The sequence below is a fragment of the Danaus plexippus genome, chromosome 15, assembly GCF_018135715.1.
Source record: "Danaus plexippus chromosome 15, MEX_DaPlex, whole genome shotgun sequence".
In the NCBI taxonomy this organism is placed as follows: Eukaryota; Metazoa; Arthropoda; class Insecta; order Lepidoptera; family Nymphalidae; genus Danaus; species Danaus plexippus.
This window is the reverse complement of record NC_083547.1, coordinates 7,618,083-7,690,171: the sequence shown is the minus strand read 5'-3', so window position 1 is coordinate 7,690,171 and position 72,089 is coordinate 7,618,083. Positions and strand designations below refer to the sequence as shown.

General features: G+C 30.2%; 1 pseudogene; it reads left to right on the top strand.

Annotated features, from left to right (window-relative positions):
* The first annotated feature begins 20,134 nt into the window (after positions 1 to 20,134).
* LOC133319236 (uncharacterized) lies at positions 20,135 to 24,571 on the top strand (annotated as a pseudogene).
* The last annotated feature ends 47,518 nt before the right edge of the window (positions 24,572 to 72,089 follow it).

Below are 72,089 nucleotides of genomic sequence, written 5' to 3'. Positions count from 1 at the left end.
TTATGTTCGTAATCATATGGTGGATTGTGTACACGCAATATGCTCGCTGTTGATATGAAATATTCATGAGAACTTGCACCCAATCGCTGGACGGAGATTACGCTTGAACTGTGATGTGATTTCTGATCAAATCTTTGTTTCGATGTTCAGACGTTACGCATTATGGGTTTCATATTATTTGTGGATTTTGTACTCTGAATAAATGTTGACGTAAGCTTAATTGAAGTTTTTAAAACCTAAATTTTATTTTAGGTGTATTGAATTATACAAACACGTATAAAAAAAAACACATAAACGATTTTTACAAATGTGACTGCAAATAATCTGAATATTACAATGCCATAGTATCTTTGCCCAATTTTTAAGTAAAGTTTTGGATAGTGATGCAGTATCTATACTTTTAACTGGATGCTATAAAGTTTACAAGTGATATAAATATATTTTATACATATTTCAACTTAGTTTAAATACTAGAGGATTATGAAAATTTATCAGCTAAAATATTTTATTTATTTTTAATGCTTTTAAAAGAAGATAGGTGTATTTATTATTGTGACAAATTAACTAGAATTACAAGTACGGAAAACCAGTTTGCATGTTGCGGGTGTTTGTATGTAAGGGTTGAATATGAAAAACCAAATTAATCGATCGCGTCAGATTTTCTAAGGGAGTGTTAAGTGCACCAAAAAAAGGTTTCATTCACTAATCGGACGATTTCGATATGACGCAAAATCGCGGCCATTTTTATAATGAGCTAAAAAAAGTTCACCCTTTTAAAATATTCAATCGCGTCAGAATAGGATATATATGGTTCATCTTTATTTTCTAAACGTGCTGTCTCCTAATCTGACGACTATCTAGAGAGATTCACAAAATCTGAAATTTTTTTTTTGAATAAAAATATATATGTATATGTATAGATCCTTTAAAGAAGATTCCATCGACAGTTCGAGGTTATCCTATGTTGCTCGAGGTTTTCGGACACCCGGTTTGCTCCGACGATATTCCAAAATATTTACACATTCTTTAATGTTTCTACAGTAAATTTAATTGTTTTTTGAAAGTACTTTCACCACGAAATACAGATAAAAATTAATATCACTCATATTAATATTTATCAACTTTAATCCACACAACTAATATTAAAATATAAAAAAAAGCCAAAACGTTGGAACCACCTTGTTAATAATGTGCCACTAACGAGTCTCTAGTGAATCCTACTAGGCGCTATTGGGCGCCTATTCCATCAATACTAATTTTCAAAGATGATTTTGGTGCATAACAGGCCGCCGACTGTTATTTTATATTAAAAATATTTCCCGACAGGTATGGCAGTAAACATTAGGAAAGGAGCATCCGGCTTTTGTAAGTAGTGAACTATGGCTGTCTCATCAGGAACAGGCGAGAAGTAAGAATGACGATCTTGACTTGGACAACGACGAGCGAAAGGGGAAAATACGATATAGATTTAAAAAATAATATTATTGCGTTAGGAATTGAAAAAGTATTATTGTTTTAATTGTTCTAGATATAAATCGAAACGCTATGTGACGAATGTTAAGAGAGTTAATGATAGACTAATGGTATTTAGGATCAAAAGTGATCTGACCCAGTATAACAAAATAATAAAAGGAGTTCTGTTCTTGTACTTTATTAGAGCATATGGATCTAAAAGAAGATGTTATAACAGAACAGAAGAGTAATTTTAGGAGGACTTCTATATATATAGCAAGGAGTATACTATATATAGTATGAGGATAACAAAGAAAATGGTTGCTAATGTGAGAGTAATATTAATGTCCCTCAGGGCAAGCTTTCCTGACATCGAACTTTGGAAAATATCCAAGAATATAAATGCTGCATCGAATAGTAAATGCGATGAGGAAGAGTTCAAGGGATTTTATAAGTAGTTGTATGACTTGTCTAAAGCATAATAAAAAAAGGTTTTAACAAAATGTGAATATCAGCATCAGAGAACGCTCTAAGGAAAATTTCGAAAAATAAATGAATGAATTATTGCAGTGGTATACTAGACAGAGAGCGAGCAAACATTGTCATGGTGAGCGAGAACAGTGTAGAGCAAATAAGAAAGGCAGTAATAAAACAGGTAATAAGTTATATCAAACCGTTCACTGTTATTACTGAAATTGCTTGCAGCTCCAAGTGTATCGATTGACCACGATTAAACCATTGCTCGTGCAAGATTGGGAGACATCAGAATGTTATCTCGAAGCAATAGTCTTCATTAATAATATCAATAAGTGTCACTGAAATATTAAAAAAAAATTAAAGTATAGCTTATAATTTATTTTGGATAGCAATAGATATGAATTAAAAAAATTATCAGTTCCTTTGTGAATATTATTACTGATATTAGTTCATAGTGTATGATAGTATCTAGAAAATTAAAACACCTTGCAATAAAAACTAGACATAAACAATAAGCTGTTATTAAAACGAGTCACTATTGTCGATAAAAAAGGGTCAGACGGTCAGCCTCAATATAATGGCTCAATAACAACTTCCATCAATATCGATTTAATCTCAAAAACAATGTCTATTGTTTCTATAAACGTAATTTATACGTCATCAATAGTATGAAAATAAAAATTCGTATCAAAAATCTAACCATTGATAGACAAAGGAAATTAACAAAATTCGTTACCATTTATGTAGTCATTGCCATGAAAACTAACAATCATTTTATCTCAGAAGAAAAAATAATGAACCTTAAATTATTAATTTTTTTATAAATTTTGGTTTGCTCGGACAGGTTGAATAGTTCTCAATATTTTCAATATTCTATATGTGTAAATCTATGGGTAAAGGCCAAGGAACAAGAAAAAGACTTGTGGTAAGCGATTGCCACAAACTTTTCACCTGTAAAAAATCCTTATGGGATGTATTATAGACATGAATATAATAAAGGAAACTGAATAAATAATGAGAAAGAAAATTTGGAAAGAAGGGGCCAATATTACGCCCAAACGTATTTTTCACAGCAATTTTGTTTGACAGAGTTGTTATACGCTGGAAGACCAGCTGAAATAGGAGTATAACAAACTGCTTTGTTTGGAAACTATTATAAGTGGACTTAAGATGATATAACTTTAGTCATTCTATTTAACCTACTTGCTAATTTAACAGAATTGCTTTCTAACAAACCACCATAATTAGCAAGTAAATAGTGACGATTCCACTTATCCTTTGGTTAAACACTGTAGGCTATGATGCAGGAAGGCTATGGGGCTGATAATAAACGGACTATACACTAATCTTACCGTTAATAGACAAATGATTCAGTTGAGGTCATGTCTAACTTCATAATTAAAAGGTGACAGTTAAATATACCATTATTTAAACAATTATGTGTTATATAATCGTATGTGATGTAAATAATTCAAGTCACAACGATTAAATTCATAAGTTTTTCACAGATAAAAATTACGAGAAAATACGGTTCTTTTGGTAAGCTTATATTATACTTCTACTATACTTTCCCTCGAAAACTGAGTGAGATAATTGTAATTCTTAATATAAACAACAATAAGCGGTAAAAAATTATAAGCCAAGTAATTAAAGTGTAATAAAAAAAAAAAATTGTGACTTATGTCTGTCTTTAGTTATGAAACTAATTACAAATAAAAAGTATAAACATAATCTGTGCCGTTGTACAGATTCGAATTCCTATCTGGTTATATTTATTTCCATTTCAAATATGTATGAATGCAATGTAGACACTGGAATGCGATCATTAAGAGGATTTTATGTGCAAACTTCTTAGTGTATTTTTATTTGCAACATCATTACGTATACTTTTTTCTTTTGATGTAAGGTCGTCTCCACCATGAAGGTTATAGTCAATTCATATTTTTTTCGTGAAACGAACTTATTTACTTTGTATAGACTAAGTTTATAAACAATAAAATTATGGCATGTTTAAATAAAGCTTCTCGAAGTACATATATTCATAACAATCTATCTCATCCGTATTCTATAAGAGGAAGATTGAAGCGAATTTATGATCATAGTGCATGTGCCGTAGACTCGCTGCGCTGTTTATATATTGAACAGAAATAAAGTTCCGACACCTTAACATTTTCTTTTTATTATTTATGCGTCGCAAAATTTTATTGACTGACTAATAATGATGACATTTGCCTTCGAAGATAATTTTGGTTTTTTGTGTCTTTTAAATTACAATTTCGTGTGTTCACATAGGAGAAATCTTTGAATAAAACAACATATAATGGGATTCATTGTTAAATTAGAGTCCTAACGTCAGCAGTTGAATTAATTAAAATTACAAAAGAAGACCGATAATATTGGATACCATTGTAAACTTACAAGTATTTACTTTATTTGAGATGTCTACATCTAAATCTTTTATTTTCCCTAAAAAAATTCCCGCTCACGTTAACAGTGAGTTAAAAGTAAATTAAAAAAAAAAAAACAAATTTTACCATTCTTTTTTGGACAAACACGAAGTTGTTGTATTATTACAGTCGATGGTACAACTGACAAATATTATGATTTATTAAATTTGTATCTGAAATATTCCCGCGTTTCAGACGAATGTAATATTTTTATTCAACCAAATGTTAATGGCCTTTTAAAAAAGTTGAATTTTAAGTGTAATGGTTCAGTAAACTTCAGTATTTACTTATAAAAAATACAGGTTATGGACTAACAGTGTTATTATTAGTATAATTCTTGAAAGTATGCTGGGTATGTCTTTGTTACTTAGCTGTTTATAACAAATTTGTGAACAATGGTAATTAAAAGCTAGTTTTTTATGGAATCACAAAAATATCATAATAATGACTTATTTTTATATATATGTTGTAGTGCTAAAAATTTGGTAGAAATTAAGTAACTCAGTGATTTCATTTGATCCTGAAAAAGACATGAAATTAAGTGTGTATCTTGTTTCAATATCAGAAGGAAACTTTATAAATTACTCCTGATTAACATCTCTACACATATTTAGAAAATTCTAACAAGCTTTGTGTTGGATAGATTTTATATAGATTATTAAGATTTTTCTGGATACAAATAAAATAGAAGGTCTATGGAATTGCCTCCATTGACACATATGTATATTACTATTGAACTGTAATTACTTTATGTATATATTCAACAAATATTCATAATTTTATGATAAAAAGGAGGTCAATTTCATTACATTTATTATGTATTCATGTGTCCAAAGTATCTGTTGTAAAATTATTTTCAGTTAATTTTTTATCAATAATTTATAGTGAAATAACAGGGCAATAAAGTTTCACAAACAGGCGCAGCCTACCGAGCGTACGGTTAAAGCTATAAATAAACATTGTGGATCAATAAACAAAAAGTAACGTGCTTATTATCAAACAATAATACCAATTTTACATCGGAACTACAACACGCCACGTAACGTAAAAACAAACACAGTTATAATTTTTGATATCGGTATACACTAAACATTAAACATGTCAGTAAATTTTAACACTTATTCTTCAACAACTTGTGTTTGAACAAAATCTGCATGAATTTAAAACGACATTAAAAGTTAACACTAAGACTGTTGTACAAGTGAGTCATGTTTCAAATTACAGTGATAAGAAAACATCTATAGTATACAAATTACAAACGATAGAACGGAGACAACATGTTTATTTGTCTTGACTCTTAACATATGAGATGTCACAATTCATGTCGCAATATTATATGAGTTAAGCTATTTATTATACCGCGAGTAATTAAGTCGAATACGCGTATCCGTGTGTGATTTATTTACCCTGTCCTTTTATTGTAACATGGTAGTAATATATCACTTTGTTTAATATTTCAGCGACTTTTAAATACTGTTTTGTTAACTGTCATAAAAATATATAATTAATTTTATATATTCAAACTGTATTTTTACTTAATAAGTAAAATAATTCAATTTAAATTTTTTATGGTGTTTAGAATTAAAAAAAACAATACAACACCGAATTTATTCATTTTATAAAGCGGCTAATTAACGGTGAGATTGTAATAAAATTGTTAGAAATACTCACATATTATATGTATATTATATATATTTATACGCTAAGCTTAAACTCTATATTAATTTTATATAAATATGTATATAATATTAGTAGCAAATGTCAAATTGTACAATAAACTAAGTAGAATGTGTATTTAAGTTTATTAAGTGTTAATGGCAGTTGTATTGATTTTTTGTTTACAATTTTATAAACCTATAAACATTAAATTGTGATAATTTTTATATTGACTGTGCATGTAACATTGAGTCGAATTAAAAACAGTGGAAGTTGAACATAAATCATTAACTTAATGAGAAGTGTTAGTGTCGGTCACGACATTTTCAAGAACCAGATTTATTACGAATCAATAATATTAAAAATAACGTGTTAATCCGTTTCAGACTTGTTCATTCTTAATTGAATGAAACTATAATTTCAGGAATATTACGATATTTACCAAAACCTATCTTTATTAAAATATGTACTCGTAAAAATCGTATATATAATTATAATGGATGTATAGGGACATTTTTAAATCTTTATTATATTTACGAATAGCCTTTTTTACTCATTGATTGATTTTAAAGTTACCTGAGTAAATGGTACACGCCCTCGATAAGTTACAGAGCTCACCATAGTCTGTCTTTATTTACCTTTTGTAAAAGTCTTTAGGATAATGAAATTGGTTAGACTGTAGATTTTTAATTCGAATTCTCAGATCACCAGCGACAGTGAATAGGTATCTGATGACAGACATACGACGTTTGTTTGTACAATTTGAATAAAAATAAGGGTCATAATTTATCATTAATGAAAGGTTACCTTTTAAAAGTAGCAAAAATGTGAAAAAGAACGCTTAGGAGGATATTATTTTGTAAAGGTATATTCTAATATTTTTGTTCATAAAATTCCTGTTCTGTAAATAAAGAAACCTCACATTATTGACCATCAAGGTATAAAATTTTATATGTCGCGCCGACAGCCTTCTCGTATCGAAAATATTCCTTTTCGTGTTTTCGTTCATTATAATTGTTTTCAAATTACCCACTTCACCGATGTTAATAATTTTATTAATACATCAGGTGATTACTTTTTTCCAAGTACCCACAATTGTAATACAGAATTTACCATATAAAAGTCAAAGCATAATCGTACTGAATTCATTCTACATTGGTCGCTCTTAGGAGTCACAGTGGTAGAATCTCCGCTATACAATTCTTGACATTCATTGTAAGAATTTGTTAGCAATAAACAAGTATCATTTTGAGTAAAGACTATCTTTGCTTCAAAATGGAAGCCTGTCCATCGTCATCGGTACTTAACGCCCAGACTCGAAAGCCTTTTAAAGGACTAGGGTCTTGGCCAAGGTTCCACGAGGATCCCCTCGCTCTCACATCAGAAGCAGGGACGTCTTACGCCACACTTTCAACCGCCGGATCGTCTACATGAAATCGCATGGTTCAACATACAACTCCGCACGTTTTTGAAGACTCGAGAACCGTTGCACCACAATTTTTGAGATGAAGACGTTGGGGCATCTTGTTTCCTATTGAGGAACCAGAATCTTTGAACGAGTAGGAAGTTCGAATGAAAGTAACTTCCTTTCTTCAAGAAGTTCGAAAACATATGGCGAAGAGTTACCAACGACAAATTAAGTCAAAAAAAAAATGCCGTTTTTGGAAGCTGCTATTGAAAATACAGGTGACAAAAATTAAGAACGTAAGTACTCATTCCTTACCTAAACTGATTTTTCTAGCTGCCACTGCAAGATTAAAAAGTCGAGTTAACGATGGTTATCGCAAGGAACCTCCCATTTCACTTCAAACTATTATTAAATCTTATCATTTTATCATTGGATCGGGCTTATTTTGCTATAGATGCAAACAACGTCACCCTTGGGATGCTACTGCAACAGTAATGTCAATCACTAAAGATATTTCCTAGCAATAAGTGAACATAGCAGTCCTACATTCACCACTATGGTAAAATAAGTTCAAAATTTATCTCTTATTGCCCTTTTTGATAGTGGTACTGGTTGTGCCGTTATTAGAGCATCTTTAAAAAAAAATAAAAAATAAAAAAAATCCTTGGTCGTCATTTACTAACGAACTAGATGGAGTCGGTTCGGTTCTGGTCATATTCCTTTCGGATAATACTATAATCAGTTTATTTGTCTTGTCAGTTCATGAGCTTTCCGTTGAGATGTTCTTGGGAACAAATTTTTAGAGAAAAATGGCCTCACCGTTATTGTTACATATGGGGCTGGTATTGGTTTCGTGCTTAAATATGAACCATTTAAAAACTTCAACGTAGTCATTCATAAATGTTGATTCAGACTTATAGACGTAATAAATAATACTTAATAATTAATACCTTGGACGAAAATAAATCATCTGCTTGCTCTTTTGGACATATGTTCGTCGGTGGCTTCGGTAGTTTTTCGAATAATATTGAGTGCTCTTTCTTCAAAAAAGTATGTTGAATATCTTTGTAACTTAATTTCAAAGGGAAAAGTGCGTCCCGGCTGACGAAAAGTAAAAAATTCTATAAAATCTCCCTATTTCCAGAACCATTAACCAAGAAATACAATTCAACGGTCTTGCAGGGAGTTTTAGAAAGTTTATTCCCAATACATCATAACGCCTTAACCAAGAAAAGTAAAATTGGAATTCGATTCACGAACAAGAGATGACTCGTAATATGATAATATAATTCCTAACAGCTGAGCTTGTTCTCCCTATATTTCAAGAAAACGCTTCTATAGAAACATATGTCGAGGCAAGGTCTCTTGGTTATAGGGCAGTACTCATTCAAGTCCTAAAACAAAAGACAGCATGCTGTCGATTATAGGAGAATACGAACTACTGATGCTGAAAACGGATACCATTTGTAGGAGCTTTAAACTCGCGTAGTGGTCTTCGTCATTAAATATATTCACTCTTTCTTTTATAGTTGATAATTCAAATCATTAACAAGACTTTGACTCCTTGAAAGCATCTAAGTACAAACGAGTTCTTCTTTCACGTATTCACCGTTGGTGAGATTTCCTTCATAATTTTGATTTTGGTGTTGAATATAAGAAATGTGATAGACTACAGAATGCTGACTTCGGTCCGAATCTTGTCCATTTTAAAGAATCACTGGTGAATATTATTACCCTCGGGTCATAATATGGATGAAAATGTTTAAGTTTGTCAGTATCAAGACAACTCAGATTGCTTCCCATACCAAATCACTCTTCGGCATTTGAAGTCATCCGCGTGTACGTTGCTAGTAAACTTGGTATACCAAAAGAAATATAATCGTTGACAGGGGTGGTGAGTTGTTAGGAGAGGTTAAAACTTTCTGTGATCGTTTTGGAATTAGTATTTACTCCGTATAGCCAGGTATTAGCCGAGCAAATGGATCAGTAAAGTGCTTCAATCCATCTTGAAAAATTGTTTCGTGTTGATCAAGAAATTGGTAACTTCTGAATGGCATATTGCATTGGACTTTAGCTAACGTTAAAATTTTACAAGTCATAAAACATTAGCATTTCTCCATTAACTTTACTGACATGACGTCATCATTGCTCCATTATCATCACTGCTCCATTAGAATATCTAAATTTTATAAACATAGATGGGAATATAACATTAGACCTAGGTCTTGGCGAACCCTAAGAGATTTAATAATAACCGTTATTTTTCTAAGCATGTTACAGGAAGAGGAAAACCACGAAAAATTGCTAAAAGCAACTAACCCACACGAACGGATGGCAGTGTCGCAGATTGATGAGTTTGATGACAACAAGCTTACGAATACCAACTGAAACAACATCTACCAAATTCTCCAAAACTTTACAGGTTCTCTGACACGTACAGGATATGCGCATCTGAATCTACAAACTTCTACAAACCGATGGCATGACACGTGTAGTGTATGCACATCACATCTACAAAATTCTACAAACCGATGTCATGACACATAGTGCATGCACATCACATCTACAAAATTCTACAAACCGATGGCATGACACGTGTAGTGTATGCACATCACACCTACAAGATTCTACAAAACGATGTCATGACACGTAGTGCATGCACATCACATCTACAAAATTCTACAAACCGATGGCATGACACGTGTAGTGTATGCACATCACATCTACAAAATTCTACAAACCGATGTCATGACACGTAGTGCATGAACATCACGTCTACAAAATTCTACAAACCGATGGCATGACACGTGTAGTGTATGCACATCACAACATCTACAAACTTCTACAAACCGATGGCATGACTCGTGTAGTTTATGCGCATCACATCTACAAAATTCTACAAACCGATGTCATGACACGTGTAGTGTATGCACATCACATCTACAAAATTCTACAAACCGATGGTAAGATACGTGGAGTGTATGCACATATAGACGTCTCCAAAATTCTAGTCGCATCCTTACATCTGAATATTTCTAGAAATTACTTTAGAATTTCGATTTGATTTCGAAGTCACAATATATTATGAGAACTAGACGTTGGCGCTGAGCACGCACCAACCGTCAGTATGGCCGTGTCGCGCCGACAGCCTTCTCGTATCGAAAATATTCCTTTTCGTGTTTTCGTTCATTATAATTGTTTTCAAATTACCCACTTCACCGATGTTAATAATTTTATTAATACATCAGGTGATTACTTTTTTCCAAGTACCCACAATTGTAATACAGAATTTACCATATAAAAGTCAAAGCATAATCGTACTGAATTCATTCTACATTGGTCGCTCTTAGGAGTCACAGTGGTAGAATCTCCGCTATACAATTCTTGACATTCATTGTAAGAATTTGTTAGCAATAAACAAGTATCATTTTGAGTAAAGACTATCTTTGCTTCAAAATGGAAGCCTGTCCATCGTCATCGGTACTTAACGCCCAGACTCGAAAGCCTTTTAAAGGACTAGGGTCTTGGCCAAGGTTCCACGAGGATCCCCTCGCTCTCACATATACATTTGAAACAAAGCCTGGATTCTTTGTTAATGAGATATCGGTTGAATAAATACTCTGACAGTTCTATATTTTATTGGTAAATGACGACACATTTGTATTCGAAATATATTAACAATTTTAATTTTTATTATTTTCAGATTTAGATTTATTTTCCTCCTATTCATTTATATCAATTTATTTATAGTAAAAAACAGGTAAGTTTCATATAAGATTAGAAAATAAAGGCACAAATCTATCGGACTCAAAATAGATAAACTAGTTTATTGTAACAAAATTTCTTTCATAACATCTTTTTTACTAATCAACGCCAAGCTTGTTTTTAGAAAGCTGTGAATTTTTACGTTTTATGACGTCATCAGCGCCTTGAAATGTTAAATTATTCTTGTACGCCAAAAAAATGACAGTTCGCGTAAATTTTTTATGGCACCGAAAGCGGTAGAATAAGTGCGCAATAAAAAATCCACGATATTTCCAGACAATTGGAGTTTTAACATTATTTGTTAGGGAACGGTAAAATAAGTACAGTAAAAGAAGTGAAGGTGTATTTAGAATTTTTATTAAAGTGGGATATAAAAAAATCAAGTTTCATTGGGGTATTATAAAATTTGATCAGTAATATAAATTCTCCATATAAAATTACACAATAAAATATAATTGTTGAGACACATATGTTTTTGCATATTATTACTATACTTATATTAACATAAGTTCTTAATTTAAGTATCTACAAATATTTTACGTTGTTACGATAACACTGACAAGACAAATAAATCACACGAGGTGCTGGTTAGTTTGTGTCGTGACATGAATAATGTCACTAAATATGTCAAGGGATTTGATTCCGGCCCCCATTAACAAGTAACTAGGATAATATGTGTCCCCATTTTCAAAGACATATCATTTTGAGTTTTAAATGGAATTGTTTTATTATATAATTAATTAACAAAATCTCGTCATTTGCTCTTTCTATTGCATAGCATTCACACACTTATACGGTACGGTACTAAATACGGTATATCTTTAAGTAAATAATCATAAATTTCTAATAGGAAGCTAGAAATGACGATTTAACATCAATGCTTTTGAAGTATTTTCAAATTTATGAATTAAATGTACAAATATAATATACATAGTCTCTGCCTAAGTTTTGTTTATAATACAATTCCAAACGCTACATTGTTAGTTTATTTTGTACAAAATATTTGTAGCAGATATAAGTATAAACACATGTGCTATTAAAGGAACATTAATTCTGGTTTCATAGACCTAGTACCTTAAGTGTCTCGTTGCTTTCATTTTTCTATATAGTTTTTTTCTTCTCTCACTTCTAAAACCCAATAGTCCATTGTTCTAGCTATTACACTCACGTTCCAGGGGTATGGTAGCGATAGATGGATCAACTGCTCAATTTTCACCCTATAATATAAAAAAAACACGAACAAAAAAAACTCTAACAACACGAAAAGTTTTTTCCATTGTCACTATTCTAGCTGGTACTAAGCTAAATTGAATTCCGTTGCTTTTTTATTTGAAGCACTCTCATTTTGAACTCCGTAACACCATGAAATTGAAATATCGTAACGAGAAAATTTATGGTAAGAATATTTTTTTATTTAGATTATTAACATAAAATTAAAATGAGACGTTACTTAATTACCTTTTCCTTTAAACTTATATTATAAAATGTGTTTTTGTAGAGCTGCTCTATTTATTATATCTTCCATACACTTGCACACATAGTTAATATTAGAAACAGAAACCAATAACAGACAATCACAAAAAAATATGTTCCAATTTCAGTAATGTTTGCCCGCGCCTTACTTTCTGGCTTCTTAACCGTTAAGAAAAAGCTACAAGTAATTTTTTGGACTGTTCTCGCAGACTAAGCACTCACGATCATTCCTAATCCTCAATTTTACAAATTCGGGGCTATAACTTCCTCAACCAGACTTAGTCTTATGGCACGATAAATAAAAATGGAAGTTTCTTTTAAGTGTAATAAATATTTTGGAATATTCCATTTATTTATTTTCTATATTACCATTTCTTAAAATATATTTCAATAACTGTGACTCAATATACATTTAATATGAAATCACAGAAATAAACTTGGTGACATCCAAATAATTTTCTATTTCGAATTCCAGTAATATCTTTGCTTACGTTCCGGGAATTCTTATTTCATTATGTTTTCGGAATAGCGTAAGGACTATAATAGAAACATGGATCTCTTTACTTAATTTTTGACTGAAGAAAATTTTGTTTTCTAAAATGTCATCCAATCCATTGCCTTAAAAAGGTTTCCGGAAGGATATACCGAAAATATGATCAAGTCTTTGATTTCTGTGGTTAAAAATTTGTATTCAAACAACAAAATGTACAAATTTGGTTTATTTTAGGACAATTTTATATTAACTTTTATAGAACTAATTTCAATCTGCTCTTTTAACACATAATTAACTTAACACTTGTTTCACAGTGGTCTTCATTCCCTTTTAGTTTATTGTACGTATGGTTATTTTACGTACATGCCCTTTAATAATAAAAACGGTTCTACAAAATATATAGTTTAAGAGAGAATTTTATAAAGAGTAGTAAAAATATGTGTTAGGGATAATCTTAAAAGTGAGAGAACAGTCAAAATAAAATATTGTAATAAATATCTAAGCAGTCTGGTCTGATTCAAGATTCCTTTCGTTTCAGCCATATTTTAAATGTTCCCAACAACGTAACATCAGTGTTTTAGATGTTGCATTGATGTAATATTTCATACGGGTACAACATGCTGTACAAAATTCGAATATTCCGAAACAACGTAACATTGAACTATTGTTTATGAATTGCTATTTGATATCCGTGGTCTTGTTTCTCTCTGCTCCAATTTAAAACTGTACAGTACTGGGTATTGTCATTATATATTTTGGGAATGCTAATTGGTTGCTTTACTGAATCTGCATATATGTCGAAGATTTTTTGTAATTTACATAAATAATTTTAGCAAATATAGAAAAGTAACATTTATTCGTACCAAATATAAAAGTACATCATATTTAATACAAATATAATGTAAGGATATTATATTCAATAAATATTTCTTCTAACAACAGTAACTACAAAAATTATTGAAATTCTTCAGTAATTTTAGTTAATATATGTAAGGCTGAGTTCTTCTCAGATTAATTTGATACAGTACAGGAATAAACAGACGTATTTAAGAAACAACTTTAAGTAAAATGACAAGGCAATATAAATCAACTCAGGACAATGACATAACATTCGTTGAATTGAAATTTTACTTATATAATTTATTACTTATTTCAAACAATATTGTCTCTTGTACCGTATTAAATAAAATTATTATTAATGGTATTTTAAAACGAGCGACAAGTATTTGAAATTTTCTTATTGCCTTGTAATAGATGTTAGTCCTATAAATACTATTTCCGAGAAACGATTCAATTACCCGATATCCTGTGTACTCAATCAACTAGTGCCAAAAAGTTTTGGTAAACTATATTCGTTCAAAATATATTGAAATTCAAACTGTGAAAATTTACATCTTTATACATATGTAAAATGCTACTGTATGTATATACGTCACTGAATTCCTCCTGAACGGCTGGACCGATTTGAATGAAATTTTTTTGTATGAATTTTGTTGGCGCCCTGGATAGTTCAGATCCACAAATCAACCCGACAGATGGCGCTGCGGCCGGTTATTTAAAATGAAAAGGCCCCAAGGCACATATGTATTGTTTTAATACACTTTATACTTTTCTCTCTGGGCACAACTCTCATGTTCACGCGGGCGGAGTCGAAGACAAAAACTAGTAAAGATATAAATAAGTAAAATTATTTTTTTAAAAGCAGTCGTTTAAACTAGTTATGGTATCTGGTTGTCATATAATATTAATGTAATATTTTCAATGCACATACATTTTTACTAACGTCCCTTAAAGTTTTAGTATTCTCATCTGATGTTGTGTTGAGCTTAATACAATATTTTATATTTTATATATATTTTAAAACCATTTAATAAAAGAATCAATATTTGTCTGTTGTCTGTTGCTAATATAATCGTGTGTCGTATTGATTATTTTGTACGAGTATGTTTTTTATGACATTCAAAATTATAGGTACTAGGATATCATAGACTTAGATTAAAAATACTAGATTTTTGACCCATCATAAATGTTAATACATAATGTTTAAAATATTAAGAAATAACATTTTTGTCAAAAAAAAAACTTACTTCTGGGGCAGTGGCATCTTGTAAAATTTTAGCTTTTATTTTTATACTAGTAAACCTCTTTATAAATTACTATTCACATATTTTGTAGTCGCAATACCGGGTTCACTTTTGTGGTTACAGTGATGGAGAGTATTTTCTTTAATAGACAGATATTTAAGTTGATTACCTTTACCTATAGGTGTGAAATGCGTGAATCATAAATAGAAGTGAATCATAAAGATAGTAATAATTTTGTCAGTCACTGGCTTGAGACACTATTATTAATGGCAGAAGTGAATATTCGACAAAGTAAACTTTATTATTATATACGCATACAAATTAAAACTAAGTTCATTAACTCCTTTAATTGAATAAAATATATATTATTAAGTTAAAAAGTCCTTACATAAAAGAAAACTTGTCTTTCTTGTCATAAAATTCTGTTATTATTGTTTGTACACATTATTTGACGTTATAAAACATATATTACGTTAAAGGAACTTACATCTGAGGTTGTGAAACTAAGATTAAATATTTTGTTTAGAAGCAGCAGTATCTAAAACAAAACTCTTAAGCCCACTGCATGTACTTCAGGTAAACGATACAAAACTTTCTATTTCAACGGATAAAGGAAAACCAGGTCGCAAACTCACCTTTTTCTATTTTCAGAAAAGCCTTAGCTCGTTTAGAATATGCACAAATCGTTGGCTTCTTCTAAAGCGTATATTTGTATACGGTAATAGGTTTAGATTGTGTTTCCAAAACATTTATAAAATTGGAACAATTCTGTTAGTTCTAATAATTGCGTACACAAATAGTTAAATAACCATAAAATTTGATGATACCTCATCAAAATAAAATAACTTTTCAGCGAGAACTTTACATAACAAGTAAAAAAAAGCATAAAACAACTGTCTTTTGTATTTATAACAAAACTGGTGGTAATCCCATTAAAAATATTATATTAGAGACATATTTACAAAAATCATAATGATGGCTCAAATCGAACATTTTTCTTAATTTTTATTATTTATGAAATATTTTGTTAAAATTGATAAAACAATTGTAGATACATATATTTTCAAATGTTGTGAAAGGTCATGTTCTTAAATAAACAAACACTTATTTACAAATCACTAAACTGCCTTACTAAATTGAGTAAGAAGCTAATTGGGAATAATCGAAAATTCTATATAATATGATAATTTTTGCGAAATGTAAGTACCAGTAAATGTATGTATATACCCATAATATGCAAGATTTTGAAACTTGTCCCGTGTCATCGGTAGTTTGTCTCAAGTTTACTGAGTCGAGGTGAAAAAATCCAGTATAGGAAAATAAATTTTATCTTATTACTAGGCATTGGAAGAAAATTTTTAAAACACTTCCTGAACCCATTGTTTTTCTTATTATTATATAAAATATTTGTTGGTGAATAAAAATGTTCGAGATTTAATGATGTCGATAACAACAGAATAAGAAAATTATTAAATAATTTTATTTAATTGAAAGCAATAATTATCTTCATCTGTTATGGCATTAAAAATTTTTAGTGATCGTATAATCTCAAGTCAGCTTTTTGATGGTGGAGTCATAAATATAGAATAACTGTTATATATTTATAAATGCTCTATCTATTTATTTTGGAAGTAGCAAGATTCAATAGGTCATATGGTTTCATATATAACCAATTAAAAAAAACGATAGTTTAAATTTCGCTATATTGATATGTATATAATATTTCTTTTAGCCATCGTTGGTGTATCTGTGAAGATTACCTGGTCTCTCGACATGCCAACATCAAAACATAGTTTTGGACTGTGTAGCAAACAATCCTCTTGTAAATGTAAAACATATATACAATTTGGGGACTGTTATTAACTATGAGATGAGATAAAAAGCTAAGAAGCGGCGATGATAAGCTACTTTTTGTTGGACCAGTTTGGTAATTCTCTTACCTCTATCCACCTTCAAGAAGTCAGGCACAACTTGGGTAAGTCGTGATATTTCCGATTCCGTCGTTATATTTTGAATAAAAATATTATTTGTATTAATAAAGATTTAATCTTTAATATTTGTGAATGTTTCATTGTAAATTCTTTCAGCAAATTCTTTGGCTACAGTGCTATTTTTGGCCCATACTATTATGTGATTATATTTATTATTGACCCGCTTTGTCTGTGCCTATAATTTGATCGATGCATTATGTGGTTTTACAACTTAAAAATAGTTTGTATGTAAGACTTATGCGTAAGAAATTAGTCTGCTGTTTCCAATAGTAACACAAAATCGTCGTAGTAGCCCGAATCAAACCTATTGTAACTAAACCTAATGTAAAGTCAATAGCATAATTCCACTGTCAATATTTTCATCTTTTTTTTTAATGTGTAAATTCAAACAGATTAAGGCTATGAATATTGCGAATATATAAAAAAATGACAGAAGTCTAGTTTGTCAATCATGTTTCATGTCATTAACCTATTTCAATAAATTTTGTTTTAAATGTGTAATTTGTTTCACGTTTACTAATTTTAATATTGTTTTAAAAATGACAAGTTATATTTTAACATAAATTAATAATTATCCACATTTTACTAATTAATAAAAACACTTATTTAAATTTAAACTGATGTTTAAAGATTCAATGAAAATATTTTATTATGCTATGAGAACCTCGACATTAGCTATAGCTGTTGGGGAAAAATAATATTTTTTATTAATTAAACAAATTTTAAATAGAACAAACAAAATGGGTGATAATAAAAACATTTAAAAACAGCAGACAACAAGGTATTTCTGGAAAACTGTTACATTTCACATAGACTTCTTATTAGCTTATCAACGCCGCTGTATCCTCAGAGGGCTTGAATTTCACGCTTTATGACGACATCAGCAACGTGAGAATGTTATATAAAATTCTTGTATGGTAAAATTGGCAGTTGAAGTAATTTTTCTTACAACGCTGAGAACGCTAAAATGAGTACGAAATAAAATCTCGCTATATATGAGAGGATTGTTATTTATTAATTAATACTGCTAATAGACACTATTGCCATAAATTGTTTAAAAAAAATCTAGATGAGACATGTTTGTGATGAATACGAAGGAAGAAATATTCATTGCACTAATATTGTTTATTGAAGCGATTATTTTAATGATTACGTTGTGCATACAGGGGTGTCTAGTGTTATGAATATGCTTTCACCATCTTTATGTTCAAACAAAGTGTTTCTTTATTTAAAATCACTAACAGACACTTATCTAAGATTTATGCTTGTATCAATTTAAATAAAACTAAGATTTTCAAAGGAAAAAACTGCAAATTTGCTGCAAAGGAACTGAAACCACGGGAATATGTAGTTTTAACATAGTAAAAAACGCATAGTATATCCAGATATCTTTTTTTAATTTAAATATATAGGTCAATTGTATTAATATTTGCATTAAATTATCAGGTAAAAAGTCGTGGTGGCCTGGAGGTTAAAGGCCCGCCTCTCACACGTGAGGGCGCGGGTTCGAAACCGGACAGGTGCCAATGTGATCTTTTCCGAGTCATATGTACTTTCTAAGAGTATTAAGACACCACTGACGGACGATGAAGGAAAACATCGTGAGGAAACCTGGTGTTATAATTTCAAATTTTAAGATTGAAATCGCCAAACCGTCTTGAGCAAGCGTGGTGATTAATTCTCTCACCCTCTCCATGTGAGAAGAAGCCTTTGCTCAGCAGTGGGTTCCTATAGGCTGATGATGATCAGGTATACCTGTAGAATAAACTGAATATTTATTTTAAGTAATATTTTGATAAACATTGTCCGTTTATAAATGCCTTTATGAATTTTATTTTCAGTTTTCGTTTTCGTTCCATTTCGAATTGTTTTATCATATAAAAGATATTTTTCGAAATCTTCAATTTATAATTGAGACATCTTTTTTCATTTAGGTTTTTGTTTTTTGTTATAACAATCAATAGTCATTACAATGAAACACGACTATTCAATTCTGTTTCTTGGTTCTCTTTTTAATTTAGGAATACCTTTAATAAGTTGTTTAAATTCTCTTTTATTTCATTCTGAGTTCTTTATTTGTTGTTCATTAGTTAACATATATCTTATTTAATAATTGATATCATTAAAACATTTAATCAATATACATTTTTAACGGCAATCGAAAAAACAAAATGCAAGATAGATTGCTGTGAAGAGTTTTAAATGATTTTTTTTTTACATTAATTATATATGTCGGCGCAACGACATTTAAAAAACCATTATAAAGGGTAGTTGTTTCATATGTATCGTTGTTTCATATGTATTTCACTTTAGAGGGTAGATGTGACATAAACAATGTCAAGGCGTTAGTAATAACTTTAACAAAATTATTTGTTTTATAGATCGTCGTAGGATTTGTATTGAAGGAAAGTAAATGGCAATTCGTATCGTGATTTGTAATATGTAAAGATAAGTTATTTTGTGAGTTTTAGTAAAACACAAACTTAAACAGTAACCATTTTGTAATCAATGTTATTCAATTATGATTTCTTTAAATTTTAAATGGCAATATAAAGTTTAGTTGGTTTAATAATTGATTACGAAAACTTTTGTAATGATTACTGTTTATTTGAATTACTACGAATAATCTTTGTAACTTATTATTTAAAATTAAGAGTAAATGTAATGACTCCACGAAAACCATTTATATTCGGAAACATCTGTGGCGACGACACAGTGGTGTGAGAGCTATCCAGGAGAAATTACTAAGTGTTAGTTAAAGTTGAAAATAAAGTGGTGCGAGTAAGTGAGAGTGCTTTATTGGTGAAAATGGATAACCTGATAGGTGGAAATAGTGTTATGTGACGATAACATCGCTGACGTCACGGCTCCTAATAATCAACTTGGACATGGCTCTTCGACATCAGAAGTGGGATTACCTACTTCTACTCGTCCATCTGACAATACTGGAGGCTCTGTTGCAGTGGTAAATACCGAATTATTATTATTTTTTTTTTTTTTTCACAAATGCTAAAAGTGATAAAGCGTATGTCGATCGTATTTCTGGTCAACCAGAAGCCAAAATTAAAATTACTGATACCTGCCATCATATGACCGGGACATGAATGTTGGAATCAGAGAATGGTGTCAACATATTACAACTGCAATGGAAACCTATAACTTTACTGATTACGAAATCAGAATGAAGGTCCGGAGTCTACTCAGAGGACGCACAAAGTTATGGGTTGACAATTGGTTAATATTTACAACAACGTGATCGGAATTGCGGGATGTTTTGATTACGACTTTTCACATCGAACCAGAGACTGGATACTCGCGGGACATCGTTCGTTTTAAAGAACATAACTATGATAATACTAAGGATACGCAATTTTTGTCACAAGCGTGGGTTCTATGGCGACGTATAAGAAAGGCAGTGATTGTTGTGTAGGGGATGAACGACTGCGAATCGAATTACTAAATGTTAGAGCGTCATCAGTACCCGAATTGATCTCTGTGGCATCGCCGATACGATACGTGAAACGGTCTCACCCTAATACATTGAATACATTACAAGGAACTATAAAACGAACAAATTTAGTACGATATTTGAAAGGTCTGAGACAATTTACAGTAGTGTCGCTATCAACATTAACATCAGTATGCGTTATAAATGATCTTCGAATAGAGATTCAGTTTCATATTGTACCTGACTGTGAAATATGTTCAGATGTTTTAATTGGAATGAATTTGATTGAAAACACGAATTTTAGTGTGATAATAAACTCGCATGGTGCTATTTTTCTTCACCAACCTGCTATATGTCATGTGATGTCTAGGAGTGATAAATTTAATAATTTAAATTGCGACCTAACTGATCAAGATCTAATAAATAGATTAATAATTTTGCTCAACAAATATGAAAATCACATGTTAAACACCGAAGTACTACAAATACGCTTAAAAGATAACGATAGATATGTAGAACGTAGACCATATCGATTAAGTCCAGTGAGGAGGGAAACAGTTCGTTCAATTATTAAGGAATTACTTGAACATAAAATTATTCGAGAAAGAAACAGCACCAACAGAGCTGTATACAGATGATAGTAGCATTGGATACGGAGCAGTTCTAGCTCAGATCGTTAATGGGCGCCGTCATCCAGTATGAGTCAAAAAAAACTACTGGCGCGGAGAGCCGGTACCACTCTTTATGAGCTCGAGACTCTGGCAGTACTACGGGCAACAAAACATTTTCGACACTATTTATACGGTCGAAAGTTTAAAATTGTAATGCTTTGAAAGCATCCAAACATAAAAAGGATTTACTTCCGTGAATTCATAGATGTAGAAACCCATCTAATGAAATATCTGTCAATATGATGAGCAAAGACATGGAATGGTTACAAATAGAACAAAGACTCGATGATTTACTTCGTCCTTTAATAAGATAGCATGAGCAGCGACCACGCAGCCGCAAACTATACACTAAGAGAAGGTGTCCTAAAGAAAATTTTAACAGATCCTGTGCTTGGCCAACATGAAGTCATTGTCGTTCCTATCATCATTTCAGGGGAGTATAGTAAATTCATTTAAATGAAACTAATATTTTTCGGATATACGCGTGCTTAATTTTTGTTAAAATTACAGGCTCCCGACGTTTCGGTTGCTTTTCAGCAACCGTGATCATGGGCAGACGAGAATTTAATAAATTCATTTCACACCGCATTACATCACCCAGGATGGGAGAGAACTCTTCAAAAAATAAAAGACATATGTTTTTGATAAAATGAGTACTTTAATGAGAAGATTTGTTAAAAATTTTATAATTTGCAGAACATCAAAAAACTCGTCAGGTAGCAACAAGTACGACTTCATCCAATCCAGAAACCCACGGCAGCATTTCAAGAAGTACATATGGATATTACCTGGAAATTAGGAACTAGGAGTAGTGAAGGATCAGTCTCGCAGCCTTGAAACGATTAGTACATCTTTTTGGAACACCAGTTCAGATCATGGTTGATGGAGGTCGAGAGTTTCTTGGTGAATTCAAAGTTTATTGTAACCGCTTTGGGAGCAACATACATTCAATCGCACCAGGAATAAGCCGAGCTAAAGGACAGCTTGAAAGTATCAAGAGCACTTTAAAAAATGCCCTAACTATTATAAAAATTACACTACCGAAAACTGGCAGACTGCTCTTGAAGCATTGCAACTCTCGTTTAATCGCACGCCTCATAGAGTTACTGGAGTTGCACCTCTAACTCTTCTCACTCCTCGGCAGCATTGTGTGCCATCGGAACTATTAAGGTTAATTGATTTTGAGAATGAATTTATAAATTTTGATGTATTGGAGGAATATGTGCAACAGAAAATGTTGGCTTCGGCGGAATATGATAAACAGAGTTTTGAAAAAAATTAAGGGTAAGCTACGTTCATTTAAAAGAGGTGACTATGCACTAATCAAAACTAATCCTCGTAAACAAACTTCTTTGGATCTGAAAAATACTGAACCATACGAAATATACAAAATATTGGAACGTGATCGTTACATGCTAAAACGTGTAACCGGTAGAGGCCGGCCGCGTAAGTTAGCTCATGATCAATTACGTCCAGCACCAAATCCAGCAGCAGCAGGAACCGTGTCGGCGGATCAGATTGATGATCCTCCACATTACGACAGTCCCTTAAATGTTGAAGCTTCTGAAAATTTAGAAGTTGAATCCAATGAACGATCAATAAACTTGGTCCAACATTAATTGCTTAGTAAAGTATCAATTTATTGACAATTGTCTTTATCAAAAGATCTCTCAAGTTGAGGAACTTGACATGAGGTCAATAAAAAAATTTTAGAACCTGTACTAAAATATTACCTTTCTTCAAATCTTTTAGAGCCTCTGTGGACCACGGACAAAAGTCCTAGACCACAGCATCGACCTACCTCAATCCCTTAGAGCCCCTGTGGACCACGGCGTACAAGACCGCCCAGACCACAGCAACATCATAAAATCAATATCCTCTGTGGACCACGGACAAAAGTCCCAGACCACAGCATCGACCTACCTCAATCCCTTAGAGCCCCTGTGGACCACGGCGTACAAGACCGCCCAGACCACAGCAACATCATAAAATCAATATCCTCTGTGGACCACGGACGAAAGTCCCAGACCACAGCATCGACCTACCTCAATCCCTTAGAGCCCCTGTGGACCACGGCGTACAAGACCGCCCAGACCACAGCAACATCATAAAATCAATATCCTCTGTGGACCACGGACAAAAGTCCCAGACCACAGCATCGACCTACCTCTATCCCTTAGAGCCCCTGTGGACCACGGCGTACAAGACCGCCCAGACCACAGCAACATCCTAAAATCAATATCCTCTGTGGACCACGGACGAAAGTCCCAGACCACAGCATCGACCTACCTCAATCCCTTAGAGCCCCTGTGGACCACGGCGTACAAGACCGCCCAGACCACAGCAACAAACCCACTTCAATAAAAGTAAGCAAAGATGCGTGGAGCATTTTGCATTAAAAAAAAAAAAAAAAAAACAAACACAGGTTCAGAGAATCCAAGTGATCTCTTTAATACAGCGTATGTTGATACGTTGATATATCACAACAAAGTAAAACTGGTGCAGGGCACGCACCAGGCCGCAGAATGGCCGTGTCGGCGCAACGACATTTAAAAAACCATTATAAAGGGTAGTTGTTTCATATGTATCGTTGTTTCATATGTATTTCACTTTAGAGGGTAGATGTGACATAAACAATGTCAAGGCGTTAGTAATAACTTTAACAAAATTATTTGTTTTATAGATCGTCGTAGGATTTGTATTGAAGGAAAGTAAATGGCAATTCGTATCGTGATTTGTAATATGTAAAGATAAGTTATTTTGTGAGTTTTAGTAAAACACAAACTTAAACAGTAACCATTTTGTAATCAATGTTATTCAATTATGATTTCTTTAAATTTTAAATGGCAATATAAAGTTTAGTTGGTTTAATAATTGATTACGAAAACTTTTGTAATGATTACTGTTTATTTGAATTACTACGAATAATCTTTGTAACTTATTATTTAAAATTAAGAGTAAATGTAATGACTCCACGAAAACCATTTATATTCGGAAACATCTGTGGCGACGACACAGTGGTGTGAGAGCTATCCAGGAGAAATTACTAAGTGTTAGTTAAAGTTGAAAATAAAGTGGTGCGAGTAAGTGAGAGTGCTTTATTGGTGAAAATGGATAACCTGATAGGTGGAAATAGTGTTATGTGACGATAACATCGCTGACGTCACGGCTCCTAATAATCAACTTGGACATGGCTCTTCGACATATAATATACAAAATATGGAGACTACTTTGTATGAAAAATTAGTATAAAAGTGTGTATAAAAATATTTTTATTGCTATAAGTGTATTTGATTTTCTACTTCAAGGCGCATTACATAAATGGAGATTGTATATTTGCTCAGTGACTATTGAGACGAGCCAACCGTATGAAATTATAGACTCTGACAGGCAACAGTGCAAATCGGCGAACTACGTTTATTAAAGAGCTTATTGATACTCCTTTGAAAATCTCTTTTTGTTTAAACAATGACTGATGTGTATAATATATTTAATAAATAATTCAAAAATAACAGTCGCTAAAGATGAAAGCTAATGCTTAATGAAAATATATCCCTGTATTTTTTTTGTTTTATTGAGAAAAAAGTTACATTTACAATAACAAAGAATCTTACTGACTTCTATCCTCACACAAAACTAGAGGCTTAACGTCATAAGTAGAGTCTAAAAGAAGCAAATTTAAAATAAAAATCTCCTGCGTCACACGTATGTGATAGGTAGTGGAGTAAGTCTCAAGTGTTAACCGTCCCAATACACTGATTCATGAATTCACAATTAATGACTAAGTTCATTCTAGTAAAAGTTATGGGGTTTCAAATTTTGAGTCTTATTACACGATTCTTAAAAAGGAGAAAAAGTATAAATAAAAAGGAAATATCTCTAGCAGTGACAACTTTCAAATAAAGTAATTCTTGTCTATTCACTTGCAAGTGATGAAATCCCAGTTTTATATCCAAAACATTTTTCTTTCAGTTTGACGGAACATAAAAGATTCCTCCTGTAATAACCTCTACTCTTAACCCAAATAATGACAATTTATGCAATAGTTGGGCCGAAATAAAGTTTGTCTACTTTCAAAGCTGTAACACTTATCTTATTTTCTTCCGAAGTGCACTAAAATAGTTACGCCAATAAACAAAATTGCCACTATTGGACTTCAGATAGTCCATTCGAGTTTCGATGTTAGCAAACAGGGCCTTTGGTCCTTATATCTTTTGATAATCAACAAGAGTAAACACTATGTATAAATTGTAATTGATTCACGGCCATGGTTAGAGAATATCTCTTTATAAAATGAGGAAAAATTTATGTGTTTATTCACTGGCATGTAAAAAACTAATAATTTTTTTTAACACACATCGGGATTATTCTAATATAACTTCCTAGACATTTTGTTTTTGTTGAAATGAAACCTTTCTTAGGTTCTGTTTCTTGTCTAGTTTTTAAATCCTTTTTTTGACCATCCAGGGTCGTCAAATAAAAGTGAAGTTAATTTTTTAGTTACTTTTCTAGATAAAGACACATGTCATATATAATTTTAAAAACTTTATAAATTCCGTGTACTGTACATTTTTGATCTTGGTTAACGAAAGTCCCATATTTCTAGATACCAGTGCCCCGCAAACCATTTTGTTTTTGTTTTTTCACTTCCGAAAACTTAACTAGATTTTTATGTGGCCTTAATATAATATTACATATCCATCTATAGTCATACAATAAACTCTCTGTTAAAATCCAGTACCGTTTGAAACAAAAAATTATAAAGTTACTTGTATATGTATTTTGCATTATCTAAAAAAAATCTATGTGTTGGTTTTTGTTAATATAATTAAACTTTGCCGTTAGAAGTTAAGAAACTTTTAAGGTCTTGCATTATTTTCAGTTTCACAGGTTCGAGTGTCATCTATGAGGCATTGTTTAGGGATTTTTTTTCGATTTTTCATTGATAATTATTTTTCATGCTTATGCTGTTTAAAATAATTTATAATAGTCAGTGATTGTTATATTAGCATGATGTATTTGGTATTTGTTCAAACAATCCATTTAGGTTGTTGTCGTTTTCAAACAAATGTAAAGATTGCTGTTCACTCTCAACATTAAATGTCTACCAATCTAATCGTTATAGGATCATTGATATGCAGAACTAGAAGCCAATTATAGTGCTAACAGTTACGATTTAAAGCGTCCATGTTCGTAAGATAAACCAGCTCAATTTCCAGTTTAATTTAGGGAAGTTAATGTAAAAGAAAAATATGTAAAAAGTATATAATTTACAAAACGCTTAGTTATTTAACCTTACATGTAAGTAAAACTCACGTGTAAACTTATCTACTAAAGTAGTTGGAACGCTTTTCCGATATGTTATCTAAAATCTTGGAGCTTTAGGTTTTATTCACGAAATTATGACAGTTTCGTTACTAAGTATTATCTTTCTTCATTATTTACTGATACATTTTAATTCAATAATTCGATAAAAAAGAATATCAATTACAAAAAGACGTAATTCGAAGCTAAGTATTAGTTAATTAAGAATTATATATAGTGTAGGAATATGAGAGGGTAGGAGAGACCCAAACGACATATAAGCAGTTGTCAGAGGACATCAGCGCTCTTTTTCGTTCGTAACGCGCGTTGGTGTGATAGTTTAGTCGTTAGTAGATTTTAGAAGTGTGTTTAAATCTTTCGATTGTGTTATATTCGGATTTCATTTAACGATTAGTTTAAATCAAGATAGTTGAAAGTTATTCATTTAGAATTGTTTTTATTTTTGTGTAATTTTAAAAAATTAGTAGTGGAATTGTATCGAATGTTATTTTTTTAAAAGTCAATTTTTACCTTGTTTCTAAAAATAGTTAAATTATATCGTAGTTACTTAATATTATATTAAGTAGTGTTGAGTTAACCGTTCTATCAAGATTTTTGCTTCATCTACAAATATTTGACATTTAACATCCATTCTTCAAAGGGATAAAACTTATTGATTGGGTAATTTTTCAATCAAGTAATAAAATTATTTTCAAACAGCTTTATTTATAATCTCTTATATAATATTTTTGATCGATTTTCTTTTTCTGTTCTTTACTGTAAATCATTACGAGACGGTGTTCAAGTTATAGCTATGAGGTCCTGATAAAAAAAAAATATATAATGCATTACAATTTAATTATAAATACTCGCATTAATTATAAAAGTAAACCTAAGTAGACTGATGAAGTTAAAGAAAAACTAGGTCGAGGCCTTGTATCATATTGTATTACGATTAACGCGATGATAGAAGTCTAAGTCTGGTTTTCAAAGTATTTTAAAAATATCGAGGATTATAAATTATTGCCACAATAATAAGGTATTTGTTACTTAATGTTATAAAACTTCAACGTTTGAAAATAAATTTATAATTAAATGACCGTCTTTGGACCCATTTTAGGGACCTAAAAACATAATCAGTATTGAAGGGGTTTAATTTAGCCGTTGATGTTCAATTTGTAAAGGTCAATTCAGTTATCTACGTTTTAGACAAGCTATAAATTTTCGTTTATATTGTATTTTATGGAATAATCGAGTAAGTTATTTCTTTGTTTAACTATTGCCTATTAAGTGCTATAATACTTCCATGTTTTATTGTAGAATTTTCCTTTACTCATCAGCACATAATTACAGACATATTCCTTTTAAATACTGCGAAACTAAATTATTTTCGTGATGTGTTAAATAATATTAAATTAAGAATTTAATTATTTAGGAGTGCAAAAAAATATAACCACAAACGAGCAATCAATAAGTTTTGTGAGAGAAAGCACTAGGGCTACAAAATCAGACGTCAAGCCTTACTCAATCATTATAGCGGCTTCCGATTGGACTATAATTATGGATACGTAAGAGAAGCAATTAAAAATCGTAGAGGATATTTTTGTGTCGACGTCCAGACCAGACTTATTATTTTATTCCAGAATTTTAAAGCGCGTTATGCTAATAGAGCTCACGGTTACTTGGGAAACCAATATCCCCAAAGACCATTCAACAAATACTACGAGCTCACTAACGAACTCACTAAGAATAGGTTCGTTGTAAATTTGTACGCGATAGAAGTGCGAGCGAGAGTTATAGTAGCCAAATCTCTCTACAACTTGCTAAAAGACTTAGGCCTGTTCATAACTGACATTAGTTCATTCTTGGATCGTGCATCGAAAGCAGCCCTTTACCTGGGTCGCAAGTACCGGGCACTTTTGTAGCTCCTTTCCCTGCAACGCAATGGACGCGACGCCCGCACGGGGAATTCGTGGAATGCTGAGAGGGTTCGTCTCTGTAATTCACCTTTAAAAAAATACGTTTTATGAATATTTTGTGATTATACATTTTTCGATGATATGCTAGACGAGCCTTTTCAAATATTGATTAGTTAACTCGTAGTTATGAGTGTTTGATTCGTCAATCAAGTATTTTTTGTTTATCTAAGGGCCAACTAGACCGAGGCAGTATAAAATATCTGACTGAGAAATGATGGACACGTAGCGAAGTTTTTAACCACTGTTTTAGTTTCTTTAGCATGTCGAAAAACTATTTGTAAAACCTTCCCACACCTATCCCGATTTATTCTTCATTTATGCTTTTTTAACAAGCTAAAAAAATGATAAAATTACTCTGTAATGCTTTCATCACATCCTTGTAATTGATTTATTAAATATCTCAGAGAGAATGCAAATCTTAAATGTTTGTCATCAACTTAATTTTTTAAATCTAATTACAAAAATTCATTTTATCAATTTTGCTTAATTACTCGGTTTGTAATTAATGACTCGTGGTTGTGTAATATGTTCGCATGAATGATGTCATCTCGTGTGTCAAGGAAGTTAATTATGATGTATAACAATATGTACGGGTATGCACATGTATGCATGTATTAACAATCCTATATTGCTGGTAAAATGAATGAACGAAGGTGGAATTTCTTACTTTGTTGTTTTATGAATTAATTATAATTGGAACCTTTATTTTATAATGAGATCTAAGACTTTCGCGAGTTTTATTCATTTAAATGAAACTAATATATTTCGGATTTAGTACGCGGATTTTATTATTTTAAAACTATATTATCCCGACGTTTCGGTTACTTTTCAGCAACCGTGATCACGGGCAGACGAGATGTAGTATATCCGAAATATATTAGTTACTTTTATTTTATATTTTCAAAATTACCAGTCCAGGTTTATTAGACGTTATTCATATTAAAAGAAACAGAAACACATACAATTCTTATAAAATATCATCAAGCAAAGAACAAATTTCTTTGCAAATCTCAAAAAAATATGATATAGATATTTGAGCCACTCCTTGGACAACTTGGACAAAAATAAAAGAAAATTTAGAAATTGAATTTTAATTTTCATTATTTATTAATTTTTCTTGAAGAAATAATATATTTTCTTTGAAAAATTAATATAATTATGAATAGATAAGTAGTACATAAGTACATTCACGACGGAAAACCTGGACTCGAGTTCCACAGCATTTCACCATTCATAAAAACATAATCACGTTTGCAGAGTTTAATAGATATGTGACAACTATTTGCTTTGTGTCATATCGATAAATGAACCTAAAATGTTTGCCTATGATTTCAATATAGCAATTGTTCATAAATGATTTTTGTTATGTAACCAATATTGAAACATAAACAATTTTTTTTATTAAAGGGTCGTGTGGGACGGCTTAGATTATTTCATAATGTCTATAACAAAAAAAAAGCTCTCAATGCAAGTTGAGTGAAGCGAGGTACCGAGGCGTTGTCTTGGACATGGGATTAATTTTCCGGCCCTAAAATTGAAATTGGTGGTTCGAATAATATTTTTCTTTATAAAAACCACCCCAGATAACTGGGCTATCAAACAAAAAAAAACTCGCCTCGATCGGACATACAGTTGCTGAGATCATCTTCGTGGATGAATGACCCGAGTCGCCAGTAAAGCGTTTCGCTCGCTTCACTCAATAATGATTTTATTGAATATGTCATAGTTTGTTATTAAAAATGTCCTTGTATAGTATATGAAAACTAAATAAATTTGGTGTCTTTGGTGTCTAAAAATAAACTCGTTGCATATTATTGTTATACGAAGTCTTTATAGGTAATGTATATTAAAATAAATTCCTTTTGTTAACATTAATAAAAGTTAATAAAACAAAATTAAACTTTATATTGATGAATAAATCGCTGCATGCATAATTAACAATAAAAGTTGAATTAGCAAACTGTAATAGTTGGCGCAGTTGGTTTTAACATTGTAACTATTATTTCAGTGCCAGACATGCAACGAACATCAGCAAGGAAATTAAGTATTATTAATAAAACTAATTTGATATCTAAATTGTGCAGTTAATTTATGAAATTAAACGATATTGATAATTATTCATTATTGGCATGGTAATGATAAAAGTTTAATGAATTTAATTTCAAAAATTTGCATAATAATACATTAATTCAGTTAACGTGATGTATTGCAATTAGTTGTAAAAAAATGAAAACACTTTTTTTGTAAACTAAAGTCCGAAAGCTCATTTTTGACACATGTTCATCAAGATTAGTCATGTTCCGTGTTATTTACTACTTTCATTATATTTATTTATATTTATTCAATATATACGTATATATATTGTTATATTTATAAGAATTGCATTTCAAACACAATGTAAAGATTAGTGATGAATTGTTCCTTTATTATTATTGTATTAAAATTAAAGAATTTATTCAATTACAGTTAAATTGTTATTTTTTCACACAAATATAATGTAATCGCCAGATAAACAAGCTTTGTTCATTCGATTACCACCGATCTGACACGCAATTGAACACCAACTGGCTTATTTGACTGCGGTTCCTCTTTGACCGAATGCCGCTTTACTAATAAACAGGCACTGAGAACTCTGCATAGTCTTGAGGTGAGTGAGGTGAGTTAAGCTAGTAGACTGGATATTATTCCAGACATAGTGATAAAACATTTACATTTGACATGTCTTCTTTTTCGAAATGATTGGACTGCCTCATTAATGACCGATATAGTGCTTAATCTTGGAACCTTGCGAACATAGTATCTGATTCTAAGAAAGGAACCACCATTATCTGTAAGATTATGAAACGTATATTGAACAGATTCCTATTGATGCACCTGGAAGTTAATAATTTCAGTGACTGAAAATACTAGTTTCGCCAAAGTCTAACCCACTGGGTATATCTTCTGGTGTACGACACATACATATTTGTTGGGGAGAGCCCTATAGAACAAAGGTGAATTTCTGGCCAATCCACTTGACGTCTTGACGTCTTGTCGCATTCGATGGAAACGCATTAGTCTTCTTTTATGTCATTTTCGTACGCTTTCATCGTATCTTCAGAGGCCGTAAAGCCAATACCTCGAATTTTATCTTTAAATCTAGGGAATAAATAAAATTCGCAAGTCGCAAGGTCAGGACTGTATGGCGGATGACTCATTATCTCGACATCTGCCACAGACAAATATTCAACAGTCCGTTTTGCGGAGTGCGCTGAAGCATTGTCGTGGTGAAGGAGGATCCTGCTTCGACGGCACTGCTGTTGATTTTTTCCAAGACAACAGGCAAACAGCGATTGACATTCCAGTCTGCAGTAGCTGTCCTAGCTTTGTTATTGAGTAATCCCACAACGAAAGTTAATTTGTTTCGCTTACCTACTGCTGTTAGCCCATTGACTTTGACAGCGCCACCGGAAAGAGTGAGTGGTCAATATGCCACCTATCATTGAAATATAGTACGAGCCTCACAGACCTGGAAAGGACACCCGTCCCAATAGGTGTCTTTGAGTGGCCGGACTTCGGTTTAGGACATCGTTGAAAAGAGGATGCACCTGAGGATGTGACACCATGCCATCCTTCGATCGCGGGAGCGTCGTGTGATACAGGACCTCGTTAACCGGCAAAAGCTTAACTAAAAAATTTGTGTATCAATTTCCAACGCTCTTATATAAAATGTACAATGTATCAATATCATGCAGTGACAATGGGACCTATGCATTTTATTACAACTGACTATAAACACCCTTTCAAACAGGTCTGACTAGATTATGTGCATTGAAATTAAAATCTAGTCACATGTAGTCTCCCATTGTGGCACAGCACTTTGTTACATTCACATTCTTAGTGTTCACATTGCACTAAGTATATTGGATTTCTCTCTTCACGAATCGCTATTTAAATTAAGAACGTGTACAGCTCCTATTGAATCGAGTCGATGATATAAGAGGATGAAGAGTATCCGTAATGTATATGTAAAAACGCTTTAGGTTTTCCCTTTATTGTAAATTTTGCTTAAACATTTATTCCGCTTTGTTATATAAACTTTTCTAATAAATTTGGGACAGTGCTCCATAACTCTTAAGAATAGGTGATAACTTATTTCCAGTTAGATGTTATGCAACTCTCAACGTAAATGTATTATTGAGTGTGAAATTCTAACATTCTATGACTGAAATTTTTGTGTTGATTGGGTTAAAATTTTAAAGACTAAAGGCAGTGCAAATGACTCCCATTGTCTTATATATTTTTTTTCATTTGACGCTCTTTTAAGATATTTTGCAAGGCAGGAATATAATCGATTCAAAGAATTTTTTTTTTTTTTATGTTGTTAGATAAAAATCTAGTAGGGGCAAGAAAAATGGCAACCTGTGTCGGCCTCTGCCACTGTAATGCTATCGATTTTACTTTTCAATGGTCATAAGCAAATATATATCATTATTCCACTTATTTTATATTTTAGTCAACTTATATTATGTATTTGTTGAAATTAAGCAACTTACAAATAATAATATACAGAGATATAACAGGAGCGTCTAAGATTTTTACACATAGCTGCATAAATGCGATCAGTAATTTTTTAGTTCTTTAGAATTCAGTTGCAATTATTACATCACTACAAAAGTGGATTTTCTTTGCTTTTCCTTAGTTAGTTTGATTCTTTAATATATTTTTTATTTGTTTACTAAAAAAATGTGAATAGTATGATATAAGCGATTTAAATAATTCGAACTGAAATAAAGAGTGTTTAACATAATATAGTATAATATTCAATGGTTACTAGATTATGAAAGATTTTGGAACTGGCCCATAGCGTTTAGTCAAAGATTTAGACCGCTAATCTTCTTTACCTAAATATTGCGGTCTTGTACGTAATGTGTCAATGGTGGTTACTATACATATATTCTGATCACTGTTGTAACTATTTTAAAGCATTATAGTTGTTTTTCTGGTGCATTATTATACATATTACAAGTATTGCTAATGACATAATAATAGAACAAATGAACAATTTAATAGTTCAATTTGTAGGTGTCTTATTTAAACAGCAGATTCTTTCAAATTGTCTGTGAGGTTTTATTGTAGCTGTGTTAACGCTATTATGTGAATTAAACTTTGACTTCTGTCCTTTTATAACAAGATAAATTAAATGTACTGAATATTCTTACCAAGATTCTATGCGAATTCAGAGATAATTCCAAATTTTTCTTTTGTGTCTTATAGTTTCGAGTATTTTCAAGAACATGTTATTCAAAATGGGTTTCTAATTTTAATTTGAACACTCTGGTAATAATTTAAATATATTTCTGTAGCAGTAACGATCCACGTTACAGTAAATGTAATTTTATTGAGTGAGCTTGGAATTTCGCCTAAAAATCATGCACTAGATATATTGTGTTTCGGTAAATTTTGACCAATATTTAATTCCACAAAGTGTGCGGTTGTGATAGGCTGGTGTGGCGAACATGATATATATCTCGGCATCACAATTTTTTAGTACTAGTAAAGGTAATTATGTTTCATTAATATATTATAAGTGATAAAATATTATTTTACAAAGTCCAATTTGGTTTGCCATTCAGTGCGAGAATTGTAATTCAGTATTTTTTTATGTTAAATTATATTATAAAACTATTTTATAACTAAAACTCTTGGCCAAAAATTTACCTTGTATATATTTTTAGTCATTAGATCTACGTTAACCATGAGGATAAGTTAAGCTTAAAGTTACGTGTATTAGGTTCACTATATCCTGAGACTAATGTGATATGGTCACGCCAAAGTTACATAATGCGCATTTTATGAATAACATAAAATTTGCTGAAAATCTGTAAGTACACTTAAGAGTAAGTATATCTTATTTAAATTTGCAAAACTTAATTTTTATATTATAGTACGTAGGTAGTCATTTTTCTTTAAATACATCGTTTTTTTTTAATTATTCTAACTTTAATAGAATATGCTTAAAAACAAGATAGTCACTGGACTTTCAAAGTAAAATATTCTCTATTGTATTTTATCTATAGTTTAACTATACATTTAGAAGTGAATATGTACATTTTAAATCAATAAAAGGCGACCCAATCAATGGCCCTACTTTTATTCTCGCTGAATACTTACACTGTTTAATGCATGAAAAAAAAACTATGACTATTCAACAAATTTGAACCATATAGAATATTTTGTTCATTTTTCTAGTGCTTTTTCAAAGTAACATGTACTCACCATTCTATGCATTTTTCTGGCACAGATGATGCTTAGATAAACTTGAACATTGCGCGTAAGGATTGCTTTAGGCTGTTCTTATATTTTCTTAATAATAAAACAGGAATAATCAGAAAGTTTAATCTGTTTAATCATAAATAAAACATTAAATTCAAAATAAAGTACAGTGAATAAAATAAAAAGCGCATTTTTCTTAGAATTTGTGTTATGAAACTGAAATTTTTACTTACTATAAAGTATTTTTTAAAAGACTGTTTTTAAATTATAAGAAAACAATTTAAGTAAAATCAAATACAAAAATAAAACAAAATTAGTGCGTCAGCAACTTCAAAAACAGTTTACTCACATAATATTTAATTAATTATTTCATTACAGAGATACTTCAGAATCACTTGCAATCATAAAAAAGTACAGTAATTTAAAAATTAAATTAAAATAATTCTACAAAACAAATTAACTCGCTTGTACCACTCTCCAAGGAGTTTAAAAATGCGAGTTGATATTCTGTTGCACTTGCCCAAACGTTACCGCAGTTCTTTATATATGACCAGGCATTTGGTTTGTCGGGACAGAGGAGCTGTCCTGCTGTGAAATATTATCTTATTTTCGCAAAGACATTTGTTTTAGTTTAACTCAGCAACCCAGCCAAAGTTAAAGGTTAGAGACACTTCAATGTTAAAAGTAATCATTGGATAAGATCGGTTTATTCTAAGGATAAATACAGAAAGGTAGGATTACAGTAGAAAGGTAGCACAGAAAGGTAGAATGAGCAGACTCCTCTCGGTGGTGATAAGATAAATTTGAATTTGGTGGTGTTAAATTTCAAACCTGGCCAACACTTCATTCGAAAACTGTGAGTGTATAAATTGGAGGCTCTTCCGGCCTCTCTTTTCAACAATTTTCGAACAGTGTTCTTTTCAGTTCTACAGAAATTTCTTTTGTGACAACAATAATTCGAATTACTTTTATTTTTCTCAAACTTAACGTAATATAAATACTGTAAATATGTTATAATTTTCAAAAAATGCAGAAGTAAACATTTTAATACTGTATAAACCAATTACTATTTTCAATGCATCCGTTAAAAATGATAGTCTTTACAATATTTTCAAAACTCATTCGTCTCTTTGAAAGGAATTAAATTATTTAGTAACTAAACCATGAACACGTTTTTAATTTGGTTAATCCAATATAATATATGATATTATGAATATTTTCAAACAGTAACATGGTTTATTTTCCAATTAATTCAAGATCACGGCGTACGTGTTCTCAAGAGTGTCGTTTTATAGGAAACGGTTATGAGAGGTAGTAAGAGAGGTTAATCGAAAAGAACAATTTTTCTTAAAATATATGTATAGTGTATGACAAGAATTGTAAAAATGTCGTTATATAAATTTTTATCAACCAAAACACTAACTAAAAGGTTCGGTTAAATAAACTTAAAAACCTAAAAATATACATACATGAAATTATAAGACATCAAGAAGATTATATTAAGTTTCTTAGGAGAAGGGTATTTTATATTTTCTATTACTAGAAGGAAACTTTCGAGAGCAAGTTTATTTTACGGATGAACGGTCACCCTAATCAAGGAGTGTCAAGAATCGAAAGTATTGACAAAACTTTTCATAGCTCTAGTTACATTGCTTTTCGTACAAGTTTTATTTATAAAAGATATACATTTTGATACATCACCATTAGAATATATACGTTTTTAAATGCATTATATTATAATATGGATACTTTAATATCTTTGACTTAAACAGATTTTTAATTTCTTATTTACGACTCAAATTTGTAAACAGCTTTTGTTGGTTAACCTAAATTTTTCGGTAATAAAAGAGAGTTTTAAACAGGAAAAGAAAATATAGTTATAGCTTTCATCCTTATAAATTGTCTCTTTCTCTCTTGACATTTATTTCCTTCTTTATGAAGAACTGCATTGCGTTGTTTATAAAGACTATTGTATACAGGAAAAAAGATATTGTAGAACATAAATAATGCAAATTAGCAATGAAAAAAAAACTCTCTGAAGAAATTGTTTTTTTTTATTTATGAATATGTTCGTTCAGTAAACATGGTTGTTTATGATCTTAATTTTAACTTCAAATTAATAAATATTTAGTGTAAACTAAGATTTCGACGCACTTGTATGCTTCGTGGTGTTTGAAGATGTCAATAAAAGTATTTTTTCTTTTGTTGTTTTTAAGTAGGAAGTTACACAAATTAAGTTACAATGAATATCTGAAAAATCATTCCTATTTATATTACCTGCACTTCTCGAGACAATAAAAAATAGAAGACATACAGGAAGATATAAGATAATTTTGTATTTAATAAATATTAAATAAAATGTATTATTGAAATAGATCTCGGTTTAGACCATTACATCCTTAGCATCTCATTGGCCTTTTTTAAATATTCTATATAATAAGTTACAAAACTATAACAGATTTCCCGAAATCTTATTTTATTTTTCAAAAAGCAAGATATTTTTTTTGCAAAAGTGAAATTTAATATAGCCTATAATTCTTAAACATTTTTTCTACTTTTAAAATCAATCAATGGTACACGAACAGAAGTAAAATAGTTACTAGCAGCATCCAGTTTTAAAAACAATTTCTCGTTACAAGAGATTTTTCAAAAGTGGTAAAGTGTGCCTGGAACTCTATATTTAGCTCTGAATATTTTTGAAAATTCCTATACCCACTCACAAAAGCAAACTAGAGCTCTTCTGAAAAACGAATGAATTCCTGTGGCATATCTAACATAATAAGCCGTCACTAATGACGAAAAAGAAAACGTGAAATGTCTGTGCATAAGAAAGTGTGTTGAAATCCTCTAAAATCATAACAAAATGCTATACTCCATTATTTTGCTTAACGAATATTCATTCATAATTTAGCTAAAAGTATGAAATAGATAATAATAACAAAAATAAATAATGACAATATTACCCCTGATGATTTCAATAACTGGCTACAATAATAATTTGTCATTCTGGAAATTTTTGCTGCTCGTTAACACACGTATTAAGGATGAAAATAATCCTTATCACAATGAACTCGAAGAAAGTTATTAAGATAAGATGGAAAACTTGATGTTAACAAAAATATCAAACATTGTTTAAATATATGTATGGTTTTCCTATCTACTACACTTTTTATTGCATTACTTTGCATTTTTACTTTACAACAAGCGATGACCACCGGCAGGCGATATGAAAGTGTTCTTCAGTTTTATTACAATAAAATAATATTATCTCTATGATAAATTGGGAAGTATATCCCAAATCATAATTTCATTTAAATGAGTACTCGCAAGAATCATCGATATTATTACGTAACAATTTTTGTTGAGTATATTATCATCATCATCATTAGCCTATCGGAGACCACTGCTGAGCAAAGGCCTCTTCTCACATGGAGAAGGTTAGAGCATAAATCACCACTCTTGCTTAAGACGGGTTGGCGATTTCAATCTTAAAGTTTGAAATTATAAGACCAGTAATCCTCACGATGTTTTCCTTCGCCATCCATCAGTGGTGTCTAAATACTCTTAGAAAGTACATATGACTTGGAAAAGATCACATTGTTGAATATATACTGGTTCAAAAGTCACATGGACAACCCTTACAATTCACTGTGAATTTTTTTATAGGTTGAATCCTACAAATTTAAAATTTATACTTAATATTGCCAAATTCTAAACGTTCGTTTTTGTAATATTATATAATTATTTCGCTTAATTATTAGCTTATACTAAAACTACCAGATGTTTCCATGTGTTATAAATGGTAAATTAAAGAATTAATTCACTTCTTAAAAACATTTTAATAATATGTAACGACAATTATTCGAAATTAAGTTGATTGTTATGAAAGCGATCCACTATGTTCTTGATTTCCCGGAATGTTCAAAATAGGTTATGGAGTTTCCGAGAGCGGGAGTTGATTTTTTTGACCACAAAGATAGGCAAAACATCTGTAATCGATGCCATCCTGTTTCACGTGCCTTTGGTTTTAAAAATTTACCGAGTAATCTTATAATATTGTTAGATAACTATTAGGTTAACTGATAAGTACTATAATCTGTAGTTCAGTATTTAACTATAACATAGAAATTTGTACAAAAAAATAATATATTAAAAAGAATTAATGATATAAAAACTGAGTTTTAAAGACGCATTGTTTGTAAAGTGGATAGATCGCATCTGTCATATAGAGAGAATGCAGCAAAGTTGAAACTAAATAGACTACGTACGGTTAACCAGTTTGGCTAAACATTAGCAAACCAAATTCTTAAAGAGAGTAAATATTTTATGCATTAAATGATGTTCTGGATTATTCAGATTGTCAAATATTTTTATGTATATACTTAGTAATTTAATTTAATATAGAAGTGACATTGCACGTTACATATATCTTTTCATACATTTGATAAATATCATTCGTACATACTTTAATGTATGATGTCATTTTGTTTGGGTTTTGATATATGAATGAAGTATGAATATACCGTTTTGTGAGTTATACTGTATATATATTTGTGACCGTAAATATGTTCCGATAGGTTCTGCTAAATTTATTACCTAGTAACTTTCAACTGGGTGAAGCAATTTTAATTTACTTTTTTAAGTCGGTTTTTCTTAAATCAAACATTATTTTATTATGTTTCTGACAAAATTGTAGTGAAAATGAGAATAATTCTTTTTTTAATCTATTATTACATTATTGCACAGATTTCAAAACAAACTCGATCTCCATCTGATTCCGTAAAAGATCAATCTGGAAAAGTCTGAAATCTTTTACTGACATTTTGAAATCCAATTTACATATTACACATTATACAAATTTTATGTAATAATTTTGATCAATAAGTTCATACACTTCATAGTCCAATTGCAATAACAAGCAGCTATTTATGATCCTTTATTTTTTTTTCGACCGTATAGTTCTGGACTGTCATTTCACAGGTGTGACGGTGGAAATGAAGTCGTTGGTGGTGAGGGCAGAATCTTAGTAAACAACCTTTTATTTGTTCCTAATTCTATTCAAATAAAACTATTAATATCAGCGTCATAAGTAGACATCAAAATCTGGTTGGTGAAAATACCTACAAATATCACGGTATGATGCAGAAATTCTAATACGGTTAACTCACCAATGCGTATTAAAGTTTCCGGGTAATGCTACGCTCTAAACTATTTTAATATTGAGAATATAGCCATGAAATGTGAGCCATAGCAACATTGTGCATATCGCTTTCCCCTAATTTGTTAAAAATATATTACTCCTATGTGAGTGACATTTTCGTAATAAGTAATATTTTAAACTATGCCAAAGAATTACTAATTAGTTTACAAAAATATTATTATTTTATACATAAAATACAAAATACTTTAGAGAAATTAGGTGAGGGAGAATTCACTTTTTTAACAAATGATAATATAATTATTGTTTCCGGATTTAAATTTGTTTTATAAGATTATAATACATCTCACCCGATAGCAGGGTAATATAATTATATAGTTATAAAATAGAGAGATATTATAATCTATATATGTATATAAAAAAATAATTCCTATATCCATAACGCGTGAACGGCTGGACCGATATCACTGTATTTTTTTTTGTTGTGTTTGTTTTTGTCAGGAGAAGGTTATGACAGAAAAATATTAAAAAAATTGCGCGGCAATTATCAAAATTTAAGAAAAATAAACAATTATCCTCATTGCAAAATCTCATTGCACTTTTTTTAAAATATACTTTATGTGGAAACTATTTTAAATAGTTAATTGTCAGTTGTCTGTTAGCTGTTCAGATAGATCGCACACTTAATGTCATTTACGAAGAGCTCATAATGGTTTTCAAAACGAAGTATATTCCACACTCAACTTCTTGGTCTAAAAGATATCTTTGATATGACAGGACAAAGTCTGTCAGGTCTACTAGTATCTTATAAAAATATCCAAAACATTGTTATGGTTATCATAGTTATACAGAAACATTGCGTACAATAATTTTAATAAGGTCCCACAGTAATGTTTTGCTTTTATTCACCGATGCTTCAATAAAAATATTTATCTTTCAAAGAAATGTGGTATTTATTTAATGTTATATGAATTTTATATAATATAGTTTTCGTTATTAAAAGAATTTTGTTAATATTTAAGCAAATTTTAATAAATGATCCTCGTTGTTATTGATACTCTAATAACTATAGAGTATATATTAGGGTAGGGGTATTGATAGATAGAAAAGTTGTATCATTGTATTGTTAAATAATCCTAGAATTGAATTTGTGTATAACTTAAGGAAGAATTAGTGTTAAAGGAGATCGTATAATTCAATCTTTCGAAATTAACTTATGACTTCAGAACAGAGAGAAAACTTTTGACCTAATCGTATTTTACTTTTGTTGGTAACAAATTTAAAACTCGATATTCGAGGAGAAAGTTTGTCACTTTCTGATTTGAATTACACACAATAGATATCATGAGCTATACCATTACTGCGGACTTAAATATTCCTATTTCAGTATAAATGAAATGTGTCACCAACTTATAAACTGACTAAATTTCTTTCAAAGGCATTATCACCACTCCGGGGCCACCAACTTATAAATGAAATGTGTTTTAATACTAAATATTTTGATTCAATACAAAATATAAACTTTTAGTATGTAAACTTTAATTCATTGGAAACTAATTTAAAGGAAAGTTACATTTTTCACAAAAATCTTATTTAAATACAATTTATTAATTAGTGTTTATATTTATTGCTAATTGGTTTTCATGTTTAAAAACAGAAATGCGTTCAGCAAATTTTAGAAAGATTAAATTAATGTTACACTTATATCTAATACGGTGCATTTATTCAGTACTGGAAAAATTGCTGGATGAAAAATTCTTATTGAAATTTCTAACATGATAACTCGCGTGAATTTTACACTTCACTTAATGAGAGATGTAAGTAGCATTTCATTAGCAAGACTTGAAATTTGTTCGAATAAAATAGAATAAAATTAATCATGTTTTTTTATGTTATTATGTATGAGTTTTTTTTTATTATAAAATTATTATTTTGACAAAACTAGTACTCTTATATTCTTTCTCCTTACCTTGTTTTGCATAATTAGTATGGCACTTTATTAAAGAATTCTTTCCGGTCTTATAAAATTTTGTCCAAAGCTCGAGTTTCTACAATATACTTCCAAGGTAATACGAGTATTTAAGGACAATATTGTACGTATTATTCCCTGCCCTTAGCCTTTGTAGGATGAACTTTATATTTCAGCTTTCTTTTGGAATAACACAATAAGAAAATCAATTTTTTACTGACAACATGCAAGTGCGCCTATGTAAGTATTCAAAGATTTTTTTAAATAGAGTGATATTTTTTTGATATATTTTTCTAGGTGGCTTAGTGTTTTGTGTCTTTGTTACAAAACTACACTGATAAGGGTTTATAATTTTTACCAACTGTTTGTTTAAAATTGTTGCAGGAAGGTATTGCTGATACTAGTTATAATTTATAGATGTTTTTATGTCTATGTTAAATATGAAGAATAAATTATGTTCTCAATTAGCTATTTATCTGATTAAGAATTTTAAGATCTTGCTAATATTAACATACTACCTGTTCTTATTGCAATTTTTCTAAAATTTTTTTGTAGTAAAATTAAATTTACGACAAAATTTTTCGTATTGCTTAATATGATAAAACTTAATATGTTATTATAGTCCTTTTATCTAAATAAGTGTTATCTAAATCTTTACATAATCATGGAGACAACAAATACGAAAGTAAAATCATTGCATTTATTTAAATGAGTTTTCGTAATGAAAATAAAATAAAAATCAAGGCATTCTTTTGATATATCCTCTTACTGCTGAAATTTATTATGAAAATCTGTTACTTAAAAGGAATCAACAATCAGTATAGGTAAGTAAAAAAAAATGCTGTCATTGTGGAAAAACTCCATCACACTAAAAGATGTTTGGAAAGTCTGGATAAGACATTTATATTATCGACTAATTTGTTATAACGAGCTTATACTTATGATTGCAGAACATTGATCTAATTCATTAATGATAATCTTAGAAAAATAATATATCCGTTTATACAATGCCTGTAGAGACGAACATTCAAATAGTTTTTTTTATAGGTAACCATTTGAATATGGACTTTATTTATTTTTTATCAATGCTGGAACATTATTTCCTGTTGATATGGCAACTTATCCTCTTGCTTTCTAACAACCATTCCAAAAGCCTCTTCTTCCCAAAACCTTTTTTAATGGCTGTCCTAGAGAATACTGAAACGCTTCTTTACATTTATTGTTTAAGGCGGCCTGAATTGGTTTTAATGAAATTGTCACCAATTAGCCTTTGTCCACATGTCTCCATTGAGTTCAAAGTCGTGAAGTGCCATTTGGTAGCTAGCACCTGCCAAAATGTAAAAGCGATCTTCCAACCTCATTCTCACCCTCACTTGTGTTTTGAAGAAACAAAAAATGGTCACCATACTAGCAACACAATACATGGCATCGGGTTTATAGTTCTAATGAAGATCTATGGCTGATATGATAAGTCAGGTAATGGAATACTTTGTTCCTTCCATCTTTTTTTGTCGAATATAGTCTATCTGAAAAGCAGAAGAATTCGGTGTATCTTGCACGATAACCAGATACTGAGAACTCTACTTATTGTTGACGTGAAAGATGGTATCCTAGCCATTGTGCTGAAAACACGCATGCCCGAGTTGTCTCATGTTTTGACAAAATTTCGTAACCTCTCTTTAATGACCAGCATAATGATTAAATCTTGAAAGTCTACAAATGTGGCATTTGTTTCTGTTCTACTTGCCCTTCAGAGCATTAACATACATAAATTGATGTACATGATATCCTTACTGGTAAAGTTTCTAGCTATGGAGTATCTCGCGGTCTGTTTCTTTTTCTGACTTTGTGAGAGACCGAACTCTACAATCAGTTAATAGCTATTTTAGTGAGCCAACTACGATTAATGAGGTTCCTCGAGGATGCGTCTTCTTCGCAACATTATTTTATATTATAAAACGGTCTGATATAACAGAGTGTCTTTGGTTACTTAGGTCACAGCAAAGTGGTATGTCACAGCAAAGTTTGCCAAGTGGTATCAACCCAGTTTTCAACCCAATCAATCAATCAACCCAACAAAGGAGAGTTTCATGGGGGAACGTGTTAATTTTGAACTTCGAGCAATCTCCGAATATGACCATGCCAATCTTGTGATTTTTTAAGCAAAAGTGTGTCTTGTTCCGGACCAAAGGAGTCTACTCAGCTTAACTTCAATTTTTCAGAAAATATCTTGAATTACGATGATCTCCTTCATTTATTAGGTTTTGAGGTGGCCCTGACTTTTAACTTATTATTAATTATTTATTACCCTTCCCATTACCTTGGACTTACCCAAGGCTGTGGTAAATGCAAAGAATCTTGGTGATTTTATGGCAAATATGGTCCAGCTTAATTACTTCGGTTTTTACTTAAATACTACGCTTACTATCTAAACCTACATCAGTGGTAGGTATACCATAAGATGGGGTGATAACCAAGCACTATTAAGTATTAATGAAAAAATAATGCACTACAGATATCAGATAACACTCAACTGTTACGGTTTTAAAAATACTAATAAAAATAATAATAATACGAATTTAAAAAAGGAATAAAAGTTTTATCTTCTGCCAATCAAAAACCAGAATATTATTTCATAAAACTAGTAATTCTGGAAATGGATTAAATGTGCTTTTTAAAGAAATAATAAAAATAATTAAAAAAACTTATTAGAAAATATAGTATTAATGACAAAAAATTACAAACAATCGATAAGTTTATATGAAAATATAACTTTTACATATATGTGTATATAAAAGTACATATATCATGTCACTTTTATCTTTTTTAGAACTTTAACTGTTTGAAAATTTAATTAGTAATTTGTTAAATATATTCAACTTTAAATTATTTTAATTCATTATAATAAAATTTATATTTTTCATATAGTTGTTTTTTGTTTTTATAGTATCTTAAATTTGAAACATGTATTAAGTAATATATTTTCTTTAATGTTAGGTCAATTTAATTTTGGGTTAGGACTCCTTTTTTTAAGTTAAATTTTTTAAGCAAAAAGAGTACATAGATTTTAAGTTTATTACATTTTGCCAATAAAATACAAATAGAAATCTAACTCATAACTGTAAATGAAAAACGTCGTATATATTTATTCTGTATTGGGCTATAGGTGAAAGTCCAAACAGAATTTTTCAAGCTTTTGAAATATTTAATTATTTTTTATTTTTATTCAAGTACTGCACAAAGTCAAAACCAAAACATTAATTTTCTCATAGGAACAAACATGTGTTAATATTTTTTTAATTTTATTTTTTTAGTATTTTTGCTAACGCTTTTGGTACTAAATCTGACGGGGTATAAAGGGTAACATATATCTGTTCTGTATATTATATTAATAATAGATATGATGTGTCTAATATATACTCGAGTTTGATGTCTATTTTATTGTCTAGTTATGTATCAAAGATTTCTGAATGTTAAGGATTTGCATCATCATCAAACTTACTTGCAACCGTTCAAATATATTTGTGAAGTAATTTTATTATTGACATTTAGGTATTCATGAAGAGTACAATTTTTGGACAGTAAATAACTATTACATCCATAAATAAATATCATAGCATATCTTTGGTTCTTATTTTTGCCTTGAAATATATTTTTAGATTGTTTTATTTTTAACTTTTATAAAAACAAAAATTATTGAATTTTTAACTTTAAAAGTATATCATTGATAGGAAGAATAGGTTACCTATTTTCAATTCAAAGAGTGGCTTTTATTGATGTCTCGTAAACTAGGTCAACATTGCAACCTTACTTGTGACCTAACTGTATAGATGGATTTACACAGAGCTAATGAAAGCATAGTAAACATACTCTTCAATTTATTTGTCATAAATTAAAATACTTTTAAGAAGAAAAATAATAATATATAATAATGTCTGTTCAAAAACTAATAAGTATAATAAAATTTCGTTAGTGTTGTCATGATGTAATAACATTTCTTTGACGTAATCAGTTTCTTTGCTTGTCCGCATTTTTCTATTTGATATGTTTGAATAATTGTAAGTAAATTTGACTGTATGAAATATACATAATTAAATATATTTTATTTATTTGATACTACCCACTATTTGAAAGTATAGATAATTATGCATAATACTTAATGTATGTTAAAATTATGCTAATGTAATAAATGAACCTCGTATTAAAAAAAAAAATCAATATAAAAAAATATTTATGTGGGTAATTTAATATCTTTACTGCAGCAGAATTTCAATTCATCGTGAAAGTCAATTGGCGTGAAAATTCCAAATCAGCGTGAAAATGCATGAACATTTTTCTCGTCAATTAATAAGTTGTTTACTAACACAGAGAAATATAGAAATATAATTTATAATTTTCCAGAATAATCTAAAGTTTAGGAAGTCTTGAAAACCAACTTGTATATTAAGTAAAAATGAAAATGTATTGAATAGTTTTAAACTTTCATTACAAAATGTAACTTAGTTTTTTGGATGCGTTTTAGTAGTACAAAGCTTTTGGTATGAATTGTTTTCTTTACGTTTTACTTCAATATTTTTAAACTTCTATTTAGCAGTTGATTAGGTTCCTAGACTAGGAACTTAATTAATTCTTTAATTCGTAAAAAAAATTAATGTAATTATTATTTTGTTCACTGTTGTTATTGATAGTTTTTAGAATATAATAACAATTATGATTACTTTGTATCTAGAAAATTAACTGGGTATTAACATACCTTTAGGTTTTAACATAGGCCGGCTCATGCCCGCATACATACTGGAACATATTTAGAATCAAAAACACGATGTAGATTTGTTGTACCCAATTAATGTCTAACTTACAATAAAAAGTGAATTTTGTTGTTGATTTATTTTTAATCCTTTTTTTTTGCACTGGGTGTTAAGCTTTAATTACTCTCCTCTGAAACAAGGGGAGAGAAAAAGGGAATTAAATACAGGGAATAAATAAATGTGGAGCTCCGTGGGGTAGACCCGGAAACACCCAACGTAGAAAGTAGCCAACGACCACTTTCATTGCTTTTACGGAGGACCAAGGTGACGCTTGCGCATTCAATTCTGAAAATTAGACTCAAAGGTAAATTAATGTCGATATATATACATATCAGAAATATTGAGATTTTATGATAGTGTCAATTTGCAGAGTTTTCATGGAATCTGGAGAATGAATTAATATAAAAAGATAAAAGGGAAATATTAAATAACGACTCGATAAGGCTATGGCATTATTTATTTTAAAGAAAGTTGTTATATATATTCTACATAAATATTTGCATATTCCCGGGACCATTCAAAATTTTATTATTCAAACTCGTGTATCCTAATCATCTTTATCTCCATTAATTTTTCGATTTTATGTCCCAATTTTAGATACAAGTTTCATTAACTTTTTTCTCTCAGCAGCAGGCCATAAATATTAGCTACGACCTAGCAACTTTTGTTAAAAATTTTTTTTGAAGGGCATACGATTGGGGAAGCCTTATTTCTTTTAAGTAAGCCTACGACGTAAGACATATCTTAATATTAAAAACAAAGTTGAATCTCAGCGATTATTTCTAACTTGTTAGCCGTTGGACCAATTTTTATGGCTTTAGATTGGTTCTATTTATGTATCTCCGTCTATTGAAGCAAAGTAAGTGTTAAAAACATACGATGAAAAAATAAGAAAATATATATATTGCCATTCAAAATTTTCATGGTTTTTATGCTTAAAATACTGATTATTTTCAATCAAAGATTATTTTTAAACTAAAACTTTGAGATCGCCACTATAGCACCACAACATTCGGTTACTGGTGTCTTATAAATTATTAAATATAAAATAAAATGAGTATTATAAAACGACCGCGCCGACGGACAGATATTGTTTGTCAAGTATTCGGGTGCTATAAATTAAGCATAGCATTGAAAATAAATCAGTCAAGTCAGTCATCTATGCGAAAGTATTAAATCATAGAAAAACCAATATGTTAAAAATACTTATTTTTATAAAACAAGTATTTTCTTTTATTTGGGATATTTAAATAGAGTGTTTCCAACAATTTAGAAAAAGTGTAACAAATCTAAATTAGTTTGCAAAATTTATAGTAAAAACAAATATATATTTAGTTTTAGTGTTAAAATTTCGAAAATAATATTAATATAGTCTATTCTACATCTATATTTTTTAAACTCGTTTTGACATTCGGATTTTCTTAATAGTAGGAGAAGTTCTTTTTAGGTCTCCTTGTTTTTTTTTACGCTAAAGTCATCATAGTTTCGACATTCAATTAACAGAAGTCGGAGTAAAAGGTTTTCTTACTTTAACTCGTCATTATTATAATCCTTTAGAATAATGCCCTTTTCATAAATTTGTTTGGACAGATCGATGTCTATTAATTATTTGTAACTCTCTGCACAAATAAAGGGGTATTACAAGTTGGTTTGTGTCTATATCTGTATATCTGTCTGTAGCAATTTGGCTCTCAAAGGTATCCACCAATTGCATTGAGGTTTTTCACTTTTGTAACTTACGACGGTTCTTTGCTATGTTTGTTTAGTATCGACCTAGCAGTGTAGAGTTTCAGCTGTTTTACAAGATAATGTTAGGCAGTTTTGGCCTGTGATTACTCGATTAAGTGCTTAATGTTATTGTAAAAGACACTTCATGTGTAAGGGTTCTCTTCAAATTTAATAAAACTATTAAAAATATGTAAAAAAAACTTCACAATTATAAAACTCATGAATATTTTTAAAACAATAATAATCTCTCCCACAGTCACTTTTAGCTTTAAATTGCTGTAATATTTGTAGTTTCTTTGTAGTCATATGACACAGACTAGATTACTCAGATGATTTTGATAAATATTTTATTTCTTTCTTCAAAGTTTATATAGATGGAGTCATAAGTTAAAAACCTAGTAATTAATGTATTACAAGAAGCAATAAAATCTTCCTTTACAAGCCCTAAATTGTTACATGAATCCATAGTCTTTAAAAATATTTAATTTATAATTGCTTATTTTTTAATATTGATTATAATGACATATGACAGAGATAAAATGACAATGTATGATGTAACTACAACACTTAACTATATTTTTAGTTGTCTGATCTAATTAAATAATAAATCGGGCCATTGATAAGACTAATCAGATTTACTAAATCAATGGTACTAAATACATTGGCGTTGTGAGCTTCGTCCACTCTAATGAAATAAGCAGACAATCTTTTATTCTTTTTGTGGGGAGTAGTTCCGGGCTGATTATAGAGGATTCTTTAATTTCTTCAAATATATTAGAAAAGATGTCGGTATAGTATTTCAATAGAAGTGACTAATGCTCAATCTAGCAGATAGTCCTGACGCTGATAGGTAAAAAACCAATGGCAAGACAGCGCATCAGCCCTACATATATTTCAATGTAATGGTTAGATACACACGCTTAGTGTTTAAGAACCGGACATTACAGGTAAATGACCTGACGTAATTGATGTACATATTTAAATCATACTTTAGTTATAATATAGTTCACTATGCGGAGGTTAATATAAATAAGATTCAGTTACTCTTGAATGCAATTAATGTAATATTCTGTCTGATTCTGATTGATTTTGAGATTATTTACAAAAGTAAATAATAAATCGAGACAAAAAGAATATGTTTCATCATTTATAAATAACACAAAAGATTTTTCTCGAAGCTTATAAGGGTTGTCTTTCCATTATATGCTAACAAAAGCTTATTATCATTTATGTTAATACCATATTCTAGACGATTCTTAGTAACAATTTTTTTGTTAACATTTATGGTAAATGTTTCGTTTGTTTTTCGTCTATATGAAGTTATTATGTAATTAATAGCAAGTAAATAATTTCCAACCAGGAATAAAAATGTCCTAAGCGGCTGTCAATTATCAAATCATAAGTTATGAACGTAGAAGTAACCAATCAAATAACGTGCCTGGTTACAGTTAAGAAATATAAGACGGATCAAAGAAGATAATTTATATTACACTATTCTTTGGGAAGAAGCCTTAGTAATCTGAAACCTGTGCCTTATAAGAGCCCTCAACCTTCACGTTCACTTCTCATGAGTGGCTGACGGCGATACTCAGATCTGAGAGATCATTTTATTAAATACACCATTTTCTATCAAAGCCGTCGACTTTCTGTCAAGGCTGCCGTTACTCTTTGGCAAAAGAAATAAAATAGTTCACGTCTAACATCAGATATAGCTTAAAATTTCTACACTCTTTCTAGAAGAAGGTTTCCACTCACGCTCTCGAACGAGTCTCGAACAAGTCTAATTAATACGTATCAGATTTTTTCTTGTCCTATGTCTTATAGTAATAAATTTTTTCGGGCGGAATCGTCTACCCACCATTGCAAAATGGCATTTAAGTGACGCTAACTTCTTTATGCTCAACTCTAAATTGCTTTCTTGTAATTGAATATTGTCTTCTTAAACTACTTTTATTAAAATTTTGTCATTTTGAAATAGACTAATTTTAGTTACACAAATATCAATTGCTCATTTAAAGAATGACGTTTCTAGAAGTCTGTGGAATAAGAAAACTCAAACATTCATCACTTGTATCTAAAATTTGTTTTACCAAACGTCTACGATAAAACTCTTTAGAACTTTAAGTAAAATTATTAAAACTTACTTAAATCTTTAATCACTGTTTAAATACAAGTACAAAGCCGTACATAAAAAAAATATTTACCAGTTCACGTTAAGAACTTTCTATCCTCATTTTTTTTACCTTTATAAAATACTATTAAGAAAAATGATAAAATATGTTCTTTCTCTTTCAAAATTGCATATTTTTACACATCTTGATGATTTTAATATTCGTTTTCATAACGAGTTAATAAATACGCTTTTATTGCGTACTTTTATATCCGTAGATTTAAATTATTCAAGGATCAAGCGAGAATTAAAGGTGGGTCAAATGGGAATGAGAATAATAAATAAAGAGCGAACCTCCCTTAGGAGTCGTTAAAAAACGTGTATTTTGCTTTTGCTCTGTAAATATGTTTCACCATTTTACATGCATTTTTGCACCCACAGAAATAAATATATCTAGAAATGTTCTTATCCAACCAGCTAAATACATTTTATTTTGTTTGTGGCAACTCACATTAGTAAAATGTATTATAGCAATGATATTCAAAAACTTTGCTTAAAAAATTTACAAATAAGTAAATAAGTTTTTTTTCTTTTACACAAACCGGAGAATTCTCAAATATTATTTCACCTAATGTTACGTGTAAAAAAAATGGAGGTGAGACAAGCACTATCCCAGCAAATCCGAACAATTTTTGACTTGAAAACACACAAATTGTAATTCTAAGAATACGAAAAATACGCAAAATAACAGCAACAGAAAAATATTCCAATCCTTTTCTATTTATATTAGGAAAGAGAAAGCGGATCAATTTGCCTCTATACGAGAAAGATTATATAGTTCACATTCTCCAAAGTGTTCGCATAAAGTACTGAGTGGCCAGCTATGTTAAATTTTGTGTCTATGCTTGAAAAGATTGGTTTTAATCAAATTGCGATCATGAATAAGTTTTTTTACACGTCTTCCTACTGAATCCAAAGTCAGGGGTTGATATTTTTCATTACTTGCCCAAATGTGCCAGCATATTTAGATACATGACCTGTGATTTTCTTAAACCTGGACAAATAACATATGAAATCCTACCCGCATGGCAGAGTGGGGAAATCATGAATATGTCAGGCCGGTGTAACGGTCATACCGATATCACGGATGGTCCTCCAGCGTGGGCCGGGTGGAGTTCTGGTAAGAAGCGCAACTGGGATCTTATGGCCATTTCTCCCCTCCGATTCGACTCTGAGTATCTGAGTCAAGAGCCAATGTCCGGTAATTATTTGTATAAATCTGTAGGTGATACAGTCTCTTACTCTCAGCTTATGTTTCGAAATTTGCAAAACCATTCTAAAGTCGAGTTGATACAAGCAGCACTTGGTTGCCACATGAAATCGTTGGATAGCCTCGTAAACTAATAGTACGCCTCATGTAGAGCCATGGATCGCAAGAGGTTACTGTAGAGCCGGCGACTCTTCTCCCGTTGTCCCGCACGATTGGATATCAGAAGATGGTGCACACCTGTTGTCTTTCTCACTTGAAGGGAAAGGCGTATGAAGGGCCGAAGTTTAATGCGAGGTTCCACAACAGAGGTCACAAAGCAGACCTCACAATAAATTTCTGCCAGGATTTCTTTTAAGCTCCGATCGATAAACTTAACTGTCCTGAAACGGAAGTGACCTCAGACCCACTATCGAACTTGTATTATATTGCGTTGACTAATGTCTAATGGACATTTCTTTGGTATGGCAAGCATCTTGGTTTTAAAACTTTGTTAATTAATAAATCTGTGAAAAGACCAGAATAAAAACATTATAATGGTCTTACATTTAATTTATCCTTTCATCTTTTAACATCAGTATAAACAGTATTAAAACTGGTAATATTAACCCTAAATGCTATTTCTATTTGTAAAGTAATTGAATTTCTTAATTCAATGCGTATATAAAAGTTAGGATCGCTATGAAACATCTGTTACTTGGGCGCGCTTGCCCTTAATTAATATTAAAGTTGAAATACGATAGAAACGAGACCAAGAAATTTAATATATCTGAATTCTGTTTCATACGAAAAGAAATTAATTTCTATTTATTACTTATATTATGTTCTAGATATCATATAATCCGTAAAATTGAAACGATCTTAAGGCTATTTAAGCTTTTTGACAACGAAATCAAAATTAAAAAACTAGGAAATACGAAAATAAGTAATTTATTAACTACCAAATATTTTTATATCGTACTTTTACGTAAGTTTATGTAAAAATTAAATGATTTTATCAAACATTTATAAATTTACAAACAAAGGGTATTTTTGGAGTCACAGTTATATACTAATTAAATGACTGACTTTGAAACTGGGGGTTGAGTAATTTTCCTTTGTAGCAACATTCTTACTTAGTAAAAGACACTAATGCGTCTAAATAATTCATTTTTGCCATCAATGAAACTTCATTTCTTTTAAATGCGGTATTAACTTCTGTTGATAAACTTCTTACAAGATTTTGTTGCCAAAATGAAACTTAGAGGGATTATGAAATCTTTGTATTTAAAATAATATTAACTTTATATTTCTTAAGAATGTAACTGGTCAATGTTTGTTAAAATTTATAATAATGACATATTGAAATTAAAACATGTCCTGGTTTCAATAGAGAAGATGGCTGGCAATTTTATAACACCTCAGTTTCTCTCGTTAAAAATATAAAATCCTATGTAAGTAACCACACTGCCAGACTTTAAGATACAGTTAGCGTATTGTTCGTGAACCCAGAGCAGCTCGCAAGAAAATTAAAAGAAAATTGGCAGTAGAAGACAGATAGCGACACTAACTAACAGACATTTTTATGTTGTCTACCCGAGATTAAGGTTCCTGTAAACGCTGGGTAAACGCCGGGTAAAATGTAAAAAAATATACATAAATGTTCGTAGTCTATCCGAAAATCATAGATTTATTTAAATGTACTCCTGAAAATATTGGATACCTTTCTTTTTTTTGACTAAAATGTGGAACAGACATAGAATATGCAAGTTAAATTTTAACAAAATAAACTATCGTAATAACATTTTAAAAATTTAATTGGTACTTTTGTACATATTTTGTTTTATCTCTCCCATACAGCCATTACACCTCATCATTTTACAAAACTCACCTACATTGATATTAGTAGAGAGTATAGTGTATAAAAGGCGTTTAGTCTTATAATATTTATAAACAGGCTAACAAGTATTATACAGAGACTTTTTATTGCATTAATAGGATAAAAGCAGATAAGGTCAGACAATTTAATCAAAATTATTAGTAACTACACTTCCTACAAACTTAAAATTAAATTAATATAATTTCAAACAATCTTACCTTAAGTAATGATATCATTCTTTAAAGACAACAACAATTTCCTTTTAAACCTAAATTGACTTTAAAAAGATAAAAACATATTACTTTGTCCAAACAAAAAGATTGGGTGTGCATTTGTTCTGTCGTAATGCTTTCTATCGGCTTATCTTACTTTAATCGGGATCATTTCGTTTAAGCAATGGCATCGTTATGACGTTGGAATGTAATCTTGTCCGGAGATGAGCCGCAGTATACAGAGGTCATTCACATAAAAGACGTCAAGTGGTAGTCGAACTTGCATTAAGGTTTCAGTATATTATATAATTTTGGCTTTATTTATAAATTGTCTTTTTTATCCCGTATAAATTTTCATAAAATAAAATACCTTTATATTTTACCAGCATGTGTCTATTTAAAATATATAAGTTATACAGAGAGTTTGGCCCTATTTGGATTGCGAAAATGAAAAAAAAATGTATAAGGCTTTTTGGGTTTGTGAAAAGTCTTTATTGTTATTTGTTCAAAATATAATTTACTCTTAGATAACGCTGTCAGCTAGCTATTCCTTATTCAAACTCACCATTTTTTTTAAATAATGTGTCTTTACGGACCCCTAAAAACAGATCTATGCAGACGCAACGCTTGGGGCTTTTGCTAAATAAAATAGTGAAATTGAAATATTTTGGGGTTTCAAAATAAAATAAGGAAATATATAAAGAAAACATTATATTAGCATATATATTACAGTATACAATTACAGATATATAGATAATGTTATAATTACCACTAAATATAACAATCGTGAAATACAATGATTATTAAATAGAAACAGAATAAATTTATACAATTATGCTGTAAACATTAAAGCAATGCTGAGCTAATGCTTGAATTAAAATCTGAATAGAAACCACAGAATTAAAAATTACATTTGTTGCTTTTAAAATGACACAGAATGTAAACTCCTTTTGTCGTTTTAATTATAAGGGTGTTATATTTTAGTATTTGTAAGTCTTTTTATTTTATTTTTTCGTTTTTGTTATAACTATTTACGTTAAGTTATATTATTCTGGCAGTAAAATTATTTATAGCTTAAATCTAAACCGTTCTAGACTCTTAAAGTTTATCGGAAAAATAACTTATTTAGAAAACCATGGAAACTAGTAGAGGCACCAAAAGAGTTTTTGTGATAGAAGTGTAAAAATGTAAAAAAATTTGAACCTGAGAGATTTTTTTACAAAATTATAAGAAGAAATAGGAAATGACCCATATTCGGATCTGATTGTGTCGCTAATATACGAAAGCATTGATTCCACTATAAAATAATCAATCAATTAAACATTTTGTGGTGTTATCAGAATGAGGAATTATATATTCTTTCTTCTGAAAGATATCTATATCTATATTTTATCACATCTTTTGTTGGTGTTCTACGAAATGGTAGCGACTGTGGAGTGTACTTCGTTAACGATCAATCCAGATTTTCTTACACAAGTTCATTTATCTCATCTTTAGTGCTCCTAACCAGTGAAGTTTCGTTTCTATAATCGTGTATAGTAGATTTTTTAAAAATACTTAGAATGTTCAATAAAAGTGAGACCTACGTGAGTAATAAGAATAATGTTGAATAAAAAAAATTAATATGTTAGTTTTTTTTTTAATATTTTAATATACTATCTAGTAGGTACATTATATAATATTTTAATTAACTAAAAAACCTATTATGGCTTCAGTAACCATATGTATGTATATTTTTAGACTGTAATTTTATTAGTGAACTAAAGTTGTAGCTAACATACTCATGTAAAAATTTGCTATATCCGTTATACTTGTTTATTTCGGTCAATATTTAATTAATAATTTAAATCTATACTGTAAAAACGTCTAACGTTTTCGCCCACGAATGGACGTATAAATTTAGATATACACACGTGGCTATGTATACAATTTAAGGAACATGTGTTAAAAGTATTATTTAAATTCAACTCATATTATGTGATCTGTTAAGTATTCATACTGCTTTATGTCTTGAAATCAGATTTAAAGTCATTTAAAAAATGTAATGTGTAACAAGCTTGAGTGGTGAAAGTTATAATCTAATGAAAGGTTGACAATCTATGTTTTTGATAAAAAAAAGAAGTCAGACATAAAAGTAGTAATTTTAACACAAAACATTTCGAACTTAGTTTTACTTTTAAATGATAACGCACATTTGTAATTAAATTTTGAGAATAATAAACTGTTTTTATAAAAGTAATATTTATTTACGTCTGACCATAGTATTATATTTTACACCTACTTTCGCTTGAGAATTTTACACACGAACCAAAGTTAAACTTAAAGTGATAAAAACTAATAATGATTTCGTCTTGCAGGAAAACATTTAAACTTTATTTCTATTTATCAATAAAAAATATTTTTTATGCAGCTCTTACTGGCCTGTTTTACATAGCTGTTATTGTTATTTTAAATATCTTTCAAATTAAAGACCATATTTTACTTTTTTTTTAACGAAATCTAGAAAACCATGTGTTTCAAAACGTAGTTTTAACATTTTTTTTTTAAACAATGGGCAATACGTTACGAGCATCGTCATCTGCCAGATGTTAGAGGTTTTAAAATCCATTTTTAATTTAAGAATAAAGAAGAATTTATAAAAAACTATGGAGCCAGTAAAATTACCAGTTGTTTAATGTTTACATAAAATAAATTCTCATATCTTTAAGTGAAATCATGAAACTTGCTTGATTAAATATTATAACAAAATTGTATGTAGTGACAAAAAACAAATTATAAAAAATAAAAACAGATATTTGAGTTTTTATTTCAACTTCAAGTTCGTATATCACTTTGTTTTAATATACATTCGAAAATTAACTTAAAAGTTTAAAGTCGGTTTTTAGTTTTGAGTATTTTTGCTATATTTTCATAAATTATTTTTAACTAATATAAGATAGTTCTAAGAAATTGTATTCTTTCTATATTCAATACAATGAGTTTTTTGATAAACTATTAAATCGTTTAGTTTTAACTGCTTTCTTCATTTCAATTCGAATTTGTAAAGAACTACTGTGTATAAAAATTTGGGAACAGAAACTAGAAATTTAAGTAAAGCTAATGAAAATTAAATAATATGCTTACAACTTTAATACTCTATTTAAATTTATTGACCACAACCAGAAACCGCTTCGGTTTTTGAGTTGCAGATTTACACACAGGTTTCGAATGAGCAGAAATAAAAAAGGTAATTATGATATAAATTTGTTGAGTTTTATATGGTCTCCTATATAGTAAATATGACATGAGAAAATATGTACCATGAAAGATAAGAACTAATCTTTAGTTTATAGGATAGTTAAATGTTGTGATGGAAAGTCAACTTTTAATAGGCACAATTACTATACTGACCTCTTACACATGTAGCGTGCACGTTTGGCACCCGTCGATATATTGATGAAAGTTAAATTTAAAAATGCCTATTCCCGACTATATAATATGACGCAAATATTTATAAGGAATTATTAGTTGGTGTAATTACCAATAGAAATCTCAAAAATCATAATCGACCCCGATAAAAGGTCGATTTAAGGTGGCATAAACAAATTAAATGCATTAAATAATTTCAATTACCTTTTGTCCCAAAATTTTTTGTATAACAATTCGTACCTAATAATTAAACATATTTTCTTCGTCGCATTGTCTTTTTGTGTATTAAAAAATGTTTTCTCATAATGCGCTCATGAATTAGAGAATTGTTCATCCGTGAGTTAAGACAATAAAATCAAGGCTACTTCAATAATAACAGTTCAATATAAATAGTTACATAAAATTGTTATAATATGCAAGAATTGCACATGAATATAGATCTGTATTTTGAGATTTTATTGACAAATGTTTCCGCCGCACGTATGCTTAACGATCATCGATTATATAAAGTGGAAATCGAGTGCCATTCGTGACTGTGGATCGTTATCAAAGACATTTATCAGAAGTATTATGTGTTATATGTGATGTTGAATGGACGAAGATCCAAATTGAAGTCAAACTATTTAAATCTTGTCTTTAAGGTACGTCGTGATTGATATTTTTTTCATAGAAAACACAAAAAATGAAAACAGCACGTTGGTAACAATGCAGCTTTTTTGTTAAAAAAATATACATCGTACCCTTTTTATAAAACATACGTCAGAAACTAACATTAAAAAGTTCCAGGGTCCGTTTAGTTTAACTCTCGAATTTCGAGTACAAATGGTTCAAATCGAAAAAATCTTTTTTTTTCTTTATACGTTCATTTGTCGATGAAGGTTTTGTTACATGATATGAAACATGAAAATAGTTAGAAAATAGCAGCTGGATCAATTTATAATAAAGTAAAAATTATAAAGATGACAATTTCTTGATCTCAATTTTTAATATTTAAATGGGAAATGATATACAGAATAAGAAAATGTAATTTATTAGCGTTTACATTCAATGCATAAATAAAATGCGGTATCGGTTTGAAGCATCTGTTTATATTGAAGCTTAAATATTTGGGGAACGAGGGAATTAGATTTAAAAGGAAATTAAAATTTTATACAAATACAGCTATGAATTCAGCTGTAAAAATATTGTGTTGTTTCTATGTTCGCCCTTATATGAATTAGTTATATTATGCCGTTACTTAATGATGATTGATGCTTTGATGTAATTTAAATAAAACGAGTTTTAAATTGTTTTAAGATAATATGTAATCATCATTTTTAAATAAAAAGGAACAGAAGCCTTATAACTATATACATGGAATTATGACAAATCTGAAAGTTCAAGGTTTTTATATGAAATATGAAAGAGTTTTCTGAACAGTGAAACTATAAATTTGTTTTTAGATCGAAAATATATTACAGCAGAACCTCGAAATGGAAGACAAAACTCTTATAGTGTTTACCTTTTACGAGTTTGTTCAGTACATTGTTCGCCAAAGAGAATACCCAAAAATCATAGGCGACAAAATCTTTAGAAACTTTAATTAATTTCACCATTCACTTCGGTTTGTAATATATTTAGAGTAAAAACTTGCAATATATTCTTTAACTTCACCTAACAGACGTCTTTCAAAGGTCGATTTTATTATATCAGTCAATCAACAGCCGCTTATTTCGGCAATCAGCTATGTGTGATCTCACACATACATATTTTGTACATACGAGCTTCAAATTTTTTTGATACAATGAATATTATATTAACTAAGATCATGGAGTAGTAGATTTCTTAGACAAATAACAAATTAAATTTTAACACAGAATATGAAATGAAAAATTCATTGAAACAAGTTAGATAATTTTTTTTTATGTTATATTTTGTATTGTTTAAATACCACTGAAACTAAAGTGTAGATTGCTTTGATTTTAAATTCATTTTCATATAAATATAAATTTATACGCAAAAGTTAAAAATACAGGATGATAGATAATAATTAATCGCCTGATTGTAACATTGAAACAACCGCTTTTACTACATACATAGGAATATAAATACATACATAAAAAAACATTTATTAAAATTTTTGTCCGCCTGTCTATCTCTGTGAAGTTTGTTCCGGCTAATCTCTACAATGGGTGGATCTATTTTGTCAAGACTTATATTGTCAGGTAGCTGATGTATTCAAGAGTAACTTGGGCAAATTTTTATCCCGATCCAAGTAAATCATACTAGGACAGAAGGACATGATTAAATTTTTTCTTTATATAGATTGCTTTATCTTTTCCATCACTATTAAAAAATCAATTACTGATCAGTATTCGCAGTTAATGTTGGAAATTTATATTCGTTCTAATTCACATTAGTCACAGACATAAAACAAAACTAATTGTGAACAAATGTCTCTAAATGTTAACAGGTAAGAAAAAAAATCTTTAATAAGAAAATGGTACTATACCTAGTGTAACCAACCCATAATGGCTTGCAATCCAATTAGAATATTTATGGCTATTGTTCTCTAATAAATTTTTTTCACAATTTGTGCATAAATTTCAGAACTTACAGATAAATTAATTAAGCACAGAATTGTCAGAAATAGCATCAGTTTATGCTTGGAACGTCGAAGGTAGCCCTAGTAGGTTCGTTTCAAATTTAGTTAGGTAGAGAGAGGAGTTTTGACTGTGGTGGTGAGCATTGAAGGCGCATTACATAGTGGCCCCTTCCCTACACCTTAGTCACAAATCCCAGGCATTGTCGAAGCTCCTCTCCCTGCAAAGCCATGAACCCGGCACCCACACTGTGAAGCAATGGAACGCTGAGAGGTTTCGTCTGTAACACCTATTATCACCATGGGATACCCAAATAATTCTTATTAACAACTTAGGTGATATATGACATTGATACAACTTTGCATTTTCTTGTTCACCACCTCTAGTTTACGCTGTTAATAGTTTTCATTTGCAAAAAAATTAATGTTTATAGTAACCTTAATGTTTATAGTAAAAAAAACACATTATCCAATATTTGATTGCAAATGTATTCAAAGAAGCAAGTTCAAAGGAATGTCAAGTGTTAACCCGCTTTCTAAAAAGGTGGTAGAGCCTAGTTGTGGTCTAGTTTCTGCAGCTCGAACATGGACTGGCTCGACCCGGGGAAGTACCACCTTCTCCCAGAAGATCGACGTGAAATAGCCTTTAATGGCTGCGTTTCGTCCAATGAGTGAGAGAGATGGTTGCCGTTTCCCTTTTCACACCCTTTCCTAACCCCTTCCCTTTTCCCTCCCTTTTCCATTTTTCCTCCCCTTCTTATCTAATTGAGGGTGGTAACACATCCGCAAATCTATGTTGCGGATGTCCATGGGCAATGGTACTACCCCCATCAGGAAGGCCGTCTGCTCGGTTGCCCCCCTCTAGCATAAAAAATTAAGCTTAAATCACATTATTTCTTGCCATTAATTTTACTGTATCATGAAAAAATGGTACATTAAAAAGAGCAAGTGAATAAAATTTGGTTATAAACCATTAAACTCATTTATAAAAATGTGTTTAAATTATGTAAAATGAATTTTATGTAAGCGTATGTCCGCAGTATTATTTATGGACTTTTTGTCAAGCTCTACCCTCTTACAGTGGAAATTGAGTGTCCATCGTAAGTCGTGGCTGAAGATCATTATGCAGGAGGGAGGAAATCGGAACGTGAAACGACATTCTTTCTTAGCCTTCTTAGCCATTTATAACCAGTATTAGTCTAATACAGTCCCTATAAAGGAAAACATCCTCATGTTTTAAACAATCATAGTGTTTTCACTGTACCTCTGGCCTACAAAAATGTTAAGGAACATATTTATTGTTTACGTTAAAGGAAGAAATATTTTTTTTCTGTCAGATTACTTAGATGACATATATGTATGTAATGTGTGAATATAATAGATTTATATTACATTATATGATTATGTTTAGAGGGTTAATAAATATTATATATGTCACCAGAAACATCTAGCATCAATAAAATTCAAGAATTATCCGTTGAAATAATAATGATTTTACAATATACGTTATTAAATGGAATTTATTAAAAACTATAAAGTATCATGACATCGACAGTGCCAATTAATTTAGTTTACTTTTGACGTGCATCTCTTAATGTCAGTACGATATTTCTCAAACGAAATCTTTGCTCCGAAGTTATTTTGCCTAATGAACGACTTTAAAAGTGAAGGCAAGGTAAGTTTCTGTTTCCTTTGTCACGGCGAGCTTATTAAAATTTCCAATAGTATGGAACTGAACAATTTGTTATTTAATTAAGACACTGTTTAAGCTTTCGAAAACTGAGTACAAATGTTATTTAAATGAATATACAAAACAAATTATTCTGTTCATACGTTCAAAAGCGAATGTTTTGAAATAAGAGTAATATAAAATTGCTTAACAGTTAACATAAAATGTTGTTATCATAGATTTATGTACCATTTATTGAGAGTTATAAATTCGTTATGTGATTATGTGTTCAAAAATTTAAATAAAACTAAAAACATAATAAAACAAACAAATAAAAAATACATATACTTGATATTCTAGTATTCACAAATGATTATCGTATTTACTTATGTTACCATTCCTTTAATTTTAATAAAATAATTGTGTTTGAGTGGCGCTTCGTAGTTGTTTTAATGGAAAGCTTTGTTTGAAAATGTAATAAAAAAATTACAGCCAAAATTCCGCTATTGAAACATCATTTTTAAACATGATCTCTTTAGAAATTAACAAATAACCGCGTTAGCTTAAAAACACATGGAGTCTTATGTAAATATGACTAATAAGATTCGAAACAATAAAATAAACCTATGACTTGAAAATTGCGACAATGTCTTTTAAACATATTTTTTAAAATTTTTAAATATTTTTGCTCAGTTTAAATAAACAACTTTGGCAATTTATTTTAACCGTCATCGATATTTGCATTCCTTTGTAAAGTTATTCCTATTAATATAATTCATTAATCAATAATATTCATATTAAAATGTCCTCTTTAAGTCATGTTTCAAATTTTACATTTGGTTGTTATTTTCATATAATTGTTATGAGAATAACCTTACAGTATTCATAATGTGCTTTTAGAAAAAATAGGTAAATTAATAATTTCAACGAAGTGAAATTGCTGTGCCTGATGTACATATATATTTTTTTTTATTTGAAAGGTGGCAAAACGAGCAGACGGCCTACTTGATGGGTACTAGTGACTGTTGCCCATGGATATCCACAGCGTAGGTGTTGCGGATGCTTGCCAACCTTGATTATTGAGGAAAGGTGGGGGTGGGATTAAGGAAAAAGCAGGAAAGGGTGGGAACAGGGAAAAGGCAACTGGCTCTCTAACTCATCAGACGAAACGCAGCCATTAAAGGCTACTTTACGGCGATCTTCTGTGAGAGGGTGGTACTTCCTCGGTCGAGCCAACCCATGTCCGAGCTATAATAACTTAACCACAGCTAGGCTCTGTTGTTAGATAATGTTTTGAAAAGTAAAAAAAAGAATTTTAAATTACTCATATCTTTTACTAAATTTTTTATTAGAATAGAAACTCAATTGAAATGTAGGTAGGTAATGTAAGGTAGGTGGTAGAGCCTAGCTTTAGTCATGTAACTACAGACCGAACAAAGGCTGCCTCGACCGGGGAAGTACCACCCAATTACAGAAGATCGGCGTGAAGTAGCCTTTAATGGCTGCGTTTTGTCCGATGAGTCAGAGAGCCGGTTGCCCTCTCCCTTTTCCCACCCTTTCCTAACCCTTCCCTTTTCCCTCCCTTTACCACTTTTTCATCCCCTTTTTTCCTAATCGAGGGTGGCAACAGACCCGCAAATCTATGTTGCGGAAGTCCATGCGCGACGGTACTACCTCCATCAGGTAGGCCGTCTGCTCGGTTGCCCCCTTTAGCATAAAAAAAAAATATGGGTAAAGTATATGTCAAAATTTTATAATATATTTAATTGATCAAAATGACACATTTCTGACATCTTGATTCATATGCCGCGTCATATTCTAAAACGAATTTTGTAACATTATTGAACAACATATATTATATATATCCCTCTTTTTAAATTCATAAAATAATAACAAAAAATATTCTTCACAATGTGACTTAAATTTGTAGAATAAATTAAATATTGCAATACAATTTTCTAAACATTGGAAAGTATTGTGTTTTATTAAGTAACATGTATTAAATGGTTTTATTAATAAGTAAAACAACATGATTTAAAATATAGTCGAGTGACACAAAAATATTACCAAAACAATAAAAATTAAAGAAAACTTCCATCTCACTGGTCCGGGTTAATGTTATGTATCCAGTCCATTTTCAATACTCCAATAACTTGATATACCATATCGTTTTTGTTATTAAATTAATTTATACATATTTAAATTTCCAATTAAGTTATAATTGTATAATTAATTTAATGTTCCATCGATGTATAATCGATAATGAAAAATTTAAAAGTGAAAAGTTAAATATTTACGGACATAAACTGCTTTTTAATGGGCGACTATTCGTAAAGACAAACATTATATATAAGAAAACTCCGTGTAAATTTTATAGTTTTAATATTGTCACAACTTCATTGACACAAACTTTAATATTATTATAACTGTATTTTCAGTATAACGAGCGGAAGTGTGTTTACTCTAACTTTATGAGAGCACGAAATATGTATGGTAAAACAATGAAGGAGATAGTGCTATCTAAGATTTTCGCAAATACACATTTACATAAAGCTATATTTTTGGATGAACTACGTGATTTATAATATTATTATTTTTTTACCCAAACTTTTTGTTGCTTTAAATCAATAGAGGTATGGACAGACGAGATGAAATGATATAATCCCTACATCAATGGTGAAATTTACATATACAAAATAATGTGAATTGCAGATTATTATTATTATTAACAGCAACTAAGAAAGGCAAAAAATATAAATCACACAGTATTTAAATGAAACCAAGAAAGGCAAAACAATTGTTACTTAAAATTCATGGAGTCACTCTGAGAATTCAAATAAAACATTAAATCAAATGACCGGGGTAATATTTTCACAATTAAAATGTCGCTTCAGAATACGCAATAAGGAAAATCCACTTCTTACACAATTTTCTTTAATTGTTTTACTGGAGTCTACGAACTTGCGGCAAATGATCTCTAGTGCCTCCGTTTAAAAACGAATAGGAATTTCTTTTTCTGGATTAATTTATTTAATGCGATTACTCGTTGTTTTGATTTTTTTTGAACTTGAAATGTGAATAAGACTGCTTTTGTTATGTATACCCTACATTAAAACAACAATGATTGCTTACAATAAAAATATTTTAATCTTTTCTAATAAATTCTGTTTTTGCATTTCATTATTGTTACACAAGTTTTCTGATAAATATTTTTTTAATTAAGGCAATCTTACTTCTCTCTTAATATATCTTTCGCAACCCCAGTGTAATAGATAAAGAGGGTAAATCTTAATCATATTTTAAGATCAAAAAAAGTATGCGAGTTATTAAAACCACAGCTTGTGAATACATTTTAATTGGATTTTATGCCAGTTGTTCAAAAACTTTTTTAAATATTACAGAATTTAATTGGAAAATAAAAAAAAAATATTAAACCTTAATATAAAATAAGTTTTTTGTTGAGATAGTATGTTTGTTTAGTACGGGTTAATGTTATTATTACATTTTTGTTTCATTTCAATTTAAAGGTTAAACTGTTATTAAAGATAAAAATAATTGTTATATATCTTCGACTTAAGTTATCTCGATTTTCTTTTTTATGTCAATCTTTTTGTGCTTTTCCTTTCCTTGTCCATAATGTTATAAGTGGCTATGTGGTCTGGATTTTGGTATCATAATTTATAGACCGTGAACATTAAAACAAAAATGCCGAGTATAATGTAGTTGTTAAAAAAATCAAGAAGTACCTTGACTATTGTATTGTAATTCCTATAATATTTTTATTCATATATTTACTTCTATATTTTATTAATATCATAAAGGTAAAAGATTGACGTAGATTTTGTTACTTTTAAATACAGAACCTGCTGGCCGGATTATAATGAAATTTGGCACACTTATAATTTGCTACTCGGATACGAGATCAAACTCGGTTAGATTAAACGAATAGATAGTTGGTTACTGTTTTATCTTTTTATCAAGAATATAACCTATACTTCTTTCTTTAGTTACTTTTTTCTTTAGTTTTACTATTTTCATAGTTTATTTATTATTTAATTCCTAATGTTAACTAATTTAAGATAGTAAATAAGTAAGACAGAATGACAGATACGTAGATTTGTTAAATCTTTACCATACGCCTTCCCTGTGTAATCGTAGAAAATTAATAGATTTATGTTTTCTTCACAGAATTGTGAAGGGTGATCTTGATAGTGCAAATTTGTTAGAGAGAGTTGGATTGGCGATACCAAAATATAACTCAAGGAGCCACATAAGGAATAAACATACTTTCAGGGAAAGGTTTGCTAGGACTAACATCGGCCGTAATGCTCCCATCAACAGAATGATTCTAACTTATAATAACGTATTTAAAGGAGCTGGGTTAGATATTTTCAAGCATTCTCTGTTACCTTTCAAAAGACTAGCAAAAGGCTATCTGACTACTTGAGGTTAGTCTCAATAATTCTACGAAGTAAGGTCTCTGTGGAATATACTGCGCAAGAATGTCTTGGTTTTTGGGCTTAGTATTATCATAATTTTTTATTACTACTCTATTATCAGCCCAGTATTATTATTGCGTTTTGATTATGATTTGTGATCACACTTTTTCTTTTTTTGGTTCTCGTTACTTTTTCCTTAAGTCAGTGCTTGTAATTGTTTTACTTTATTTGTACCTCATTTTTTATCAGTTATTATTTTTAAATGTTTTACATTTGCTATTGTTTAAGATTATTATTAGATTATTATTATTATTATTATTTGTTTGAGAGTGAACAGGCAAAGAATGTTATTTTATTACATATCATGTACATGCGAATGTCGAGTTAGCCTATAAGTGGGGTGTACAATTAATGCATGTAACAAATTAAATAATTTAGTGTTAATTAAGACTAAGAACTAAAATTGTATACAACGTTGGCTTCCTATTTAAATAAATAAATAAATAATTTATACACTCACACATACCCAAGATAAGTCAAGTAATCTTTTCGAGTATATGTACATTATTGACCAATAGCATATTTTTTTTTTGTGTTAAAGATGGCAAACGAGCAGACGGCCTACTTGGTGGGCAGAAGCCACCGCCGCCCATGGACATCCGCAACAGAGATGTTGCGGATGCGTTGCCAATCTTGTTTTTTTAGGAATAGGGAAGGGTGGAAGTAAGGTAAAGGGCAACCGGCTCTCTCACTCATCGGACGAAATGCAGCATTAAAGACTACTTCACGCCGATCTTCTGTGAGAGGATGGTACTTCCCCGGTCGAGACAGCCCATGTTCGATCTGTAGTTACATGACAACAGCTAGGCTCTATCACCTACAACCTTACCTTACTTTTTAATTTCAATGTACTAATTATTTTTATTATTGAATGCAAATATCAAGTGCATTACTAGATGAGAGGTATTTATTTCAGGGACCATTATATTCCCGTAAAGGGGAAATTGAGTGTCTTTCTTGACTGCAGATTATTGTTCGAAGGAAATATACGATTGTGAATGGAAATTATTTACTCGCTATTAATAATATTGTTTAAGAATGACGGCTCAAGAAAAATGTTAGGGAATTTAGAATTTTTTAATAAAACTTATTTTTCTAAGGTTTGATTTTTAATGAAAGGTACTTAATTACGGTAACGACAACCGGAGAGCTTTAAAAATTTTCAGTAGTTTTTATTATTGTGCTTAATAAATAAAATGAAATCGTGATTAAACAGCTACATATCGATATATATAGGCAGACAGTTTATACTTATAAGTTGTTCACTCCATTATTGAAGTAAAATATTCGTATAGAGTAAAAAAACGTTATAAAAGCGAAGACAAATTATGTAAAAACGATGATTTTATGCATCTGATCCAACTTTACGGAGCAACCTCAGCGTATCCTCGAAGATGTGCATAAAACATGAGATCACGTCTTGGCCTCGACACAGCTGCGCTTTCTTACCCTTTGTATATTCATATGGAATATTTGGTTTTATTCTACAGTCCTGTAGCCATTGTATAATTTGTTTTAGTTAGAATATGTAATCTAAATTTTTTTAAAAGTCATAAAATATAATCTACTTTAGTAACAAAAAAAAAACGAAATTGTGACGAAATATATAATATAAATTTATACAGAAAAACGATATATAAATATAATTTCTTTAATTTCAATATATATAATTGAAACCACATAAAAATTTAAAAAAATTGGAATTTTTTGAAAAACCTTATATATTTCATGTAAATACAAGATTAGCTACTACATTACTATTTTATAGTCATTTTATAAATAATACCTTAATAAGAAAAGGAAATACTCAAAGAATCTGAGAGAACTCAAGACATCAAATTGAAACAGATTTTTACTGACCATTGACCATAAAATCAAAATTTTACGCGACGTCACGACAAGGTAAGAGTTGCTTCCCCGCAAAGAAAGATCTGCCTTATCATCGATTTTGGTGAATATTAAATTTAAGTAGACCAATCTTTTAAAATTAAAAGTAAACAATTAATTACTGATAAAATTTCGTCGACGATAAGTTCATGATACTCAGCAATGTTTTTGTTATTTTTCCATCCTGTATCATAAAAAAATTAGGACAATTAATTATAAAAGTTATATTTTCTAATTTATCACAATTTACTGTTTCTCTTTTTTCTGATTCTTTTATTTTGGTACTTGCACTAGATTTTCCTCTCATGCCTTTTGGTACACATCATCAATGTTGGGATTTCGTAATTGCCTAACTTAATAAATATCTTTTAATTAGTTATCAAGTTAATGTATAAAATATTATTTATAAAAAAACAAACCAAACAAACTTTAAAAAGTAAAAGAAACACTATGATAAGGTCGAAAAGCTAATTTCATATGTATTTAAATTCATAAGTTATTTAATAAGTTTAATTGTAAGTGAACATGGGAATGTCTGTTTGCATTCTACTTCTGAACAATTACAAGAAAGAGAGAAGAGAATTTTCGAGAAATTATTGTTGAGAAAATTCATTTCTCAATAACTATTTCTCGTAAAGGCTGATGGATCTTATGTCAAACAAAAAAAGTTAATGCGATTGATTTACAAAGACTGAAGAAATCATTTTATAAAAAGTATAAGATTAAAAAAAAAATACAAAATGAAATCTCATCCATATAAAAATTAAAAATTACTTGATAGACAAGCTTTTTTTTTTGAAACACAGTTATTAAGAAAACTTCCTAATTTTATTTTTTTGAGAAAATTCCTGTGAATAAAAATTCTGAAAATTTCTATTAATGGCATTTTTGAAATTTTCGTCCAATTATAATGATGTACTAAAGCGAGAAATTTATATTACCAACAATTGATTTTAGTCACATAACTATGTTAATCTATCGAGCATTGTTGAAGAACGGTCAAGCGCATAGGCGTTGTAATCACAGGAATTTCCATTTGCATATTAATGGGGTAGTGCTGTAAATAGTGCTTAACCTATGCACGTCCGATTGACAAACATCAGCAAAATATCAATGAATATTCATATACGATTACTTTCATTCTGTTTGGAAAATTTTAATTTAAAATTTGGTTGCCGTTTTAATTTACGTTTTCATATTTTTTTATATCATACATCACTCATTAGTGAAATAAAGTAATTAACAAATTGCTGTTATGATTTATGACATTCTAACTTAATGACATTCTAGAATTAAGTTAGATATATTATGGTGAACTGCCGTTTATTGTTAATATTATTATTGTCCTATTAAAAAACAATTAGAAAACATCGCATACAGTTCCTGTATTAATGAGTGAAGCCACCATTAATCACTCGTTACATATAAAAATACAGAAAAAAAGCTTTGGACCTGACCGGAGAAATTAAGTTTCCACATGTTGATTTTCTATGAAAATGTTGTCAGTGACATAACGTTAACGGTTTTCAACTACTCCCTCAGTCAAATGAATGCAGATCGCCACGCAATTAAATTTTCGTGAGCACGAAAAAGGTCGAGGGTGGCTTTCAAAGACAAATTTTACGGTAATAACGTAGGTACTATGGTTTTATGTAAATGGTTGGTAAAGTAGAAAGACTCTCAACGATTTCCTTGGATTATCTTTTATACTAAGCCTCCGAAGCAGTATTGTTGTACTTTATTTGAATAAACTTTGAGAGCTAGTAAAAATTTAAAGTTTTAGAATCATACACGCATATAATGCTTGTAAACATGTTCATATTTAGTAGTGCGTGCGTGTTTGTCTATGTACATATGTATGTGTGTGTAAGTTCTCGTGACTGGAAGTGTGCGCATACAGTTTCCCCTTTGTTTGAAAAATTTCAAGTAATGATCTCTTAATTTTTTATAAACTTGTTATCAATAAAGCTTTAGGTCAGTCCCATTTATCCCCAAGTGCATCAAATCAATTAACAGTAATAAGAGTAAAAATAACAATCGATATTAACTTTCACTTAAATTTACAAATAAACCTAGCAATCTCAGAGCTTGGAACAACCCACGGACGGATTGAGTCCTGTCTCCAGCCAACATTTCAGTCACATTCCCCTAAATAATTACGACGTCATTTTCTTAGTCTCAGTTCGCATGTACATATTTCTTAATTAGAATAATATAAAAACTACAATGTTATAAATTACAAATGTGTTATTATTTCATATAACTGTCTACACAGTATACTCTAAGCACGGCGAAGCTGGGGATGGAGTTTGGTGTATTCTATTTTTTTCTTATCTAGTCTTTGATATACACGACAGGTTGACCAACTTTAATATTGTTTTGACACTGATATTAATAACGTTTTTATTATTCAATACATTTATAGTAACCGGAAATACTTTAGACAAATAAAGCTCACCAATTATTCCTTAAAAATTGTATCTCATGTCGTTATTAATAGAAAGTATTCTATATCGACACAAGTAAACCTATTTTTGTGTCATTTTAATGGTGTGATCTTATACATAAAATTACATTATGTAAGCCTTAATTTTGATGACTTTATTAAAGTATTATATTTATTATGTAATCGAATGAACAAATAAATTTGATGATAATATCTTCAATAATCGTATTAATATGGGTGATTATTTACTTAATAAGGCAAAAATTTGTTTTGTAAGGCTGCCAAGGAAATTTAATGTGGGTCTTGAATATTTGACGTGGATTTTATTCAGCCTATTAACCAATATATCCGGTCTGCTAGTTGTTTGAATACTGTAGACTATCGAAATCCTTTTTCTAATGGTAACAGGAGTACTTGCAGTTGTAAAACGTTTGGATCGTCACCTTTTTTTGCCACATCAACTCCACCGTCCGGCGTCCACCACCCAACAGCTATCTATAGGGAGAACAACAGTATGAAGAGGTAAAGTAAGATTAATCATTAAAAGTAGCTTCTTAAGAGAGAAAACTACTCCGGTTGTTTAAATGAATATTTGGTCAAACTTCTCGAGCTACGTCATTCAGGTATTGAATTAACAAATTTAATTTAACTGTTGATTTTGCTAGATTTGGTTCCGAAATGCGTTGTGCGTTACCTCTCTGAAATTGTAATTACTTTTCATTCTCTTGTGGCTCTCAATTTATACATTGATGTTAAAAATCCGATTTTGTACTGTTGTTTCAGCATGCATTGTTTGATACTGTACACATTTTACGGTTGAAAAACTACAGAGACTTAAACGTATTATAAAAGTCAATTTACATAATATATATATATACATATATTTCTTTAGCGTTAAAGTCTTGTTTATATTATTTTTACGTTTATTTTATTCATTATTAACATTTAATGAATAATGGCTATTTATTTTACATACATATCGTTTACGAATAAGAATACATCTTTTAAAATGTACAATATTGTTAACTGATTTATATCTAACCTGGAACCTAGAATTGAATTATTCAGACGTGAATTTCTCTTTTCATCGCCAATTGTATTCAAAATCACATAAATTCAAAGGTATTAAACTTGCTAAAGTACTCCGCAATAGTCATTCAGGGTTTTAGTATGAATAGTATAATATTTTTAATAAAATGGTAAGAAAAGTTTATAGTCATTTTAATTATCTAACAGTTTTGTACTGGGATTGAAATAACTATAGTTATATATGAGACGGACAGCGATTTATTCACTATACAGCAAACATCTAAGATGCAAATTTAGGTTTATTTATGTAACGCAATAGTCGCTTCTATAAACTACATATCATCCAAGTAATACAGTGTGTGTATATCAAACTGTCAACGGAAGATTGTGGGAATGAATATATTTGATATACTGAATTCTCGCTTGAATCAACTTCATAATTGCTATTCTCAATGTCGTAAAAGTGTTAATCTACATAGAGGGTAATAATGTGCTGAGGTAAAAGTAATTTTAGCACGTTAAAGGTTAAATGCTGACGAAGTTTTAGTTAATAAATA